Raw genomic sequence first — 70,660 nt, 5'->3', positions numbered from 1 at the left:
ACAGGCAACAATGGCTGCTGTATGGATTCCACCTGCTGCCGCAGCCAGACTTGCCCCCACCTCCTAAAAGGAATTGTGTTCTACAGGTCTCTCCCACCTGGGGACAATAACTGCTGTCCAGAAGATGGATTTTCACCTGCTGCCTCAGCCAAACTTGCCCCCACCTCCTCCCTGCTACTAAGGCCAGTGAAGAAGAGCATGCGCAGAGGCTTGACGAAGGTCTTGAGGTCACCCAATGGACCAGTAAAAGACCCCTGAACCGAGGCGATGCAGGCACAGACGGGTTCTGGCAAGCGAAGCGGGGACTCTTCAGGCCTGCGCAGTTCAGCCTGGATTGCGAAACAAAGGCAGAGATTGGCCTCAATCCATGGGAGCAAAGCGGGGTGAAGAAGCATGAAAGACGATTCCCGACGGGACATCACTGAGCTCTCCCCACCAAAGGATCACGGATCACAATGGAGAACCGGCAGGACTCTTCTCACGACACCCGAGACCATAGGGACGCCTTTGGATCTCGTAGTGGTAGCCAACCCTTTTTTTTCCCCCTTTCTTTTCTTTCCTTTTTCTCCACTCTCTCTATCACGTGCCGCTTTACGGGCAAAATAAATAAAGAAATATTGATGATTGAATTACAACCTCTTGGCTTTTTGATTGCCTTAATTTTGCACTTCAAGATCAAGGTAAATGAAGCATCACAAGTCCATCACCGAATGGACAGTGACAGGCCTGGAGCACAAGTCTTATGAGGAGCAGCTGGGGGACATGAGGCTGTTTAGCCTGGAAAAAAAGAGACTGAGGGGAGACCTTATCGGTCTCTACAACTACCTGACAGGAGGTTGTAGCGTGGTGGGTGTTGGTCTCTTCTCCCAAGTAGCAAGTGATAGAACGAGAGGAAATGGTCTCAAGTTGTGCCAGGGAAGGTTCAGGTTGGATATTAGGAGACATTTCTTCATGGAAAAAGTTGTGAAGCAGTGGAACAGGCTGCCCAGGGAAGTGGTGGAGTCACCATTCCTGGAGGTGTTTAGAAGACATTTAATTGGGTTTCTTAGGGACATGGTTTAGTGCTAGAGTTGGGTTATGATTAGACTCGATGATCCTGAGGGTCTCTTCCAGCTGAAATTTTTCTATAATTCTATTGACAAATCAAATTCAGGGCAGTTATTCCCTTTAATGCCAGTTACAGGTCTGCAGTGTTACGTGAGGTGCCAAGGCTCTCGCACACCCCTACATGCACTGGGCAGGGACAGCGATGGTCCTGTCCAGGGCAGCCATCCCCATCCACAGCGAGTGTGGGACAGACACCCCAGACAGCACTGCAGACAGATTCGGTGCCTTTGTGCAAGAAACTCATTCCCACCTCTGAAGCATCGCAAGATCTGTCCCTTCTCTATCCAGTAGATGTAGGGAAGCCCATGAATAGGAAGCGCTTCACACCGTGGTATCCATGCGTATAGCAACACTTCCAAATCTCCTTTTTTTCTTTTCACCAAACCTGTTCTCAACGCCTTGATAACATAACCAAGGAACAGACAAACCATTGTCACATTGGGCCTGTCAGCAGCACCTTGTCATTCCTAGAGATCAGTGACACGTCTGCCCAAGTACCTCAGGGGCAGCAGAGACGCCACTGACAAAACACACGTTTCCTTCCAGGTCTGTCATTCCCAGCCCTGTTTCTCTCTGGCCTTGGGGACAGCAGGGCTTGCTCACTCTCCTGTTCCCCAGTTTCAGCCCTAACTTTCCATCTGCCAAGCACTGTGACATTGCTCTGCTCTGAAGTCAAACCTTTGCACACATGGGGACCTGGATTCTTGAGATCCACCAGATTTCCCTAAGCCTCTCAGAGCTTGGCCGGGTGCTACAGCTGAGGTGCCACAGCCCAACTGTGCACTGATGCCCTGAGCCAAGGGCACAGCCAGGACAAGCTGCAGCCTGTGCTGTTTGACACCCATGGAGTCACCGCCAGGCGTGGTGGGACAAGTCACACAGCTTGGGGTGCTGCAATGGCTGGGTACAGGCTTTTCAGGAGAGACGGGCTGGAAGGGTCAGCAGTGGGATTCCCTCAGAGTGAAGAAGTTGCTTGGATGTATGGAGCTCCTTTATGTGGGGAGTGACCAGATGGGTTTTCCCTTGTGAGTGAGGGCACCAGTGACAAAGCCTGTGGGGGCACATGGCCATGACCCCCAACAATCTGGTGCCACCGAAAGTGGGGCACAGCAGTCAGGGAGAGGCACCAGGATAAGGAGGAGAAAGCAGCACTGAAAGACTGTGCTAGGGAAATTGGAAGTTATTTCCTTTTTCTTGAATAACCTCTGGATGGAACCCTGCTACTGCTGCCATTTTAGTGGCCTCTTCCTGGGCTCAGGAGAGTCCTGGAGGCTGAGGCCCCTTTTCTTTAGGGGGCACCGGGGGCTCCCCAGGCGAGCGGTCCCTGCCCTGGCTGGAATTGGAGGGACTGTGGCTGCAGCAGTCCAGGGAGAGTCCAGACCTTGAGAAACTTTGAGGTTCCACCATCAGGAATCTCTGAAATTTTAAAAGGAGAAGCGGCCAGTCCTGTATCGGGGCAGGAGAATAACCCCATCCATCAGGACAGAGCAGGACCTGACACGCTGAGCAGGGACCCTGAGGAGAAGGGCCTGGGCACTACAAGGGCCGCCACACAAGCCCGTGCTGCACGCTCACCATGAACAAGGCAGCTGCACACGGGGCTGCATGAGGAGGAGCGTGGGGACCCAGACACCTGGAGTTCTCATCCCATTCGGTTCAGCACTGGTGTGACCCCACACACACGGGTGTGTGCCAGTGTGCGGCTCCCAGTTTGGAGAAGCAGGGAGCAACTGGAGAGTGCAGGGCTCTGCCAAGGCAGGGGTCAGGACCTTGTGCACATGGTGTGGGATGCTGAGGGACCTGGGCTGCTCTGGCCCAGAAGCGCTGGGGAGGCTGCAGCAGTGTAGGAGTAGCCTGAGAGTGCTGGAAGGGTGGTTTCAGAGATGGTGGAGGTTTTCTTCATAGTGGGAAAGCGCATGAGAAAGAAATAATGGCACACAGTGCAGCTGGGGAGGTCCAGGCTGGACATGAGCAGCAAGGAATGTGAGTGGAAGGGCAGTGCTGTGGTGGAGCAGGTCACCCAGAGGGAGTCTGCATCAGCCCAAGGCTTTGTGCTTCAAGGAACAGCTGGGGAGGATGGAGAGAGATCAGCAAAGGAAGGAAGATGCTCAGACAAGAGCAAGGTGGGCAGCAGGGGGGATGTCTCCAGCCTGCAGGGAAAGAGGTGCAGGGGATGCCACAGCATAGGACAGGCTGTCGTGGAGAGGATCAAGGGATGTAAAGAGGTTTAAAGCCCCCAACAGACATGAGCCCCTTCTCCCCTTGGCTATGGCTGTTGTCTCCACCTCTGATGCCTGTGAGGAGACACCTTGTCCTTACAGCACAGGGGCCTCATGGCCTCCTTGTCCCCAGCCAGGAACCTGGGAGGTGTGGGACCATAGTCCTGCCCTTGGCCTTGCACAGCCCCACATCACACTGTCCCAGGAAGGGCCCTGGGCAACGTGGGAGGGACAGGATCTGCCTTCCCAGGGCTGGGGGTCAGGGCTTGGCCCTTTGGTTAATGAAACACATCCAGGTTTTCGGATCATCAGAGAGACCTTCACCTTGCTTGTCCTGACCTGTCATCTCTGCCTCCAGTTTTCTTCTCTAACCAGATCCTGGGGTCACTTCCTCAGTAATGTTCCTCAGTGGGACTCATTAACATTACAAGAAACTTTGGAGTTTGAATCTGACTTTTGACTTCTTAAGAGGTTTGTTCAACTGCGTCTCAGAGACTGAGGTTCATGGACTCAGCAGCAAACCCACCAGAGGGGTCATTAAAGCGCCTTGGGCTGCTCCTGTGCTGCTGAGCTGGGCTGGGCTCCTGGGACACAGGGAGCTCATGGCAAGCGGCAGCGCTGCAGAGAGACAGCTCTGCCCAGGAGCAGCTCCTCTGCAAAGCGCAGCAGGGCTGAGGGCTCTGCCTGGGGATCTCAGGGAGACGAGCAAGGCAGAGAGAGATGAAAGGTGGTCAGGATGGGGAGGATGACTGAGAGCTCACTGGAGGAGAAATCTTTGCAGCCCTTGCCATGGTAAGTCTCTGGGTGCAGGGCAATGCAGCTGTAGCTCCTGGAGGCATCTCCTCAAGTTAGCACAGGCACAGCTTGAGGGATCTGTAAGGAGGGGGCTCTTGTCAGGCAATTTCGAACAGCTGTGAATATTGCTGACCACCCAGGGGTGCCCAGGGCTGTCCTGCAGAGCAGGGTCCCTGCACCCCAGGGCTGTGCCGGGGCAGGGACTCTGCCGCCTGCCAGGGTCAGCGCTCAGCCTGCCCGGGGAGATCCCCATAGTACTGTGGGGAGAACCTGTGGGGGGAAGGAGTGACCCCTATGAGGGCAGGAAGGGAGCTTGTGCTCTGGAGTGGGAGCTGTGTGGGTCAGGGCTACTCACAGCTCCAGATCACCCCCAGGATTTTTCCAAGTGGATGCCTCAAGCAGAAGGTCAATGCAAGGATTACCAGACAGATAAGGAGCTTTCCTGAGCCTTTCTTTTCAGTTTCCTATCCCAAAGGTTGGAGGTGCAGGAAAGGTTAAAATGAAAATGAGCTCTCATACTTAATGAGCTTAATGAGCTCTCATGCTTAACATGCTTAAGGATAGTGTGGGAGTGGAACGAGAACAGCTCTGGAAGGCCTAGCGCTGCTGCTCCCTGGCAGTGCTGCCAGGCTGGACTCTTTTCCCCTCCTCCCATGTACACAGGAACTGTCCCTGCAGCTCCAAACAGGCCTTGCAGGAAGGATATAGTGAAAAAGAAGTCACTACAGGACCCTTTATTTTGTTTACACACACACAGATCATGGCTCCTCATTTACACAGCCAGGGGTTATAAAAGAAAACCAGACAGTGAATTAGAAAGGGGATGACAACGTTATCGCAATAAAAAACAACTTCAATAACAACAGAAAATACAGATGAGAGGCTAGACCTGTAACTAGTTACATTAAAAGTGCTATGTAGAAGCAGATGGGCAGTTTCTTGCTTCAGAAACCACTAAGACATGAGTTTCCGCAGGGCATCCTTGAGCTCCTGATTCCTCATGCTGTAGATGAGGGGGTTCACGGCTGGAGGCACCACTGAGTACAGAACAGACACCACCAGCTCCAGGGATGGGGAGGAGATGGAGGGGGGCTTCAGGTGGGCAAACATGATGGTGCTGACAAACAGGGAGACCACGGCCAGGTGAGGGAGGCACGTGGCAAAGGCTTTGTGCCGTCCCTGCTCAGAGGGGATCCTCAGCACAGCCCTGAAGATCTGCACATAGGAGAAAAGAATGAAAATAAAACACCCAAATATTACTAAGAGAGTAACCACAAGAAGACCAAGTTCCCTGAGGTACGAGTTTGAGCAGGAGAGCTTGAGGATCTGGGGGATTTCACAGAAGAACTGGTCCAGGGCATTGTCCTTGCACAGTGGCAGTGAAAATGTATTGGCTGTATGCAGCAGAGCACTGAGAAACCCACTGGCTCAGGCAGCTGCTGCCATGTGGACACAAGCTCTGCTGCCCAGGAGGGTCCCGTAGTGCAGGGGTTTGCAGATGGCAGCGTAGCGGTCGTACGACATGACGGTGAGAAGAGAATACTCTGCACCAAATAAGAAACCTACAAAGAAGACCTGGGCAGCACAACCTGCAAAGGAAATGACCCTGGTATCCCAGAGAGAGCTGGCCATGGATTTGGGGACAGTGGTAGAGATGGAGCCCAGGTCGAGGAGGGAGAGGTTGAGGAGGAAGAAGTACATGGGGGTGTGGAGGTGCTGGTCACAGGCTATGGTGGTGATGATGAGGCCGTTGCCCAGGAGGGCAGCCAGGTAGATGCCCAGGAAGAGCCAGAAGTGCAAGAGCTGCAGCTCCCGTGTGTCTGTGAACGCCAGGAGGAGGAACTGGGTGATGGAGCTGCTGTTGGACATTTGCTGCCTCTGGGCATGAGGACCTGTGCAAGGAGGAAAAAACAGTGACGGTTTAGGTGACACTTCTCTGGGAAAAACCAAAGCCATTTCCCACAGACCCTCCCACAAAGAGACCCTTTTCTTTTTCCAGGAGAACGTCCTGGCTGGAGCCCTCGTCGGTGCTTGATGAGTGTGCAATGAAGAGCAGGGTCTCTGCCCAGGGGCTCTTGAGGAGTCAGCCTGAGCCTGTGTGATGGGTGGGGCAGGGGCCAGTCCTGGGGTTCAGCTTTGTCAGATGGAACCACTCCTGCTGCAGAAGGGACTGTCAGCATCTGTACCCGCAGGGCTGAGAAACTGAGTTTGAGAGGTTTGGCGTTTCTACAGCTCCTTCTGCCCTCCCAACCTGAAGAGTGTTGTGGGTGTCAGAAACCCTCAGCATTTCTGCTGCACTCAGGGAGAACAGAGCGAGTCCTGCGAGACCAGAGGATGCCTGTGGGTCAGTGCAGAGTGAGGGCAGCTGCTCTGTCCCTCTGTCTTGCTGCAGCTGCCCTGGGCTGGCACCTTTCTGAGATGGTGATCACACTGGCATGTTACCCTGAAAAGCCAACAGGCACTGCTGAGAGCAGAGGTTTGCAGGCTGCAAAAAAGGACAGGTCCATCTAAGGCAGATGTGTCCAGCCAAGGTGATGCTGCTGCTGTCCATAGGCAGAGGGGTGGTGAAGGGATGTTATAAGGCTTCTGGCAGATGTACTGATGACTCTGAGTTGCAGTTCAGGAGTATCAGTGACTGCTTACAACTTGAGAGCTCCTTTTGCATTTATCGCTTCCTCCATCCCCCCACCCCCCAAGTCTTGGAATAGGAGACTGAAAGGACAGACTCGGGAAAGCGCCTGATCTTTGTAGTAATACCTGTATAGATCTTCTCCTTGAAACCTCCTATTGGAAGAGCAGCCCTGACCCATGGAGAAGCCAGCAGCAGAAGGACGCTGCCCTGCTGGGGGTCGCTCCTTCCCCCCACAGCTTCTCCCCTCAGTGTTGTTGGGATCTCCACGGGCAGGCTGAGCGCTGACCCTGGCAGGCGGCAGAGTCCCTGCCCCGGCACAGCCTCTGCAGGACAGCTCTGGGCACCCTGCAGCTGGGAGATGGCAGCTGTCGTGCCCTGTCCATGCTAAGGAACAGATCCTTCTCCTCCACTCCAGCCATGGGATCTGCCAGCTCTGGGAGATAATTGCAGGATCCTCATCTGCACCACCCTGCACCCAGAGACTTACTGTGTTAAGGACTGTGAAGATTTCTCCCCCAGTGATCTCTCAGCCATCTCACCACCCCAGATTGCATTTCCATCTCTCTGCCTGGCTCCTCTCCCCTCGGTGCTGCAGGCAGAGCCCTCAGCCCTGCTGCGCTTTGCAGAGGAGCTGCTCCTGGGCAGAGCTGTCTCTCTGCAGCGCTGCCGCTTGCCATGAGCTCCGTCTGTCCCAGGAGCCCAGCCCAGCTCAGCAGCACAGGAGCAGCCCATGATGTCCCTTTCTCTGTCCCCTCTGGGCTCCCTCCAGGTGTCCCTGGGGCTTCAGGGGCACATCCATTCAAACAACTTGAAGTAATCAGTGATGTTGATTCTCTCTCCTCTGCACAGACACTTCTTGCCAGCATTGTGTTCTTTGTGTTAAAAAATAAACCGGTGTGACAATCATCTTTTCGTGTCCCATCATTAGACAGGACACCAGGAAGGTTACAGCAAAGGATCTAATTTCTCCAAGCTGGAAGGGGGAAATCTTCATTTGAAGGAATTTAGGCATTTTATTCTGGTTTTATACTCCTAGGTCTAGAGAGAAATTCAGCAATCTTTGACCATCTCATGTCTGTGCTCTAAAGCAAAGCATTTGCACGCATGGGATCTTGGACACTTGGTACCAGGTTTCCATGGGGCAGGTCAGAGGTTTCCTGGTGCCACAGCTGGGGTGGTTCAGCCCAGATGTGAGGCAATGTCCTCAGCCAGGGACCTGACTGGCTGAGCTGGAGCTGTCAGTGTTGCAGACAGAGCTGTGACACGGATGGAATAAACTGCCAAGGCAGGGTGGCAGAAGTTAGTTCATCTGGTCTGCAAGCACAGCAGCCTCCAAGCACAGCAACAGGCCAGAGCAAAACTCAGTCTAGACCTGTAAGGCAATTCAAGGGCCCCATAATGAGCTGTTACTACTGCAGGAACAGTTAAAGGAGAAACAAAGACACCGTGTGGGTACTGATGAATTTAATAAGGGAAAGAAGTGATATTCTCTGTGTCTCTGGTCCTCCATCTTCACCAGCAAGCTCTCCCAGGCCTCTGTCACTGGAGGCAGAACAACCAGCAGTGGATGGGGATCAAGTCAGGGGTCACTGGAACTAACACAATCCTTTCCAGTCTATGGGACAGGAGGGGCAGCATCCCAGGAGCTGAGACAGCAGGACCATGTCACAGTGAGGCCACTCTCCACCTTCTTGGAAAGCTCATGGGGACTGGGGGGACTCCCTGACCACTGGCAGCTCTCACACATTGTGTGCACTTTTCAAAAATGGCCAATGGGTGAGCAGGGGAACTAAGGGCTGTGCCCCAGAACATGTCCACTGGGACCCCAATTCTGGGTGTCTGTAGGTGACAGGGTTTACCCAGGGCAGGTTGTGCCTGTCCATCCTCTTTGCTTTCTGTGAGGAAAGGACAGGGTTGCTGGACGTGGGGAGAGCAGTGGTGGTCTGTTACCTGGAAGTCAGCAAGGCATTCAGCATCATCCCCCACAATATTCTTGTGTCCAAGGTAGGATATTATGGTTTGTGTCAGTGTGTAAGTAGACGGGTAAAAAATAATCTGGATGGTCAGGCTTGGAAAGGTGCTATAGAAAGGGAGAAACTTTCCAATCCTGAGGACAGTCAAGTACTGGAAGCTGTTTCCCAGGGGTGCGCATCCACTCTGTCCCAGAAAGTGACCAAGATGTGTTTGGAGAAAGCCCTGAGTAATCTGGTCTGACCCTGCTTTGAGCAGGAGGTTGGTCAAGACACGTCTCGAGGTCCCATCCAGCCTGAATGATGCTGTCCTTTCATTCCCTTCATGTTTTCAATTTAGGGACAGCTCTCAGGTTCTCTCTGACCATAGGAATAACTCACATGAGGTGCAGGGCTGCCTTACAAGTGCCCCCAAACAGCCCTGACCACATCTTGTGCATCCCTTTTCCTTGCCCCCACCCAAGTTCTTCTGTTCTGCTGTCCTCATGCCCACCTTGTTCATCCTTTCAGAGCAGGTTGCCCAACAGGTGTCAGCATCCATGTACAGAGTCTGCACACCAGCCAGGCAGCAAAGCCATCGTTACAGAACTGGAGACGAGGCTCTTGACCAGCTCCTTGCACCCAGGAATCGGCACGACTTGTCTCCTGAGATTCCTGGGAACACCTGAACTTTAAGTGCAGAGCATGTGAGTCCTCGTTGGGTATCCTGGCTCGTCTCCTGACCCATGTGGTGCTTCAGGCTGTGAAGAGAATCAAAACCAACTCTTTGGCTGGGGTAGTTTCATTTTACATGTGTCACACAGGGCAGATGAAGGGAGCTCAGAACTCCAGTCTCTGCTGCACCATTGGAACTTCAGAGACTGGAAATGCAGCTGTCGGTGTGTGTCAGTGCACACCACATAAACATTCTGGATTGCCTTCTGCCTTTGCACTGACCTGAGATTTGTTCCTTGGCCTTCTTTGCCTAAAAAAGAAGTAATCTGCCCTGTGTCAGCTCCACTCACACCAGAAAAAAAGGGGGAAAAGTGTGAAAGGGGTCATTTCAGGGCAATTCTGTTCTAAGAAATACTTTCTAAATGATAAAAATGGTAGAAGTGAGAGGAAAAGCTCTTAAAAAGAACTCCATGCAAGACGTTAGCTACTGAGACATAGCAGCTCTTTTGAGAAGCAAGAATGACTGTTGGGAATGAAGTTAAAAAACTTTAGTTCATCGTCATCATCATCATCATCAGGAATAAGGAACTCCCTGTTATTCTTATTAGTGATTGTACCACTTTTCAAAAACATCCTTGAGATTGTCTCTATTTTTCGCTGGCTCCAAAACTGAGCCTGCTCAGATTTTGAAACGACTGCTTGAAATCTCTGCAACTCAGATCTCTACAACTGTCTCTCATCGAAGATCTTTTACCCCAGAAAGGGGAAAACTCCCAACACAGGCACCAAACCAGTGCCCAACCTGCCTGGAGAGCCACGCCAGTTGTGCCACACAACAGCCGACCTAGGGGGGAAGCTGGGGGTGATGGGAATTGAAATGGTTTTGACTCAAATCATAATTTAGGTTGGAAAAGACCCTTAAAGTCATAAAGTCCAATCGTAAATACGACACTGCCAAGTCCACCCATTACACCATATCCCTAAGCGCCATGTCTACACATCTTTTCAATACCTTCAGGGATGGAAGCTCCAATCCTGAGCTGGCAGGACAACACTGTCTGCAGTTACACATAAGATACCTGTTGTGACTCTGATTTCAGAGCTCATTGGCAGAGTTTCTCACACCCTTCACTGGGCAGGGCGGGTGTTGGGAGATGGGCGCACACTTCAGCTTCCAGATGCCAGGACAGAGCCCAAGCCATCCTGCCCTTGTGCTCTGGCATCCCATTTCTCGAGATGCAAAGCTGCTGGGCCTTCTGTGGATAATCATGTTAAGAGGCATCAATAATCATTCAAGTCTTTGTGTAATTTCTCTAAGAGTGTCAGTATTAAAAATAGTAAATATCTGTAACACAGCAGTCTGCATCTGTGGCAGCCCCACTGGCAGGGCCAATCCAATAGGTATTTGCAGTATAAGGCATGACACCCCATCCATAAGTACATATCTAAGTGGTTCAGATGAAGGGTGGTCTGGCAAAAATCACCCTGTTCCTCCCCAGGTGCACCGACACTGCTCATGTGCCTCTCCAGGGAGTGGCAGAAGCTGGATGCCCTTCTCGGGACAGACTCCTTCCAGGAGAGACATCAATGCAGGTAACTCATCAGGTTTTTATGGCACTGCACTCACTATCAGTTTTGACATATTCGGTGTTTTCCTGTGACTACTCTTTCTGCACAAATGATCATAAAAAGACAACCATTTAGTAAGCCATGGTCATAAAGGGGCTGTTATGGACAAGAAAGCTCACCATGAACTCTGGGGTGAGCGAGGAAGTTTATAATATGCACCAGGAAGAACCAAAGAGCTCAAGGCCTCTTCTGAAGAGCGGGAGGCCCTGAGCAGCAGAGATTGGCCATGTGTAGGTGTGGGAGAGGGACAGGGCATGTCAGGGAGAAGCAATGAGATGGCTGATGGTTTAGTGAACCCTTACAGCCATGTCTGAGCCCAGAAATGGAAAGCAGTTGTTGTCTGCAGGTGGAGGAGGAATAGGAGGAAGATTTTCCTGGGAATATGGAAGGAAGAAAGGCCTCTCTTGGGCTAATCATATATGGCAGTGACATTTGCCTGCTGTGGGCATGGCTGTGCCTGGGAGATGGGGAATGGCTGCTGCTGGGGGGGCTGTGCTCAGGCATGGCCCATGAGCTGACCTTGCTTTGCTCCTCTCTTGCACTGCCCATGCTTGCATGGTCCTCAGGAATCATCCATGAACATGGTGGATGCATGGAGCTTCTGGAGTGATGTGGTACAGATACCAATAGAGGATTCAAGCAAGTTTGGGACTGGGACATTGAGGTGATTGGTGACCATTGCCAGGTGCATGAAAGAAGCTGGAGGAGTTGTGAGGAACTCACAGGCATTTCCAGCTCCACAGAAAACCAGAGCCTTGCAGTTAAAGCAACAGCACTTCACATGAAACCCACCCCCAAAACACAAAACACTCACACTGACCACAGGCAAAGCCTTGAAAAACATTTGAGAAAAATCTACCAGGTCCCAGGGATCAAGTCTCAGCCATTCTGGTGATAAACAAGCACCAAGGGCTGACAGGGCACCAGAGCCACCTCCACATTGCCCTCACCACCTGTAACCAGTGTCTCCAAGTCTTTCCTTCACCAGCCTCCAGGGACAGGGACCTCGACTGGTTGTTTCCTTCACAGCTTTGTCGGTGATGGCCATTCATGGGGTCCGAAGCACGCTCAGAACCTTGAGTTTTGCTTCGGCCTTTCACTTCATTAGAGGTTTGTTCTTTCAGTAGCTGCAGTTCAGGATCACGGCAGCAGAGGGCTCATTAACACTAAAATGCCCTTACATGGCAAGGCTTTGTGCATCATTTTCCTAAATGCTCCAAGCCTGGTGTGGATGATTAGAGAGATTTCAGGAATAGCCAAGCAGAGAGCATTTCCATAATAAATAGCAATAAACCAGTATTTCTTCTATTTCCTTTCCTCCTCACCCTTCCCTGCCTTTCCACAATAGGTGGTATCAGCAGTCTCCTGTTCATATTGATGTGGAGCATCTCCTGATAAAGACTGAATATGACAGAAATGTGGGTGCCTAAATCACCAGAGCACCTCCAGAGGAATCACCCTCCTCTGGACCCAGAGGTGGGTGTTCCTGGGAATCTCAGGTGCCACAGCACAGCGATACTTGTGTTTAGGGAGATGGTCAAATGACTCATCTCCTTTTCTGTAATGGTGTCTGAGTTTGCTCAGGTAACTCCTGACTTGAGCCCCATCCACTCCTGGCTGTTCTCCAGACTCCTGCCTTCAGGAACAAAGTCCCAGGAGACCTTGCTGGTGAAGATGGAGGCAAAGAAGCCGTGAAGCACCTCAGTCCTGTCTTACGAAGTTCAGCCCTCTCTTACGAAGTTCAGCAGCAGGCCTGCATTCACCCTGTCTATTCTTTTACTGCAAATGAAGCAGTGTCAGCTTATCTTGCTGCCCTCAGCATCTGCTGCAGGAGTCAAGTCCAGGGGAGCTTTGGCATCATCCCCACATCCATGGACAAGGTTTCTAAATTCTTCCTTTGCAGCTTCCCCTGCTTCCACCTCCTGTGTGCTGCCTTTTTGCCCTGGAGCTTCACCAGCTCAGAGGAGCAGCTTCATGAGATAAATGCTTCTTTTCATGGGTACTTGGAGAGATCATTCTTGTGCTTGGAGCAGGCTGTCCTGTAAGGCTTCTCGGATTTCCTGAGCTCCTTCACCCTTCAGACCTACTTCCATGTCACGATGTCACCATCTCGCCCGCCATCCTCCAGTATGTCCGTGTCTTCTCCTCTGGAGCCCACCAGCCTGTGCTCTGCTGCTGGCCTTCCACCCTCCCCTCTGTAAAGCAGTTGGCCCAAGATCCTCTGGACTGTTGGCAGCTGCTGCTTTGCCTGGCCAGAGAATGTCAGGGCAATTACAGTTCCCCATAGGAACCTGCTCATTTACTGGTGACTTCCTCAGGTTGCTGACAGAAGATCTTTTCCACTTCTCCATGATCAAGTAGTTTGTAACACCCAACACATTGTCACCATCTACCGGGTTTACATGGCAAAGTCTTGGAACTGGGGTGAGTGTGGGTGTGCTACAGTTGTCACCTCTCTGAGAAGACAACAGGAGTTTGATGTCAGACAGAGCCGATATGAGCTGGCTCCAAGATGGACCCACTCCTTGCCAAATCTGAGCCACTCAGGCATGTTGGCAGAACCTCTGTGATATTGTATTTGAGAAAGGGTAAAAAACACTGCACAACAGCAGGTGGGAGAGAGGAGGGAGGAAATGTGAGAGAAAAAACACTGCAGACACCAAGGTCATATCCCATGGGACCCAAGCAGGTCCCTCAGCAGGCCATAGCCTGCTCTCCTGAAATCCTGCTCTTTGCCTTGTTATCATCTCCCAGGAGCCTCAACTCCACTTTCCCATCCCTGACTGTTCCACCCCTGACCAACCCTTTCTGGTTTGTAAGTGTGAAGTCCCACAGGGCACCTCACCTCACTGACTCCTCAGTCACCCGTGTCAGGAAGATGTTGTCAATGAGCTGCTAAACCCTCCTGCATGGCTGGTACCTTGCGGCTATTGGGATATCTTATGTCTGCCATGAGGACACGGCCCTGGAAACACGAGGCTTCTTTCATTTGTCTTAAGGAGGCCTCATCTAATTCCTCTTCCTCATCAGTGAGTCAGTAGCTGATGTCCACCCACCACAACATTCCCCATGTTGTTCTGCCCTCTCATGCTGACTCCTCAGCCTTCAGCTGACATTGTCTGTCCCCAGGCAGAGCTCCACACCTTCCTGATGTTCTCCCACATGAAGGGAAACTTCCTGTCTAAGTCCAGAGCTCTGGCATTATGAGTACCAGACACCCAAGATGCCACAGTTTCCTCAGGAGGGGCTATTTGTAGTGTCCTGTAACTCCTCCTGCTGTTAACTTGGGAGAGACACCTTTATCAGGTTAAACCATCTGCATGCAAAGATTAACAGCTGAGCTAATTGTGCTTGAGAAACTTTGGAATTCACCCATCAAAGAGCTCTGAAGTTGTACAAGGAAAAATGGCTAATTCTGTATCGGGGCAGGAGAATAACCCCATCCATCAGGACAGAGCAGGACCTGACACGCTGAGCAGGGACCCTGAGGAGAAGGGCCTGGGCACTACAAGGGCCGCCACACAAGCCCGTGCTGCACGCTCACCATGACCAAGGCAGCTGCACACGGGGCTGCATGAGGAGGAGCGTGGGGACCCAGACACCTGGAGTTCTCATCCCATTCGGTTCAGCACTGGTGTGACCCCACACACACGGGTGTGTGCCAGTGTGCGGCTCCCAGTTTGGAGAAGCAGGGAGGAACTGGAGAGTGCAGGGCTGTGCCAAGGCAGGGGTCAGGACCTTGTGCACATGGTGTGGGATGCTGAGGGACCTGGGCTGCTCTGGCCCAGCAGCGCTGGGGAGGCTGCAGCAGTGTAGGAGTAGCCTGAGAGTGCTGGAAGGGTGGTTTCAGAGAGGGTGGAGGTTTTCTTCATAGTGGGAAAGCGCATGAGAAAGAAATAATGGCACAAAGTGCAGCTGGGGAGGTCCAGGCTGGACATGAGCAGCAAGGAATGTGAGTGGAAGGGCAGTGCTGTGGTTGAGCAGGTCACCCAGAGGGAGTCTGCATCAGCCCAAGGCTTTGTGCTTCAAGGAACAGCTGGGGAGGATGGAGAGAGATCAGCAAAGGAAGGAAGATGCTCAGACAAGAGCAAGGTGGGGCAGCAGGGGGATGTCTCCAGCCTGCAGGGAAAGAGGTGCAGGGGATGCCACAGCATAGGACAGGCTGTCGTGGAGAGGATCAAGGGATGTAAAGAGGCTGAAAGCCCCAACAGACATGAGCTCCTTCTCCCCTTGGCTGTGGCTGTTGTCTCCACCTCTGATGCCTGTGAGGAGACACCTTGTCCTTACAGCACAGGGGCCTCATGGCCTCCTTGTCCCCAGCCAGGAACCTGGGAGGTGTGGGACCATAGTCCTGCCCTTGGCCTTGCACAGCCCCACATCACACTGTCCCAGGAAGGGCCCTGGGCAACGTGGGAGGGACAGGATCTGCCTTCCCAGGGCTGGGGGTCAGGGCTTGGCCCTTTGATTAATGAAACACATCCAGGTTTACTGATCATCAGAGAGAAATTCACCTTGCTTGTCCTGACCTGTCATCTCTGCCTCCAGTTTTCTTCTCTAACCAGACCCTGGGGTCAGTTCCTCAGTAGTGTTCCTCAGGGGGACCCAGTAACATTACAAGAAACTTTGGAGTTTGAATCTGACTTGGACTTCTTGAGAGGTTTCTTCAGCTTCCTCCAGGGTCTGAAGTTCATGGCCTCAGCAGCAAACCCACCAGAGGGGTCATTAAAGTGCCTTGGGCTGCTCCTGTGCTGCTGAGCTGGGCTGGGCTCCTGGGACAGAGGGAGCTCATGGCAAGCGGCAGCGCTGCAGAGAGACAGCTCTGCCCAGGAGCAGCTCCTCTGCAAAGCGCAGCAGGGCTGAGGGCTCTGCCTGGGGATCTCAGGGAGACGAGCAAGGCAGAGAGAGATGAAAGGTGGTCAGGATGGGGAGGATGACTGAGAGCTCACTGGAGGAGAAATCTTTGCAGCCCTTGCCATGGTAAGTCTCTGGGTGCAGGGCAATGCAGCTGCAGCTCCTGGAGGCATCTCCTCAAGTTAGCACAGGCACAGCTTGAGGGATCTGAAAGGAGGGGGCTCTTGTCAGGCAATTTTGAATAGCTGTGAAGCTGGGTGAGCAGCCAGGGGTGCCCAGGGCTGTCCTGCAGAGCAGGGTCCCTGCACCCCAGGGCTGTGCCGGGGCAGGGACTCTGCCGCCTGCCAGGGTCAGCGCTCAGCCTGCCTGGGGAGATCCCCACGGTGCTGTGGGGAGAAGCTGTGGGGGGAAGGAGCCACCCCTATCATCGCAGGAAAGGTGCTTGTGCTGTGGAGAGGGTGCTGTGTGGATCAGAGCTGCTCACAGCTCCAGATCCCCCCCAGGATTTTTCCAAGTGGATGCCTCAAGCAGAAGATCAATGCAAGGATTACCAGACAGATAGGGAGCTTTCCTGAGCCTGTCTTTTCAGTTTCCTATCCCAAGGGTTGGGGGATGCAGGAAAGGATAAAATGAAGATGAGCTCTCATGCTTAAACAAGTCACTGTGACTCCTGAACTGCAACTCCGATTAATCATTACATCTGCCAGAAGCCTCATAACATCCCTTCAGCTGCTGCTCTGCCTGTGCACAGCACCTGCATCACATTGGCTATACTCGTCAGTCTTACTCTGACCTGTCCTTTTCCCCAGTCTGCAAACAGGAAGATGCCCCCAGGCAGTGCCCTGTGAACAGGCAGGATCTGTAGGGCCAGGGTGAGGGCACAGAGGGTGGGATGGTCTGTGAGCACTGACAGGGAAAAGACATGGACAGGGAAACACCTCCCAGGAGGAGAATCTCCAGGAAGCAGGGAAATGATCAGAAATGAGAGGTAACTAAACCTGGAATTGTTATGGGAGGGAGAAATCATACAGAGGGAGGGAGATCATACAGAGAAAACTCCGTATGACCCCTGCAGTGCAGATCCCTCCTGTGAGCAGCCCCCTCGCCTCCTCTCCCACCCAGCAAAGCCTCTGCCCTCAGGGCCGGGGGCTCCAAGGCATGAAGCAGCTCCTGTGCAGCCAGAGCTCCAGTTCCCTCTGCAGAGCACAGGGGCTGAGAGCAGCTGCCCGGCAATGCTGGTGTGTGGGAGGTGGCTGCACAGCTGGGGAAGGGTGACGCTGTCTGAGTGCCCGGCTGCCTCTGCCCTGGCCTCTCTCACACCCACCCTCACCGCAGTTTCCTTCTTGCTCCACTGCTCTGGGTCACTGTTGGTGTGATCTGGTTCTTGCTGTCAGGCTCTCTGGGGATGGGAGTTTCAGCTGCAGAGTCACAGCCTGACCTTGTGGGTCCTTTCCTGCAGCTGTGTCCATGGGAACACGTGTCCCAGCTTTGCTCTGAGCTGTGGGGCTGTGGGCAATGCAGTCTGTGGGGCAGGGGAATGAGCATTATCTGAGTTCCCCACAGAGAAGTGCAGAGATGCTATGATGGAGGAAGTGCTGCTGGGTTTGTGAAATGAGCCGTGTGTGTCCTGGGACAGAAGTGGGATGCTGAGACCTTAGGAAAGGGTGAGACATGTCATGGTCTGAGGTGGGTCCCTCTGCTCTCAGCAGTGCCCGGTGGCTTTTCAGGGTAACATGGCAGTGTGATCAGCCTCCGTCTCAGAAAGGTGCCAGCCCAGGGCAGCTGGAGCAAGACAGAGGGATAGAGCAGCTGCCCTCACTCTGCACTGACCCACAGGCATCCTCTGGTCTCGCAGGACTCGCTCTGTTCTCCCTGAGTGCAGCAGAAATGCTGAGGGTTTCTGACACCCAAGAACACTCCCCAGAGTGGGAGGGGAGAAGGAGCTGTAGAAACGCCAAACCTCTCAAAGTCAGTTTCTCAGCCCTGCGGGTACAGATGCTGACAGTCCCTTCTGCAGCAGGAGCGGTTCCATCTGACAAAGCTGAACCCCAGGACTGGCCCCTGCACCACCCATCACACAGGGTCAGGCTGACTCCTCAAGAGCCCCTGGGCAGAGACCCTGCTCTTCATTGCACACTCATCAAGCACTGACGAGGGCTCCAGCCAAGACGTTCTCCTGGAAAAAGAAAAGGGTCTCTTTGTGGGAGGGTCTGTGGGAAATGGCTTTGGTTTTTCCCAGAGAAGTCTCATCTGAACCGTCACTGTCTTTTCCTCCTTGCACAGGTCCTCATGCCCAGAGGCAGCAAATGTCCAACAGCAGCTCCATCACCCAGTTCCTCCTCCTGGCGTTCACAGACACACGGGAGCTGCAGCTCTTGCACTTCTGGCTCTTCCTGGGCATCTACCTGGCTGCCCTCCTGGGCAACGGCCTCATCATCACCACCATAGCCTGTGACCAGCACCTCCACACCCCCATGTACTTCTTCCTGCTCAACCTCGCCCTCCTCGACCTGGGCTCCATCTCCATCACTGTCCCCAAATCCATGGCCAACTCTCTGTGGGATACCGGGGTCATTTCCTATGCAGGATGTGCTGCCCAAGTCTTCTTTGTATGTTTCTTGTTTGGTGCAGAGTATTCTCTTCTCACCATCATGTCCTACGACCGCTACGCTGCCATCTGCAAACCCCTGCACTACGGGACCCTCCTGGGCAGCAGAGCTTGTGTCCACATGGCAGCAGCTGCCTGGGCCACTGGGTTTCTCAACGCTCTGCTGCACACGGCCAATACATTTTCACTGCCACTCTGCCATGGTAATACTGTGGACCAGTTCTTCTGTGAAATCTCCCAGATCCTCAAGCTCTCCTGCTCAAACTCCTACCTCAGGGAACTTGGGCTTCTTGCGGTTACTCTCTCAGTAATATTTGGGTGTTTTATTTTCATTCTTTTCTCCTATGTGCAGATCTTGAGGGCCGTGCTGAGGATCCCCTCTGAGCAGGGACGGCACAAAGCCTTTTCCACGTGCCTCCCTCACCTGGCCGTGGTCTCCCTCTATGTCACCACTGCCTTGTTTTCCTACCTGAAGCCCCCCTCCATCTCCTCTCCTTCCCTGGACCTGGTGGTGTCTGTTCTGTACTCAGTGGTGCCTCCAGCAGTGAACCCCCTCATCTACAGCATGAGGAACCAGGAGCTCAAGGATGCCCTGTGGAAACTCATATCTTAGTGTTTTCTGAAGCAATAAACTGCTTCTCTCCTTCTACATAGTAGTTTTCATGTAACTAGTTACAGGTCCAGCCTCTCACTTGTAATTTCTGTTTTTATTGAAGTTGGTTTTTATTGTGATAACATTGTCATTCCCTTTCTAAATCTCTATCTGCTTTTCTTTTTTAACCACTGGCTGTGTAAATGAGGAGCCGTGCTCTCCTTTTCTCTTAAACAAAATAAAGCACCCTGTAGTGACTTGTTTTTCAATATATATCCTTCCTGCAAGGCCTGTTTGGAGCTGCAGGGACAGTTCCTGTGTGCATGGGAGGAGGGGAAAAGAGTCCAGCCTGGCAGCCCTGCCAGGGAGCACCAGCGCTTGGCCTTCCAGAGCTGTTCTCGTTCCACTCCCACACTCTCCTTCTCATCCCTTGTGTTGGTGCAAGGCCTGAGTGCTCTGGCAGCCTGGTCACTGTCCTGCTGTGTGTCAGTCCTGTGAGCGCAGGCAGGGACAGGCCATGGGCACTGCTGTGACAGAGCTGGCCTCTGTAACAGTACTTCTATAAAGAAGAGTGCTCTCCTCAGGGCAGTGCCGGAAGGCTTAGGTCTTCTTCAAGTTTCTGTCAAGAACATGCACAACAAGGTGGCCACAGATGCAAACACCAGGGTACAGCTGCACAGTGTGTGTGTGCAGGGCTGGGCACACAGCAGTGTCCTCTCACAGCCAGGCCTCCTGCCAGAGACCTGCAGGACCAGCAGAGCAGGGGCTGGGCTGTGCCATGTGCACTGGACACCCCGTGGAAGCTGCCCCAGGGCATCGTCATGGACTGGCCCCTCACAACCAACATTTCCAGCCCTGGCCTCTCTCCCCAGCTCACAGAGGTTGTTCTTCCCTCCATGGAGGGACACTGAATGAGTAGCTCAGCAGTCCAAGTTTGCATTGTACAGATGAGATGTGAGCATGCACATAATGTACACGAGTTGACATGAACCCAAGTGAGCACAAACGCCATCAGTTATTCCAGGGGGTTCCATGAAGGCCCATGGGACAGACAGTGTCTCGAGGTCACTTCATGTTGAGAATAACATCCCATGGGAAACCACCAGAATGCAGCACTGGGATGTGCTTCCTTGAACTGAGATCCCTCCCTGTGTCCATTCCACGTGACATGGGACATCTCAGACGAATACAGAGCAGGGGGACACACCTTAGGGCTGAGGTACCTCCCATCCCTTCGGAGTGGCAACAGGAGGTTTTCATCGAACAGATGAGCTGTGAGCATGCACGTCATGTATGTGAGGTGAGAGGAACCTCAGGTGAGATGAGCCCAGGTGAAAACAAACAGCCATTCCTTGAGATTCCATGAAGGCCTGTGGGGCAGACAGTGTCTAGAGCTCACCTCATGTTGGATGTTACATACCAGAGAAATCAGCCTAGATGCAGCACTGGGATATTTCCCCACTTAAATCGTTAGTAGGAAATGTATTTGATAACTTTGATAAAAGAAACATACAATCATCTGGTCAGGTCCTGGGCCATAGGGGTTTTATGGATGGGTATGGTGTGTTATGACATCAGTTGTGTCTCAGGCACTCATAATCCAGTAAGCAGTATGTGACTGTGAAGGGGACAGTGAGGTCAGTTCTGTCTCTGGAGGTGACAGCCCAGCAGCAGGAACGTGGCTGGGAAAGAACCTCTGCATAAGTACCCACAGGCCCTACCCAGGAAGAGTCCTTGGAGACAGGTTGTCATGTCCATCCCACCTGAGTACATGATGGGACAGAAACAGGGACATGCTCATGTCTATCAGAGAAGGTGAAGGTCCAGCAGCAGTCATGGTGAGGTTACTTCTCTCCGGTCTAGTGGAAGACCACAAGAAGACTAACAGGTAGGGTTCCCTGCTTGATGGGCAGTTTCTGAGGTGGCTGAGCTTTCCCAAGTAGTAGGAACAACCAGGAGAGGAAAAAAAAGCTACCAAGTGCAGATTGGGAAGTGGAGACTGGATATCAGGAGGAAAAAATGTCACTGGAAGGGCAGTGCTGTGGTGCAAGAGGCCACCCAGAGGGAGCTGGATCAGCCCATGGTTTGTGTTCCAAAGAACAGCCAGTGAGGGTGCAGACACATCAGTGAAGGGACAGAAATGCTGGGGTGAGAGCAGGTGGGGAAGCAGATGGGTGTGTGCAGCCTGCAGGGAAAGAGGGGCCGGTGTAGGACTGTGCAGAACAGTCTGCAATGAAGATGACAAAGGCCACTGTTGAGGCTGGAAGGGACCAACAGGACCCAGGTCTCTGTCCCCTTGGCCATGGCAGTTGTCTCTGCCACTGAGGTCCAGGAGAAGACATGTTGTCCTCATGGCACTGGGGCCTCGTTGCCTCCTTGCAGCCCCATGGGGAAGCTGGAAGGTGCTGTACCAGCGTTGTCCTTCCCTCAGCCTTGCACACCCACATCCCACGGTCCCAGGAAGAGCCCTGAGCCGTGTGTGAGGGACAGGATCCCCCTTCCCATTGCCTGGAGGTCGTGGCTTCTCCTTTCTGCTTCAGAAAGCAAACCAAGGGGTTTCTCAGCATCAGAGCTGAAGAAAACACTAAAAGGAGACCTCATGGTGGCTACAGCTTCCTCACAAGGGGAGAAGGAAGAGTAGGTACTGATCTCTTCTCTCTGGTGACCAGTGACAGAACCCAAGGGAACAGCAGGAGGATGTGCCAGGGGAGGTTTAGGTTGGACATGAGGAAAAGGTTCTTCACCCAGAGGGCGCTGGACACTGGAACAGGCTGCCCAGGGAGGTGTCACGGCCCCAACCTGACAGTGTTCAGGAAGAGACTGGCCAACGTCCTCAGACACACGGTGTGACCTGTGGGGTGTCCTGTGCAGGGACAGCAGTTGGGCTCGATGATCCATGTTGGTCCCTTCCAGCTCAGGACATTCTATGATTCTATGAAATACTAGGTTAAAAATCCATGTTTTCATTGTGCAGATGAGTTGTAAACATACACATCATGTGCATGTCCACTGCGTGCATGTGGTGAGATGAACCCAAGGGAGCACAAATTCTATCAGCTATTCATTAGAGTGCCATAAATGACAGTTGGACAGAGGTGGTGTTCAGGGATCTCTTCTAACCTGTGTTATTGTAGGATTCCATGAATCTTTTCCTTGGAGAGCTCTTGCACATCAGAATAGACAGAGGAAGAGGAAGAATGGAAAAAAAGAGGCAGAAGCAGAGATATAAAATGCCCCAGTGTAAATACAGCAGCTCCTCTGAGGAACGTTTCTCTACTCAAACCCTTGATAGGAAATCTATTAGATAAATTTGATGAAACCAGCTTAGTTTTACCTGCTCACATGGGACATCTTCGCTCCAGGAAAGGGACATATTGGTCTCGGTGGCCCAAGGGGTCCAGTGATGCGATATCTTGGTCTTGGTGGACCAAGATGACTGGAGATGGTACATCCTCGTCTTGGTGGCCCAAAGTGTGCAGGGACGGGATTTCTTGTGTTCAGGAATGGGACATCTTGGCCTGGGTGGTCCAATGGGCCCAAGGGTTGGGACACTGTAGGACTTGGTGGCCCAAGATGCCTGGAGATGGGACATTTTGGGCCTTGGTGGCTTAAAAGTTCCGGAGATGGGACATCCTGCATCTTGATGGCCCAAAGTGTCCAGGGATAGGACATTTTGTGTCCAGAGATGGAACGTCTTGGATCTAGGGATGGGACATCTTGGTCTCAGTGGCCCAAAGTTTCCAGGGATGGGGCATTGGAGCTCTGAGATGGGTCATTTTGGTTCACAGTGGCCCAAGGAGTCCAAAGATGGGACATCTTGGTCTTGGTTGCCCAAGATGGCTGGACGTGGGACATCTTAGGACTTGGTGTCCCCAAAGGGTCTAGGGATGAGACATCCTGGGTCTTGGTGTCCTCACAGTGTCCAGGGATGGGACATCTAGGCCTGGGTGTCCCAAAGTGTCCAGGGATGGGACGTTTTAGGTCTTGGTGGCCAAATGTGTCCAGGGGTCTGGGATTGGACATTTTATATCTTGGTGGCCTAAGGGGTCCAGAAAAGGGACATCCTGGGTCTTGGTCGTTCAAAGTGTCCAGGGAATTGGCATCTTGGCCTGGGTGGTCCATGGATTGGGGCATTTAGGTATTGGTGGCTCAAGGGGGCTGGAGATGGGACATATTGTGTCCAGAGATGGGACATCCTTGGTCTTGTTGGCCCAAAGTGTCCAGGGTTGAGACATCTCGGTCTCTTTGGCCTAAGGGGTCCAGGGATGGGACATCTTGGCTCTGGTTGGCCCAAATGTCCAGGGATGGGACATCCGGGGTCTGGGATGAGACACCCTTGCTCTCTGTGGCCCAAGGGGTCCAGGGATAGGACATTTTTGGTCCTGGTGGTCTGAGGGGTCCAGAGATGGGACATTTTAGGTCTTGATCACCCAAAGTCTCCAGGGATGGTACATCCGGGTTCTGGGATAGGACATTTTATGTCTTTGTGGCCAAAGTTGTCCAGAGATGGGAAATCTTGGTCTGGGTGGTCCAAGGGGGCTGGACATGGGACATCTTAGGACTTAGTGTCCCCAAAGTTTCCAGGAATGGGTCATCCTGGGTCTCGGAGGCTTCATGGGGTCCAGAGATGGGATATCTGGGCCTGGGTGGCCTAAAGTGTCTAGGGATGGGACATCTTGGATCCAGGGATGGGACATTTTAGGTCTTGGTCCCAAAGTCTCTAGGGATGGGATATCCCGTGTCTGGCATGGGACATTCTGGCTCTCAGTGGCCCAAGGAGTCCAGGGACGCGACATTTTAAGTTTTGGGGCCCTAATGGGTCCAGGGACAGGAAATGTAACCCTGAGCGGCCCAAGGTGTCCAGGGATGGGAGATTTTGGCTCTTAGTGGCCTCACAGTTTGCAGGGATGGGACATAGCGGCAGCGAGAATTACTCCGGTAGCAGTGCCGGCCATGGCAGCGTGTCCGGCTGCCACCACGTCTGCTCTTTCACCAGGACTGGGCCATGGTGGAGTGGCCACCTCCCTGTCCTGCCAGAGGATGCAGCTCTGCACCCCCAGCCCCGCTTTTAAAGGGTGCCTGGGTGGGGCCCTTTGTGACATGACCAGTGACATCACAATGCCCCACTGTGGCAGTTGCACATCCCCCTGAGATCCAGAGCCTTCAATGGGGCAGTCGATGGCTCCTTCGCACCTTTTGTGCCCCACTGTGCCTGTCCCCAGGTACACACCAGGGTGGTACCAAGGTGCTGACAGTCACATCCTCCCCTGCCCCGGGCAGGGTGACTTCACCTGCACCAGCTGGGGGGCAGGAGGGGTGGGACCCTCAGTCAGTTGACAGGGTCCTCAGCAAAGGAGGTGCCCAGAGAGACCGAGAAGCTTCTGGACTATGTTGTAATGCCCACAGCCTGTCACGTCCTGCCCTCAGGTATGAGTGCGGAATGGAGGGAATGGAGGTTCTAGTTTTCCTGTTTCTGGGAGAGTTTCATCCTTGGTGGAGAAGGGAGCTGAAGGTGTACCAGGTAGGACTTCTTTCATGCTCTGTGAATGTTCTTTTGGATTATGCCACCTTGACACCTGTTTACTCAGTTTATCAAGGGGTAAGTACGCCCTCCATTATATCTCCGGGAACTCCCTTTTTAATTCCCAAAACCCACCATTGTTGTCGCATCTCAGGTTATTCCCCCTTTCCTCTTCTAATATGCGGATGCTTCTTTCTTGGAGCACTGGTAGCAGCAGCAGTACTGGTAGAAAGGGGCAGATTCTTGACTTCAACATGACAGATTCCTCTCGACCTTTCTTCTAGGATTTTTACAGGGCCACATTTCCTATTATAACGTATCAATTCTTGTGCTGCTTCCCCCCACATCCACACCTTTTTAGTATTTGGTTGGCTGGGGGAAGTCGGGGCAGGGGTGAACAGTGAATCAACGGCAGTGTCAGGTCCATCCCTCTGGCACCCACTTCTGGTACCCTGGCTTCTGATCAAACCTTCCAATCTTTCTACTGGGCTCATCAATGCAATTGTCCTTTGAAGGTTAATCCCAGTAGGTTTAAGTGACTCTGGGAGTCCCCTTATCAAAGGAGTGATCATGTCAGGATTCACTGGCATCATCATTGGGGATTCACATTCGGGAATCAATTTTCTTTCATGCATCATTTGCAAGCAGGCTGCTTTGTGTACACTTTCTAGCAATTGATCAGGTGTGCCAGTGATTGCCAGGGGCTCTCCCCTATCGAAAGGGTTTAGCCCTCCAGTCCAATAAGCAGCTCGCTGGGTTAGGGACCACGGGGCACGTCTGTCACCAGTTGTTAAGAAAACTTCATGCCCCCAGTAACCATGAGCTTCCTGTTCACTCAACTGAATTTGGTCTCTCCCAGTTAGGGATATGTGCCACACGTGCTCCGTTTCAGGTTCTTTAGGGAGGCGCCCATACTCTTTCTTTAGTTTGCCAGCTCGTGGCAGTGTAAGGTGTTTGCTTAGTTGTAATGTGAGGGTCAGTATCCTCCTCATTTGCATAAAAATATTCTGTTTTCACTAAGGGTCTCACGTGTGGGTATTCCTCATCACGTTTTCTCACCTCCTCCAATTCTTTCTGAGGGTAAATTTGATTTATTTGTTGAATACTTTTCTCCTCTAGCTCCCGCTCCCTCAGCACTCCCGTGTTTCTTAAACATTCTTCCTTTAGAGTAGCTTTTAATGAGCGGTTTTCTTCCCTCTCTTTTTCTAATTGTTGTGAACAATTTTCTAATTGTTCTAAATTGGATATTGTTTTTTGCAAAATCTGCACCAGATTTTCAAGGGATTCTATACTTTTGCTTTCATTACTACACTGCCTGAGGCGATCTTCAATCACTGCGACTAGGCTGGCTCCTCGGACAGCACAGGCTGTAGCTTTGCTGTTATCTGATCTAAACTTAGACTTAGCCTGTAGAGAAATCACTCGGTCCACTACACTCTGTAAACCAGCCCAATTATCACGAGCCCAGTCTTCTGATACGGAGGGTCGAGCCCCATACTTTGCTAAAAGTGTGTAGAACGAGTCTCTATCTTTCCCTAATCAAAAATCTTGATTATCAGCCTTTTCAGTCATTCTTATTATGAAGGGACCAAACCCACTTCAGGAAGGGACAACTTAGTTATACAAAAGCACAGCAACTGCTGTGTCACCCTTCTCTTTCCCGAGTGGTTGGAGGGGACAAAAATCTGCTACGGGAAGGCTCAACTTAGTTACGCAAACACACAGGATTGCCCCTTCACTCTCCCTGGCAGGCAATTCTCATCAACATGAGAACAACACCTATATTTGCACTTTGAGATCCGAGAGACAGAGCCCTCAACTCAAGTTTGGAGCACTCAACACCAAGGTGTGCGTGGTGTGTGGGAAATCTGAATCGCCCCCCTTACTTTCTGGACACCTCTCACCTTATCGGGTGTAGGGCCAGGTGTGGATGGAGTGAAACTTTCTTCCCCTGTTATAGACCACACAGTACTCCTGTCCATGACACAAATTTAATGTCACAGTCCATTCGTTGATGGACTCGTGATGGTTCATTTACTTTGATCTCCAAGCGACCAAAATGCCAAGGGGCCATAATCCAACCAAACAGTGTTAACTTTATTATTTTGTCTGTAAATCGGCACGCGATAGAGAAAGTGGAGAAAAGAGAAAGAGAAAAAAAAAGGGGGAAAGAGGATTAGCTACCACCACGAGTTCCAAAGGTGTCCCTATGGTCTCAGGTCCCGAAAGCAGCATCCTGCCGGTCCTCCATCATGATGCGTGATCCTTTGGTGGTGTGAGCTCCATGATGTCCAGTTGGGAATTGTCTTTTATGCTTCTTCGCCCCGCCTCGCTCCCATGGATTGAGGCCAATCGCCGCCTTTGTTTCGCAATCCAGGCTTAACTGCGCAGGTCTGAAGAGTCCCCGCTTCGCTTGCCAGAACCCGACTGCGTCGCCTCGGTTCAGGGGTCTCTTACTGGTCCGCTGGGTGACCTCAAGACCTTCGTCAAGCCTCTGCGCATGCTCTGCTTCGCTGGCCTTAGTAGCAGGGAGGAGGTGGGGGCAAGTTTGGCTGAGGCAGCAGGTGAAATCCATCTTCTGGACAGCAGCTATTGTCCCCAGGTCGGAGAGACCTGTACAACACAATTCCTTTTAGGAGGTGGGGGCAAGTCTGGCTGTGGCAGTAGGTGGAATCCATACAGCAGCCATTGTTACCTGTAGCCCTCGGGTCGGAGAGACCTGTGCAACACAGTTCTTTTCCTCAGGCCTCTCTCCAAGCCATTGTCCAATTCTTTCTGTCAGGGTATCTGTTCTCCAAGTCCCTGATGGTGATGTTGAGGGAAATACTGTTCTTTGGACCGACTCTTACAGGAGGCCATGGAGAACACGCAGCCAGGCTCTTCACCATGGTGCGTGGTAGAAGAACAGAAGAGAATGGGTGGAAGGTGAGAGAGGTTCAGCCAGGACATAAGGAAAAGCTTTTTCCCCAGGAGCTCAGCCAAGTGCTGTCTCAGGTCACCCAGAGAGGCTGCACAGGCTCTGTCTTTGCAAGTTTTCAATCTCTGATTGAATCAAGGCTTGAACACCTTGGTGTGACCCAGTTTCTGACAGGTTGGACTGCAGACTCCTGAGGTCCCTTCAACCTCAGTTCTCCTAACGATCCCATTTTGATGCTGGGCTCTTTTCTAACAGAAGCAGAGCAGACGATTATGGGCCATGAATCCAGCTGTGCTGGAGGTGACCATCTAAACCAACATCTCAACCAGTGAACCAGCCAACACCTCAGTGTGACACTCTGGGCAAAGTGTGAGGAGTCCTGGGCAGGGAAGGTTTAGAGGGCATGGGGCGCTATGCAAGACACAAAATGATCTTGGCTTAATGCCTGTGGGCCCATCGGATGTCAGTTAATGTCAATGAAAATTAAAATAAGAAGAACTGAAGACAAAGATCCAAAGCAAAGGAAGGTGTCAACATACTTGTCTTTATTTTTCTTTCTTTTCCTTTTGTTTTTTTAAGTCTTTGTAGGGGGGTTTCTTTTTCTTGAAAAGGAAAGTGTTTTTCAGAACTACAAATGGATTTAGGACACAAATGTCTCCAGCTCCAGGGACACAGACACCTGGTGCCAGTGTAGATGCCCCAGGAACCCCTGCCCAGGCTCCACCTGCATTGCAAGGTGCTCTGGTCTCCCCCAGGTCCTCTGTGATAGATGCCAATCCCAGGCCAGCACCTCAGGTGCACTGGGGCCCCTCAAATGGCCCTGGCGGTTTATGGTGAGACAACTGATGACTGATGTCTGCCTGGAAAGGTGCACTTCGTTGTTGTTGTTGTTGGTTTGGTTTGGTTTGGTTTTTTTGGGATTTTCTGGGTTTTGCTTGTTTGTTTTGTTTGTTTGTTTGTTTCTGGGGGTTTTTGTTTGTTTGTTTTTTAACATATTAAAACAAAAATTCCAAAACAAACAAAAAAAACCCCACCAGAAACACAAAAAATGCTAAAAAGTGAATTACCAGGAAGTGTACTAAGAGTACGAAAAGAAATATTGGTCTTCCCCTGTACTTCTATTACCAACACTCTATTATTTCATTTCCCTCATCATTCAGGAGTTTCTGCCTCTCCTGATTAAATGTCCATGTCAAAGGACAACTTTCCAGCAGACTGTCTGGACGTTTGCCCTTCCCAGTGCTCTCAGGTTTCCTCCTCCACTTGCTCTTTGGTCATTCACTTGCCTCTCAACTGTCTGGTTTCTGCTTCAGAGCTTCAGGGAGTTACAAACTTGCCCCATTCTTCAGAAGTCTAATTAACATGGTAGTTAACGTGTTAATTGTGTTTATATATATCCTTTCCTATCTCTCTGTCTAAAACAGTTCTTGTGTGGATGTCCCGTGTGGATGGTGGACCTCATTAGATCCAGCTTACACACACAGTTGAGGAAAGTGGTTTAGTGTTTATGAAATTGTGTAGTGTTTACACAGGAGAGCAGGTGGGAGCTGGTGTGCAGGAGCTGCAGCATCCACCTGCAGAGCTCAGTGCAGAAGTCTGATGTGAGGAAAAGTGATGCAAGTCCCAGGTGGCCAATGAGGGAACGGGCAGACTGGGGGTGGGGGGTGAGCAGCAAGGTTGTCCATACAGTGTCCAACCTCAAGAGACTGTTCTCCTGCCTGTCCAAATGTCTTCAGGAGACCCTCTGGATCAATGTCCATTGCAGAATGCTGCTGTCACTTCTTCTACACACTGAAAAATGACAGAAAATACCCTTGAAAGAAAAAACCCTCCTTTATGAAATCTTCTTTGAAGTCTTCATCAGTAAGTGTCCCGTTGAAACCTCTCCAGTTAGTTCTACAAGCCTTGAAGATTGGAAGAAAATTAGGAAAGAAACATGGCTCGTTATGGCTTTCTGTGTTTTAATGAGCCCCATGGCGTATTTGGTGCTGAGTCCATGAACCTCAGATACCAAGGACAGACTGAAGAATCTCCTCAAGAAGTCCAAGTCAGAAGCAAAGCCCAAAGTACCTTGAAGCATTAATGGGCCCCACTGAGGGCTGTTACTGACAAAGCCTCCCCAGGGACTCGTTAGAGCCGATAATTGGAGGCAGTGATTGCATCAGGCAAAGGCAAAGTGCAGCAGCTCTGATGCTGAGAAAACCCTTGATTTGTTTGATGAAGGACAATGGCCAAGCCTTGACCCCCTGCCCCTGGGAAGGGAGATCCTGTCCCTCACGTGTGTCTCAGGGCTCTTCCTGGGGATGTGGGGATGATGCCCAGTGCAGGACAATGGTGTGACACTCCCTGGGGGGGTGCAAGGAGGGAACGGGGTGCCATGGCCATGACAACCATGTGTCTCCTCTTAGGCCTCGCTGTCAGGGACATCAGCCATAGCCAAGGGGACAAAGACCTTGGGTCTTTCAGGGACATGCAGCCTTGCCAGCGCCCTTGGCCATCTCCACCACAGTCCATCCTACACTGTCCCAGGCCTGTGGCTGTTTCCCCACAGGCTGCAGACACCCCATGCGCTTCCCCAGCTTGTTCTCACCCCAGTGTGTCACCACCTGTGCTGCTGTCTCTCCATCCTCACCCGCTGTTCCTTGAAACACAAAGCCATGGCTGATCCAGAGTCCTGAATGACCACAGCACTGTGCTCAGAATGACATTTCTTTGTCCTGAGGTCCACTCTGGACCTCCAGAGCTGCAGTTTCTGATGGTTTTCTTTTCTAATGGTGTTTCCCTTTACCAAAAAAAAAAAAAAAAAAAAGCCCTTACCTTGGAAAGTGATTTTCAAGATTTCTGAAGCTACTACTACTCTTTCTTGTCATGGTTTTACCACAGCCACCAACTAAGACCATGAGAGCTGCTTACATCCTGCTCCCGGTACCCAAGTGGGATAAGGGAGAGAACTGAAGGGAAAGGGAGAAACTTGTGGGTTTAGAAAAAAAAATAAGACAATAAAAAAATAATAATAATACACTACTACCAATAATGTCATTATTCTAAAGTATACATAAAGTAAAATATATGACACTCAGCGCAATCCCCCACGTAACTCCAGCTGTGCCAAACAGACAGCCCAAGAGAAGGGAGCGCCCTGGTCCTGAACAGCTGATCGCAGCAAGAGAAAGTAAAAGTGCAAAAGGCCCAAAGGCCAACTGCAAAATGGCAGAACGGCAAAAGGCCAGACTGACATCGAACACTCCAGTTGTGTGACTCCTCCCAGTGCAGCCCAATGTGCTCATGGGCATATTCCTGTTTAGTACCACTGACAACTGACTGAACAGCCAGGCTCAGAGGGTTGTGACCAGCGGCACAAAGCCCAGCAGGAGGTACCATGAGGAGCACTGAAGGACATCGAATCCCTATCCAGCATCTCCTCCCCACAGGTGTCTCTTGGGTCCCTGGAACCACCTCAGTGACAAGGGGGAGAGCACTGCCTGTATGGGGTGGAGGAGATGGGGTCTGGAATGAGGGTCCTGGGGCAGTTTCTCCTGGTTGTTCATGCAGCAACAAGCTGGGCTGGATATTTGGAGAGAGGAACTCTTCCTAAGGGCCTCCAATGGGCTTGGGGATGGTCTACAGTTTCCTGCATGCTGCCTTTTCTGATGGAGATCAGAGGCTGCCGGCCCTTTAGAGGACCCAGGACAGGCCTTGTCCTTCCTCTGGTCACAGCTGGACCCCAGTTCTCCAGCTCGGCCCCAGCTCAGGAGCCTTGTCTAGGGGTGACTTTTGGGGTAAGGTTGACAAGAGGGGTGCATAAGTTTGTCTTAAGGACATGTGATGAGCACCAGGACTGAAGTACCAGAGCAAAATGATGTGGCTTCTGGGCGAATACTTTCTTCGGTGCAAATCCTGAAACAGAGTCCCAGACTTGCTTTCCATGCCACCCTTCGCGAGCGATGATGCACTAAGAAATGGCAAGTGGGGGACACCAATCCTTATCCAGCTACTTCCCGGGCCTGGTGAAGCACCAGGACAGCAAGGACTTCTGGCCCTGCACCCTGAACTCTGGGTATAATCTTGGGGCAGCTGAACACCAGCATTTTTCTCTCCAAGGCAATTTCCAGCCCCGGTCAGCTCCTGTCTGATCTCCCCCCATCCCTCCTCTGATCTGGTCTGGTGCTCCTGGCCCCTTCCCTGTGCTCCCCACAGGGCCCCAACCTGGCACTGATGCTCCACAGAGCAGGTTGGCTGCAGGACCATGGGGTGACTCCACACTGGTTGTGCTGCTCCGTGAGGGACACAGATGCAACTGCATGGGCTGCACTGTCACTGAGCTCTTTCCCGGGGGTCTAAAGCTCTGGAATGAGTTAGAGCATTTCTTGGGACTCATTGGGGTTTCTGCTCATTTTGGTTCAGCAATCCCTTCCTTGTCCTTCAGGTGCCTGGAGATTGGTGCAGGAAGACGTGCCCTGTCCCCTTCCCAGGGACGGAGGTAGGCTGACCAGCCCGTAATTATTCAAATTCTCCTTCCTGCCCTTCTTGAAGATGGGTTTGACATCTTCCTTTCCCAAGGACCTCAGAACTCCACTGTTTCTGCTGTCACTTTTGAAAGCACAATCCAGAATCATGGGCAAGGGTGATGTAGCAGACAGGAGCACTTGCAATGAGCCTGTCCCAGCAGCTGAGATGAATCTCACTCAGCCACTGAGGTTTGTTCCTGGAATCACACACAGAAATGCCAGGGTTCCATCAGGCATCCGTGTCTGAGCTGGTCTCAGGACTGCTTATGCACCCAGGGATGTTCAGAGACAGAGTCTGTCCCTTTTACACACAGAGGCAGGAGTCACAGTGGGTCTCTGGCCTCCTGTTGCCACTCCAAAGGGACGGGACGCACCTCAGCCCTGTGGTGTGTCACCCTGCTCTGCACTCATCTGAGATGTCCCACGTCATGAGGAATGGACACGGGGACCTCAGTTCAAGGAAGAAGATCGCAGTGCTGCATTCAGGTGATTTCCCATGGGGTGTTCCTCCCAACATCAAGTGACCTCAAGACCTTGTCTGTGCCACAGACCTTAATGGAAAAACAAGGAATAATTGATGGTGTTTGTGATCACTCGCGTGCAGCTGTGATCACTGTGAACACTGTGCAGCTGTACCCTGGTGTTTGCATCTGTGGCCATTTTCTTGGGCATGTTTTTGAGAGAAGGTTTGGAAGAAGAGCTAAACCTTCAGGCCCTGCCCATAGGAGATCACCTTTCTTTCTGCAAAGGCTGTTGTGAGGCCAGCTCTGTCACAGCAGTGCCCATGGCCTGTCCCTGCCTGCGCTCACAGGACTCACACACAGCAGGACGGTGACCAGGCTGCCAGAGCACTCAGGCCTTGCACCAACACAAGGGATGAGAAGGAGAGTGTGGGAGTGGAACGAGAACAGCTCTGGAAGGCCAAGCGCTGGTGCTCCCTGGCAGTGCTGCCAGGCTGGACTCTTTTCCCCTCCTCCCATGCACACAGGAACTGTCCTTGCAGCTCCAAACAGGCCTTGCAGGAAGGATATATATTGAAAAACAAGTCACTGCAGGACCCTTTATTTTGTTTAAATACACACAGATCATGGCTCCTCATTTACACAGCCATTAGTTATAAAACAAAAGCAGAAAGTGATTTAGAAAGGGGATCACGTTATCACAATAAAGAAAATATCAATAACAACAGAAAATACAGATGAGAGGCTGGACCTGTAACTAGTTACATTAAAACTGCTATGTAGTAGCAGATGGGTAGTTTCCTGCTTCAGAAAACACTAAGGTATGAATTTCCACAGGGCATCCTTGAGCTCCTGGTTCCTCATGCTGTAGATGAGGGGGTTCACTGCTGGAGGCACCACCGAGTACAGAACAGACACCACCAGGTCCATGGATGGGGAGGAGATGGAGGGGGGCTTCAGGTGGGCAAACATGCCAGTGCTGACAAACAGGGAGACCACGGCCAGGTGAGGGAGGCATGTGGAAAAGGCTTTGTGCCGTCCCTGCTCAGAGGGGATCGTCAGCACGGCCCTGAAGATCTGCACATAGGACAGCACGATGAACACAAAACACCCAAATCCTAAACAGACACTAACCAAAATAAGCCCAGCTTCCCTAAAGTAGGACTGTGAGCAGGAGAGCTTGAGGATCTGGGGGATTTCACAGAAGAACTGGTCCAGGGCATTGCCCTTGCACAGTGGCAGTGAAAATGTATTGGCCGTGTGCATCAGAGCACTGAGAAACCCAGTGGCCCAGGCAGCTGCTGCCATGTGGACACAAGCTCTGCTGCCCAGGAGGGTCCCGTAGTGCAGGGGTTTGCAGATGGCAACGTAGCGGTCGTAGGACATGATGGTGAGAAGAGAATACTCTGCTACTATCAAGAAGGCAAACGAAAAGAGCTGTGCAGAACATCCCGAGTATGAGATGGCCCTGGTGTCCCAGAAGGAATTGGCCATGGATTTGGGTACAGTGGTGGAGATACAGCCCAGGTCGAGGAGGGCGAGGTTGAGGAGGAAGAAGTACATGGGGGTGTGCAGGTGCTGGTCACAGGCTATGGTGGTGATGATGAGGCTGTTGCCCAGGAGGGCAGCCAGGTACATGCCCAGGAAGAGCCAGAAGTGCAAGAGCTGCAGCTCCCGTGTGTCTGTGAATGCCAGGAGGAGGAACTGGGTGATGGAGCTGCTGTTGGACATTTGCTGCCTGTGGGCATGAGGACCTGTGCAAGGAGGAAAAGACAGTGACAGTTTAGATGAGACTTCTCTGAGCAAAACCAAAGCCGTTTCCCACAGACCCTCCCACAAAGAGACCCTTTTCTTTTTCCAGGAGAACGTCCTGGCTGGAGCCCTGGTCGGTGCTTGATGAGTGTGCAATGAAGAGCAGGGTCTCTGCCCAGGGGCTCTTGAGGAGTCAGCCTGAACCTGTGTGATGGGTGGGGCCAGGGCCAGTCCTGGGGTTCAGCTTTGTCAGATGGAACCGCTCCTGCTGCAGAAGGGACTGTCAGCATCTGTACCCGCAGGGCTGAGAAACTGACTTTGAGAGGTTTGGCGTTTCTACAGCTCTATGTCCCCTCCTACCCCAGGGAGTGTTCTTGGGTGTCAGAAACCCTCAGCATTTCTGCTGCACTCAGGGAGAACAGATCAAGTTCTGCGAGACCAGAGGATGCCTGTGGGTCAGTGCAGAGTGAGGGCAGCTGCTCTGTCCCTCTGCTTGCTCCAGCTGCCCTGGACTGACACCTTTCTGAGATGGAGGCTGATCACACTGCCATGTTATCCTGAAAAGCCACCAGGCACTGCTGAGAGCAGAGGGACCCACCTCAGACCACAACATGTCTCACCCTCTCCTAAGGTTTCAGTATCCCACGTTTATCCTGGAAACCACTGATTTCACAAACCCAACAGCATTTTCTCTGTCACAGCATCTCTGTGCTCCTCCATGGGGCTTTCACATAACAAACAGATGCTGTAGGACAGGTTTGCATCCTGGAGGGTAGTTCAGAGCCTCTAAGGAAACCCCCAGGAGATATCCAAGTGTCCTAATTATGGCATCTGATTAAAGAAGACTCAGCTCATTCCCCAGCCCCACACACTGCATTGCCCACAGCCCCACAGCTCAGAGCAAAGCTGGGACACGTGTTCCCATGGACACAGCTGCAGGAAAGGACCCACAAGATCAGGCTGTGACTCTGCAGCTGAAACTCCCATTCCCAGAGAGCCTGACAGCAAGAACCAGATCACACCAGCAGTGACCCAGAGCAGTGGAGCAAGAAGGAAACTGCGGTGAGGGTGGGTGTGAGAGAGGCCAGGGCAGAGGCAGCCGGGCACTCAGACAGCGTCACCCTTCCCCAGCTGTGCAGCCACCTCCCACACACCAGCATTGCCGGGCAGCTGCTCTCAGCCCCTGTGCTCTGCAGAGGGAACTGGAGCTCTGGCTGCACAGGAGCTGCTTCATGCCTTGGAGCCCCCGGCCCGGAGGGCAGAGGCTTTGCTGGGTGGGAGAGGAGGCGAGGGGGCTGCTCACAGGAGGGATCTGCACTGCAGAGGATCATACGGAGTTTTCTGTGTTCTCCCTCCATAACAATTCCAGGTTTAGTTTCCTCTCATTTCTGATAATTTCCCTGCTGCCTGGACATTCTCCTCCTGAGAAGTGTTCTCCTGTCCACGTCTCTTCCCTGTCAGCACTCAGACCCGATCCCACCCTCTGTGCCCTCACCCTGGCCCTACAGATCCTGCCTGTTCACAGGGCACTGCCTGGGGGCATCTTCCTGTTTGCAGACTGGGGAAAAGGACAGGTCAGACTAAGGCTGACAGGTATAGCCAATGTGATGCAGGTGCTGTGCACAGGCAGAGCAGCAGCTGAAGGGATGTTATGAGGCTTCTGGCAGATGTACTGATGACTCTGAGTTGCAGTTCAGGAGTCTCAGTGACTTGTTTAAGCATGAGAGCTCATCTTCATTTTATCCTTTCCTGCACCTCACAACCCTTGGGATAGGAAACTGAAAAGACAGGCTCAGGAAAGCTCCCTATCTGTCTGGTAATCCTTGCATTGATCTTCTGCTTGAGGCATCCACTTGGAAAAATCCTGGGGGTGATCTGGAGCTGTGAAAGAGCCCTGACCCACACAGCACCCCCTTAACAGCAGAAGCACCTTTCCTGCCTTGACACAGGTCCCTCCTTCCCTCCACAGCTTCTCCCCACAGCACCGTGGCGATCTCCCCGGGCAGGCTGAGCGCTGACCCTGGCAGGCGGCAGAGTCCCTGCCCCAGCACAGCCCTGGGGTGCAGGGACGCTGCTCTGCAGGACAGCCCTGGGCACCCTTGGCTGCAAAACCATCTGCTTTCATTTTCAAAATAGCTGAAAAAGAGTCCCCTCCATAGCGATCCGACAAGCTGTGGCTATTCCAGCTTTAGGAGATGCCTCCAGGAGCTACAGCTGCATTGCCCTGCACCCAGAGACTTACCGTGTCAAGGGCTGCAAAGATTTCTCCTCCAGTGAGCTCTCAGTCATCCTCCCCATCCTGACCACCTTTCATCTCTCTCTGCCTTGCTCGTCTCCCTGAGATCCCCAGGCAGAGCCCTCAGCCCTGCTGCGCTTTGCAGAGGAGCTGCTCCTGGGCAGAGCTGTCTCTCTGCAGCGCTGCCGCTTGCCATGAGCTCCCTGTGTCCCAGGAGCCCAGCCCAGCTCAGCAGCACAGGAGCAGCCCATGATGTCCCTTCCTCTGTCCCCTCTGGGCTCCCTCCAGCTGTCCCTGGGGCTCCAGGGGCACATCCTTTGAGACAACCTCAAGTAATCAGTGATGTTGATTCTCTCTCTTCAGCAGTGACACTTCTTGCCAGCATTCTGTTCTTTGTATTAAAAAGTAAATTGGTATGAGAATCATCTTTTCTTCTCTCATCATTAGGCAGGACAAAAAGAACGTTACAGGAAAGGATCTAATTTCTAAAAACTGGAGGAGGAATATGTTCACCTGAATGAATTTAGTCATTATATTTTGGTTTTATACTCATAGGTCTAGAGAGAAATTCAGCAATCTTTTGGCCACGTCACGTCTGTGCTCTGAAGCAAAGCCTTTGCACACATGGGATCTTGGACACTTGGTACCAGGTTTCCACGGGGCAACTCAGAGGTTTCCTGGTGCCACAGCTGGGGTGGTTCAGCCCAGATGTGAGGCAATGTCCTCAGCCAGGGACCTGACTGGCTGAGCTGGAGCTGTCAGTGTTGCAGACAGAGCTGTGACACGGATGGAATAAACTGCCAAGGCAGGGTGGCAGAAGTTAGTTCATCTGGTCTGCAAGCACAGAAGCCTCCAAGCACAGCAACAGGCCAGATCAAAACTCAGTCTAGATCTGTAAGGCAATTCAAGAGCCCTGTAATGAGTTGTTACTACTGCAGGAACAGTTAAAGGAGAAACAAGGACACCGTGTGGGTACTGATTAATTTAGTAAGGGAGAGAAGTGATATTCTCTGTGTCTCTTGTCCTCCATCTTCACCAGCAAGCTCTCCCAGGCCTCTGTCACTGGAGGCAGAACAACCAGCAGTGGATGGGGATCAAGTCAGGGGTCCCTGGAACTAACACAATCCTTTCCAGTCTATGGGACAGGAGGGGCAGCATCCCAGGAGCTGAGACAGCAGGACCATGTCACAGTGAGGCCACTCTCCACCTTCTTGGAAAGCTCATGGAGACTGGGGGGACTCCCTGACCACTGGCGGCTCTCACACATTGTGTGCACTTTTCAAAAATGGCCAATGGGTGAGCGGGGGAACTAAGGGCTGTGCCCCAGAACATGTTCACTGGGACCCCAATTCTGGGTGTCTGAAGGTGACAGGGTTTACCCAGGGCAGGTTGTGCCTGTCCATCCTCTTTGCTTTCTGTGAGGAAAGGACAGGGTTGCTGGATGTGGGGAGAGCAGTGGTGGTCTGTTACCTGGAAGTCAGCAAGGCATTCAGCATCATCCCTCACAATATTCTTGTGTCCAAGGTAGGCTATTATGATCTGTGTCAGTGCGTAAGTAGATGGGTAAAAACCATTCTGGATGGTTGGGCTTGGAAAGCTGCTATAGAAAGGGAGAAACTTTCCAATCCTGAGGACAGTCAAGCCCTGGAAGCTGTTTCCCAGGGGTGCGCATCCACTCTGTCCCAGAAAGTGGCCAAGATGTGTTTGGATAAAGCCCTGAGTAATCTGGTCCGACCCTGCTTTGAGCAGGAGGTTGGTCAAGACACCTCCCAAGGTCCCATCCAGCCTGAATAATGCTGTCCATTCATCCCCTTCATGTTTTCAATTTAGGGACAGCTCTCAGGTTCTCTCTGACCACAGGAATAATTCACATGAGGTGCAGGGCTGCCTTACAAGTGCCCCCAAACAGCCCTGACCACATCTTGTGCATCCCTTTTCATTTGCCCCCACCCAGGTTGTTCTGTTTTGCTGTCCTCATGCCCATCTTGTTCATCCTTACAGAGCAGGTTGCTCAACAGGTGTCAGCATCCGTGTACAAGTCTGCACACCAGCCAGGCAGCAAAGCCATCGTTACAGAAATGGAGACGAGGCTCTTGACCAGCTCCTTGCACCCAGGAATCGGCACAACTTGTCTGCTGAGATTCTCGGGAACACCTGAACTTTAAGTGCAGAGCATGCGAGTCCTCGTTGGGTATCCTGGCTTGTCTCCTGACCCATGTGGTGCTTCAGGCTGTGAAGAGAATCAAAACCAACTTTTGGCTGGGGTAGTTTCTTTTTACATGTGTCACGAAGGGCAGATGAAGTGAGCTCAGAACTCCAGTCTCTGCTGCACCATTGGAACTTCAGAGACTGGAAATGCAGGTGACGGTGTGTGTCAGTGCACACCACATAAACATTCTGGCTTCCTTTCTGCCTTTGCACTGACCTGGGATCTGTTCCTTGGTTTTCTTTGTCTAAAAAAGAAATAAAACTGCCCTATGTCACCTCCTCTCACACCAGAAAAAAAGGGGGAAAAATTATGAAAGAGGGGTGATTTAAGAGCAATTCTGTCCTAGGAAGTACTTTTTAAATTATAAATCTGGTAGAAGTGAGAGAAAAAGCTCTTAAAAAGAACTCCATGCAAGAGGTTAGCTACCGAGATGTAGCAGCTGTTTTGAGAAGCAAGAATGACTGATAGGAATGAAATTAAAAAACTTTAGTTCATCATCATCATCATCAGGAATAAGGAACTCCCTGTTATTCTTATTAGTGATTGTACCACTTTTCAAAAACATCCTTGAGATTGTCTCTATTTTTTGCTGGCTCCAAAACTGAGCCTGCTCAGATTTTGAAAGGACTGCTTGAAATCTCTGCAACCCAAATCTCTACAACTGTCTCTCATTGAAGATCTTTTACCCCAGAAAGGGGAAAACTCCCAATGCGGGCACCAAACCAGTGTCCAACCTGCCTGGAGAGCCAGGTGAGTGGTGCCACACAACAGCCGACCTCGGGGGCAGCTGGAGGTGATAGGAATTGAAATGGTTTTGACTCAAATCATGATTTAGGTTGGAAAAGACCCTTAAGGTCATAAAGTCCAATCGTAAATACGACACTGCCAAGCCCACCCATTACACCATATCCCTAAGCATCATGTCTACACATCTTTTCAATACCTTCAGGGATGGAAGCTCCAATCCTGAGCTGGCAGGACAACACTGTCTGCAGTTACACATAGGATACCTGTCATGGCTGTGACTTCAGAGTTTCTCACAGCCTTCACTGAGCAGGGCAGGTGTTGGGAGATGGGCGCACACTTCAGTTTCCAGATGCCAGGACAGAGCCCAAGCCATGCTTCCCTTCTGCTCTGGCATCCCATTTCTTGAAATACAAAGCTGGTGGGCCTTCTGTGGATAATCGTGGTAAAAGGCATCAATAATCATTCAAGTGTTTGTGTAATTTCTCTAAGAGTGTCAATATTAAAAATAATAATTAAAAAAAATAGAAAAGGGTTCATTTGCCTACATATAAATATCTGTAACACAGCAGTCTGCATCTGTGGTAGCCCCACTGGCAGGGCCAATCCAATAGGTATTTGCAGTATAAGGTACGACACCCCATCCATAAGTACATATCTAAGTGGTTCAGTTGAAGGGTGGTCTGGCAAAAATCACCCTGTTCCTCCCCAGGTGCACGGACAGTGCTCATGTGCCTCTCCAGAGTGGCAGAAGCTGGATGCCCTTCTCAGGACAGACTCCTTCCAGGAGAGACACAGCAATAGGAGTAACTCATCAGTTTTTATGTATTTGGTGCTTTCCTCTGACTACTCTTTCTGCACAAATGCTCACAAAAAGACACCCAAACATGGTCATAAAGGTGCTGTTATGGACAAGAAATCTCACCATGAGCTCTGGAGGGAGGGAGGAAGATGATAATAAGCACCAGGAAGAAGCAAGAACCTCAAGGCCTCTTCTGAAGGGTGAGAGGCCCTGAGCAGCAGTGAGCGGCCATGTGTGGTGTGGGAGGGTCAGGGGATGTGAGGTAGAGAAGGGTGGTGGTTGATGAATTCAGCAAATCCTTACAGCCATGTCTGAGCCTGCAAGTGGGATGTGGCTGATGTCAGCGGGTGGAGGAGGAATAGGAGAAAGACTTTGGGGGATCCTGGAAAGAAGGCAGCCTTCTCTTGGACTAGTCATATATGGCAGTGACATTTGCATGCTGAGGGCATGGCTGTGCCTGGGAGATGGGAACGGCTGCTGCTGGGGGTGGCTGTGCTCAGGCATGGCCCATGAGCTGACCTTGCTCTGCTCCTCTCTTACACTCCCCATGCTTGGATGGTCCTCAGGAATCATCCATGAGCCTGGAGGAAGCACCAGCCTCCTGGAGTGTTGGCCCATTACTGGAGGACAAGAGCGAAAGGTCTGAGAGACACATGGGAGTGCAGGAAGACACGGGTCTATGCGTAGTAGTAAACGTGTTAAAGAAGAAGACCTAAAGACCATTGGCTGATCGTGCTAATGTGGAATAGATTGATTTTTCTTTTTTATTTTCGGGCAGCAGAAGAAGGAACGTGTGCTTTCAGTGCTGGGGCATGGATCCAAAGAGCAGATTCAAGCAAGTCTGGGACTGGGAAAGCTCAGGTGATTGGTGACCATTGCAGGTCTATGAAAGAAGCTGCATGGGTTTGGGAGACCTCATAGGCATTGCGAAACCCTCAGAAAACCAGAGCCTTGTAGTAAAAGCAACAGCACTTGGCACCAAACCCACACCCAAAACACAAATACCCTCCCAGTGACCACAGGCAGAGCCTTGAGAAACATTTGACTGAAAGGGTCTCCTTTGCCAGGCCCTGGGGGTCAGGGCTTGGCCATTCTGATGCTAAACAACCATGAAGGGCTGACAGGGCACCAGAGCCACCTCCACATCGCCTTTACCACCTCTGACCATCGTCTCCAGGCTTTTCCTTCAGCAGCCTCCAGGGACAGGGACTGCTTGTGTCAGCGATGGCCCCTCATGGGGTCCCAAACAGCCTCAGAAACTTGGGGTTTGTTTCTGCCTTTCACTTCATTAGGGGTTTGTTCATTCTTTCAGTAGCTGCAGTTCAGGATCATGGCAGCAGAGGGCTCATTAACAGCCAAAATGAGCTTATAAGCCAAGGCTCTCTGCAGCACTTGCCTAAAGGCTTCTGGTCTGGTGTGGATGATTAGAGAGATTTCAGAACTGTAGCCAAACAGTGAACATCTCCATAATAAATAGTAATAAAGACAAATTTCTTATATTTACGTCCTCCTCCCAATGCCCTCATTTCCAGAACAGCTGGTATCAACAATCTCCAATATGGATCTAGTGAATTTCCTGATAAAGACTGAATGTGTCAGAAAAGTGGGTGCCTGACGCACCACTTGAGCGAGGAGACAGGACAGGACACCTCAAGAGGAGTCACACAACTCTGCACCAAGAGGTGGGAGTTCCTGGGAATCTCAGGTGCCACAGCACAGCGATACTTGTGTTCAGGGAGCCGGTCAAGTGACCCATCTCCTTTTCTGTAATGGTGTCTGAGTTTGCTCAGGTAACTCCTGACTTGAGCCCCATCCACTCCTGGCTGTTCTCCAGACTCCTGCCTTCAGGAACAAAGTCCCAGGAGACCTTGCTGGTGAAGATGGAGGCAAAGAAGCCATGAAGTACCTCAGTCCTCTCTGATAATACTCTTACGAAGTTCAGCAGCAGGTCCACGTTCACCCTGTCTATTCTTTTACTGTAAGGAAGCAATGTCAGCTCATCTTGCTGCCCTCAGCCTCCCCTGCAGGTATCAAGTCCAGGGCAGCTTTGGCATCATCCCCACATCCATGGACAAGGATTCTAAATTCCTCCTTTACAGCTTGACCTGCTTCCACCTCCCATATGCTGCCTTTTTGCCCTGGAGCTCTGTCAGTTCAGACAAGCAGCCTCATGACATAAAGTCTTCTTTTCATGGGTACTTGGAGAGATCATTCTTGTGCTTGGAGCAGGCTGTCCTGTTAGGCTTCTCGGATTTCCTGAGCTCCTTCAGCCTTCAGACCTACTTCCATGTCACCACCTTTATTGGCCACCATCCCCCAGTATGTCCGTGTCTTCTCCCCTGGAGCCCACCAGCCTGTGCTCTGCTGCTGGCCTTCCTCCCTCCCCTCTGGTGCCTGGAATCCCACTGTTGCCTGGTCATGACAGCCAAGGTGGACACTGATGTTCACATCCCTCACCAGCTCTTCTTTGTCTCCCAGTTCCAGATCCATGTGCGCATCACCCTTGTTGTCCCACCAGGCAGCCACGTTAAGAAGTTGTCCCAAGATCCTATGGACCGTTGGCACCTGCCGCTTTGCTGGCCAGTGAATGTCAGGGCAAATACAGTTCCCAATAGGAACCTACTCATTGACTGGAGACTTCCTCAGGTTACTAACAGAAGATCTTTTCCATTTCTTCTCCATGATCAAGAAGTTTGTAACATCCAACACTTTATCACCCTGTATTGGGTTTACATGGCAAAGTCTTGGAACTGGGGGTGAGTGTGGGTGTGCTACAGTTGTCACCTCTCTGAGAAGACAACAGGAGTTTGATGTCAGACAGAGCCGATATGAGCTGGCTCCAAGATGGACCCACTCCTTGCCAAATCTGAGCCACTCCGGGATGCTGGCAGCACCTCTGTGATATTGTATTTGAGAAGGGGTAAAAAACGCTGCACAACAGCAGGTGGGAGAGAGCCGGGAGGAAATGTGAGAGGAAAAATGTAGAGAACGAAAGGTAAAGTGCACGGTGAGTCTCTTTGAGTCCGGCGACGAATCGAGGCGGACAAAGACACAGGCTCAATATGAGTATAATGTCGAAGTTGTTTACTGTTAGTTTAAGCAATCTATTTATACCCTTTTAGACAATGCTTATGCAAAAGGTTACATGTTAACTGGTTACTTTACAATAGTTATGCATCCCACCCCCGCTGTGCTGATAATGCTCTTCTTCTGCTGATAACACCGTTCTTGCCAGTTCTTGTTTACTTCTAGTAAGCTCTTTACTGTCCTGTGATAACTCAGGACCTTTGTACAGCCTAAGGCTTGTATTCCTACCCCCTAGTCAAGTTCCAGCTTGTCCATAGCTTTGACAAACAAATCATGTCCTTTTTCTTTCAGAAAATCCTCCACAGAAAAATGCTGCAGACACCAAGGTCATATCCCATAGGACCCAAGCAGGTCCCTCAGCAGGACAAAGCCTGCTCTCCTGAAATCCTGCTCTTTGCCTTGTTATCATCTTCCAGGAGCCTCAACTCCACTTTCCCACCCCTGACTGTTCCATCCCTGACCAACCCTTTCTGGTTTGTAAGTGTGAAGTCCCACAGGGCACCTCACCTCACTGACTCCTCAGCCACCCGTGTCAGGAAGATGTTGTCCATGAGCTCCAAAACCCTCCTGCATGGCTGGTACCTTGCAGCTATTTGGATATCTTAGGTTTGCCATGAGGACACTGCCTGAAAACATGAGGCTTCTTTCATTTGTCTGAAGGAGGCCTCATCTAATTCCTCTTCCTCATCAGTGAGTCAGTAGCTGATGTCCAGTCACCACAACATTGCCCATGTTGTTCTGCCCTCTCATGCTGACTCCTCAACTTTCAGCTGATATTCTCTGTCCCCAGGCAGAGCTCCACACCTTCCTGATGTTCTCCCACATGAAGGGAAACTTCCCCTCTAAGTCCAGAGCTCTGGCATTACGAGCACTAGCCCCCCAAGACCGCGAAGTTTCTCCTGCAGGTGATATTCGTAGTGTCCTGTAACTCCTCATGATGTTATCTTGGGATAGACGCTCTCATCAGGATAAACCGTCTGCATGTAAACACTAACAGCTGGAGCTTCTTCTCCCCTTGGCTGTGGCTGTTGTCTCCAGCTCTGATGCCTGTGAGGAGACACCTTGTCCTTACAGCACAGGGGGCTCATGGCCTCCTTGTCCCCAGCCAGGAACCTGGGAGGTGTGGGACCATAGTCCTGCCCTTGGCCTTGCACAGCCCCACATCACACTGTCCCAGGAAGGGCCCTGGGCAACGTGGGAGGGACAGGATCTGCCTTCCCAGGGCTGGGGGTCAGGGCTTGGCCCTTTGGTTAATGAAACACATCCAGGTTTACTGATCATCAGAGAGACCTTCACCTTGCTTGTCCTGACCTGCCATCTCTGCCTCCAGTTTTCTTCTCTAACCAGACCCTAGGGTCACTTCCTCAGTAGTGTTTCTCAGGGGAACCCAGGAACAGAACAAGAAACTTTGGAGTTTGAATCTGACTTGGACTTCTTGAGAGGTTTCTTCAGCTTCCTCCAGGGTCTGAGGTTCATGGACTCAGCAGCAAACCCACCAGAGGGGTCATTAAAGCGCCTTGGGCTGCTCCTGTGCTGCTGAGCTGGGCTGGGCTCCTGGGACAGAGGGAGCTCATGGCAAGCGGCAGCGCTGCAGAGAGACAGCTCTGCGCAGGAGCAGCTCCTCTGCAAAGCGCAGCAAGGCTGAGGGCTCTGCCTGCAGGACCGAGGGGAGAGGAGACAGGCACAGAGAGGGGAAACACAGTCTGGGGTAGTGAGACGGCTGAGAGAGCACTGGAGGAAAAATCTTTGCAGCCCTTGTCATGGTAAGTCTCTGGGTGCAGGGCAATGCAGCTGCAGCTCCTGGAGGCATCTCCTCAAGTTAGCACAGGCACAGCTTGAGGGATCAGTAAGGAGGGGGCTCTTGTCAGGCAATTTTGAACAGCTGTGTAGCTGGGTGAGCACCCAGGGGTGCCCAGGGCTGTCCTGCAGAGCAGGGTCCCTGCACCCCAGGGCTGTGCCAGGGCAGGGACTCTGCTGCCTGCCAGGGTCAGCGCTCAGCCTGCCCGGGGAGATCCCCACAGTGCTGTGTGGAGAAGCTGTGGGGGGAAGGAGTGACCCGTATCAAGGCAGGAAAGGTGCTTCTGCTGTGGAGTGGATGCTGTGTGGATCAGAGCTGCTCACAGCTCCAGATCACCCCCAGGATTTTTCCAAGTGGATGCTTCAAGCAGAAGATCAATGCAAGGATTACCAGACAGATAGGGAGCTTTCCTGAGCCTGTCTTTTCAGTTTCAAATCCCGAGGGTTGGGGGGTGCAGGAAAGGATAAAATGAAAATGAGTTCACATGCTTAAACAAGTCGATACTCCTGAACTGCAACTCCAGTTAATCATTACATCTTCCAGAATCCTCATTAAAATCCCTTCAGCTGCTGCTCTGCCTGTGCACAGCACCAGCATCATATTGGCTATACCCGTCAGCCTTACTCTGACCTGTCCTTTTCCCCAGTCTACAAACAGGAAGATGCCCCCAGGCAGTGCCCTGTGAACAGGCAGGATCTGTAGGGCCAGGGTGAGGGCACAGAGGGTGGGATGGTCTGTGAGCACTGACAGGGAAAAGACATGGACAGGGAAACTGTTCCCACGGGGAGAATGTCCAGGCAGCAGGGAAATGATCAGAAATGAGAGGAAACTAAACCCGCAATTGGTATGGGAGGGATAATAGAGAAAACTCCGTATGATCCCCGCAGTGCAGATCCCTCCTGTGAGCAGCCCCCTCGCCTCCTCTCCCACCCAGCAAAGCCTCTGCCCTCAGGGCCGGGGGCTCCAAGGCATGAAGCAGCTCCTGTGCAGCCAGAGCTCCAGTTCCCTCTGCAGAGCACAGGGGCTGAGAGCAGCTGCCCGGCAATGCTGGTGTGTGAGAGGTGGCTGCACAGCTGGGGAAGGGTGACGCTGTCTGAGTGCCCGGCTGCCTCTGCCCTGGCCTCTCTCACACCCACCCTCACCGCAGTTTCCTTCTTGCTCCACTGCTCTGGGTCACTGCTGGTGTGATCTAGTTCTTGCTGTCAGGCTCTCTGGGGATGGGAGTTTCAGCTGCAGAGTCACAGCCTGATCTTGTGGGTCCTTTCCTGCAGGTGTGTCCATGGGAACACGTGTCCCAGCTTTGCTCTGCCCTGTGGGGCTCTGGGCAATGCAGTGTGTGGGGCTGGGGAATGAGCTGAGTCTCCCTGAATCAAATGGCATCATTAGGACCCTTGGCTGTCTCCTTGAGTTTTTCTTCCAAGCTGTGGGCTTCCCTCCAGGATGCAAACCTGTCCTATAGCACGTTAGCATTATCTGAATTCCCCATGCAGAAGTGCAGAGATGCTATGATGGAAGAAATGCTGTCTGGTTTGTGAAATGAGCCGTGTGTGTCCTGGGATAGAAGTGAGGTGCTGAGACCTGACGAAAGCGTGAGACATGTCATGGTCTGAGGTGGATCCCTCTGCTCTCAGCAGTACCTGGTGGCTTTTCAGAGTAACATGGGAGTGTGATTCAGCCTCCGTCTCAGAAAGGTGCCAGCCCAGGGCAGCTGGAGCAAGACAGAGGGACAGAGCAGCTGCCCTCACTCTGCACTGACCCACAGGCATCCTCTGGTCTCGCAGGACTCGCTCTGTTCTCCCTGAGTGCAGCAGAAATGCTGAGGATTTCTGATGTCCAAGAACACTGTCCATGGGAGATGGTGGTGAAGCTGTAAGAAAACCTGTGACTTTTAAAATGCCTTTACAATTCCTTTTCTTTATCACATAGAGTGCAGACAGGACAGACTGTATCAGCAGTGATTTCATCTGAGAAATTTGAACCTCAGGACTGACCCCTGCCCAAGCCAAAATCTGCAGAGTTGGGCTGACTTATTAAGAGTCCATGGGTAGAGACCCTGTTGTCTTGGTTGCACACTCGGCCAGCACCAAGCAGGGCTGCAGCCACAGTGCTGAAGGAAGGTCTTGTAGAAAAAGAAAAGTGTGTCTGTGTGTCACAGGGGAGGGTGTGTGGGACATGGCTTTGGTTTATGTCAGAGAAGTCTCCACTAAATTGTTACTGACTTTTTCTCCTATGAGAGCGCCCTGTGCCAGAGACAGCAGATGTCCAACAGCAGCTCCATCACCCAGTTCCTCCTCCTGGCGTTCACAGACACACGGGAGCTGCAGCTCTTGCACTTCTGGCTCTTCCTGGGCATCTACCTGGCTGCCCTCCTGGGCAACGGCCTCATCATCACCACCATAGCCTGTGACCAGCACCTCCACACCCCCATGTACTTCTTCCTGCTCAACCTCGCCCTCCTCGACCTGGGCTCCATCTCCATAACTGTCCCCAAATCCATGGCAAATTCCCTCTGGGACACCAGGGCTATCTCATATATAGGATGTGCTGCACAGATGCTTTTGTTTCTCTTTTTCATTTCAGCAGAATATTTTCTTCTCACTGTCATGTCCTACGACCGCTACGTTGCCATCTGCAAACCCCTGCACTACGGGACCCTCCTGGGCAGCAGAGCTTGTGTCCACATGGCAGCAGCTGCCTGGGCCACTGGGTTTCTCAGTGCTCTGATGCACACGGCCAATACATTTTCACTGCCACTGTGCAAGGGCAATGCCCTGGACCAGTTCTTCTGTGAAATCCCCCAGATCCTCAAGCTCTCCTGCTCAGACAGCTCCCTCAGGGAACTTGGGCTTCTTGTGGTTAGTGTCTGTTTAGGATTTGGGTGTTTTGTGTTCATTGTGCTGTCCTATGTGCAGATCTTGAGGGTCGTGCTGGGGATCCCCTCTGAGCAGGGACGGCACAAAGCTTTTGCCACGTGCCTCCCTCACCTGACCGTGGTCTCCCTCTATGTCAGCACTGCCATATTTTCCTACCTGAAGCCCCCCTCCATCTCCTCCCCATCCCTGGACCTGGTGGTGTCTGTTCTATACGCATTGGTGCCTCCAGCAGTGAACCCCCTCATCTACAGCATGAGGAACCAGGAGCTCAAGGATGCCCTGTGGAAACTCATATATTAGTGTTTTCTGAAGCAATAAACTGCCCATCTGCTTCTACATAGCCGTTTTAATGTAACTAGTTGCAGGTCCAGTCTCTCATCTGTACTTTCTGTGGTTGCTGGCTTTTTTTTAATTGTGATAATGTTTTAATTCCCTTTCTAAATCACTGTCTGCTTTTCTTTTATAACCAGTGTCTGTGTAAATGAGGAGCCATGATCTGTGTGCTCTGGCAGCTTGGTCACTGTCCTGCTGTGTGTCAGTCCTGTGAGCGCAGGCAGGGACAGGCAATGGGCACTGCTGTGACAGAGCTGGCCGCAGAACGGCCTTTCCAGAAAGAAAGGTCATCTCCTATGGCCAGGGCCTGAAGGTTAAGGTCTTTTTACAAACCTTCTCTCAAAAACATGCCCAAGAAAATGGCCACAGATGCAAGTACCACTCTACAGCTGCACAGTGTGTGTATGCAGGGCTGGGCACACAGCAGTGTCCTCTCACAGCCAGGCCTCCTGCCAGAGACCTGCAGGACCAGCAGAGCAGGGGCTGGGCTGTGTCGCTGTGCACTGGACACCCCATGGAAGCTGCCCCAGGGCATCGTCATGGACTGGCCCCTTAAAAGCACCATTTCCAGCCCAGGCCTCCCTCCCCACCTCACAGAGGTTGTCCTTCCCTCCATGGATGGACACTGAACGAGTAGGTCAGCAGTCCGAGTTTGTATTGTACAGATGAGATGTGAGCACACATATCAGGTCTGTGAGGTGACATGAACGCGAGTGAGCAAAAACACCATCAACTATTCCTTGGGGTTCCATGAAGGCCTGTGGCACAGACAAGGTCTTGAGGTCACTTCATGTTGGGAGGAACATCCCGTGGGAAACCACCTGAATGCAGCACTGGGATGTGCTTCCTTGAACTGAGGTCCCCGTGTCCATTCCTCATGACGTGGGACATCTCAGATGAGTGCAGAGCAGGGTGACACACCACAGGGCTGAGGTGCCTCCTGTCCTTTGCGAGTGGCAACAGGAGGCCAGAGAGACACTGTGACTCCTGCCTCTGTGAGTAAAAGGGACAGGCTCTGTCTCTGAGCATCCCTGGGTGCATGAGGAGTCCATGAAGCCAGCTCAGATGTGGATGTTTGATGGAACCCTGACATTTCTGTGTGTGACTCCAGGAACAAACCCCACTGGATCAGTGAGATTGATCTCAGCTACCTTGGACAGGCTCACTGCAAGTGCTCCAGTCTGCTATGTCACCCTTACCCGTGATTCCAGATTGTGCTCTCAAAAGTGCCATAGAAACCAGAATGGTTCTGGGGTCCTTAGAAAATGCAGACCTCAAACCCATTTTCAAGAAGAGCACGAACAGGAACTGGGAGAATTACAAGCCAGCCACCCTATCTCCCTTCCTGGGAAGGGGATGGGACACGTCCTCCTTCAGCCATTTCCAGGAATGTGATGGACAAGGAAAAGATTGCTGAACCCAAATGGACAGGGGAAAGAAAGGCATGTTGTGTACAGGGCATTTGCAAGGCCTCAGACATGGTGTCCTTCTGGGCAGAGTGGTGCTGATGGGGCTCAAGAAGTGGATGCTGGGTGGGAAGTTGGCTGAACCATCAAGCCCAAATATCATCAGTGGTACAAAGTCCTCCGTGCAGCCAGTTACCAGTGTCATCTCTCAGTGACCAGCACTTGGGCCAACGCTGTTGAACATCTTTATTCTCCCCTTCCATGATGTAACAGAGTGCACTTTCAGTGCCTTTGTGGATGATGTAAACTTGGGTGGGTGCCTTGAGCAGCCTCCCTGGGTTCACCCTGCCATGAGCAGGAGAGTGAGACAAATGACTGAGACAAGGGCTCTCTTCAAACCTGAGTTATTCTGTGATTTGAAATAATAGTTGCTTTGGAGAGGTTTCTGGAGAGAGAACAGGTAGAGGAATCGTAAAAAAAAAAAAAGGCAGAAGAGGAGATATAGAAGGTGTTAACATAAATACAGCAGTTCCAGTGAGGAGTGCTTTTCACTTCACATTGTTACTAAAAAAGATATTTGACAAATTTGAACAAGGAGAGGAAGCAGATGGGTGTGTGCAGCCTGCAGGGAAAGAGGGGCAGGTGTAGGACCGTGTAGAACAGCCTGTGATGGAGATGGCAAAGGGCGCTGGTGAGGCTGGAAGGCACCAAGAGAACCCAGGTCTCTGTCCCCTTGGCCATGGCAGTTGTCTCTACCACTGAGGCCCAGGAGAAGACATGTCGTCCTCATGGCACTGGGGCCTCGTTCCCTCCTTGCAGCCCCATGGGGAAGCTGGAAGTTGCTCTACCAGTGTTGTCCTTCCCTCGGCCTTGCACACCCACATCCCACGGTCCCAGGAAGAGCCCTGAGCCGTGTGTGAGGGGCAGGATCCCCCTTCCCATTGCCTGGAGGTCATGGCTTCTCCTTTCTGCTTCAGAAAGCAAACCAAGGGGTTTCTGAGCATCAGAGCTGAAGAGAACACTAAAAGGAGACCTCATGGTGGCTACAGCTTCCTCACAAGGGGAGAAGGAAGGGTAGGTACTGATCTCTTCTCTCTGGTGACCAGTGACAGAACGCAAGGGAATGGCAGGAAGATGTGCCAGGGGAGGGTGAATTGGACATGAGGAAAAGGTTCTTCACCCAGAGGTGCTGGACACTGAACAGGCTCCCCAGGGAGGTGTCACAGCCCCAACCTGACAGTGTTCAAGAAGAGACTGGACAATGTCCTCACACACGGTGTGGACTGTGTGGTTGTCCTGTGCAGGGACAGGAATTGGACTCCATGATTCTGGTGGGTCCCTTCCAACTCAGGACATTCTATGATTCCATGTTTTCATTGTACAGATGAGTTGTAAGCATACACATCATGTGCCTGTCCACTGTGTGCATGTGGTAAGATGAACCCAAGGGAGCACAAATGCTATCAGCTCTTCCTTGGAGTGCCATATAGGTCAGTGGGACAGAGATGGTGTTCAGGGGTCTCTTCCAACCCACGTTATTGTAGGATTCCATGAATCTTTTCCTTGGAGAGCTCTTTCATGTCAAATAGACAGAGGAAGAAGAAAGAAAAAGAGGCAGAAGCAGAGACATAAAATGCCCCAGTGTAAATACAGCAGCTCCTCTGAGGAACGTTTCTCCACTCAAACCCTTGATAGGAAATCTATTAGATACATTTGATGAAACCAGCTTAGTTTTACCTGCTCACACACTGGAGCACAAGGAGGGCGATGGCTGGGTCCGATGCCATGTGCTCAGCTGTGTCTCAGGAACTCATAGTCCAGTAGGAAGCCAATGGCTGTGGAGGGGACTGTGAGTCACTTGTGCCTCTGCAGGGGACAGGCCGACAGCAGGAACAGGGCTGGGAAAGGGACTGGGAGGTCACAATAAAAGACGAGCAATCGGGCCCTATCAGCATGGCTTTATGAAAGGCAGGTCCTGCTTGACCAACCTGATCTCCTTCTGTGACAAGGTGACTGGCTTAGCAGATGAGAGAAAGTCTGTCGTGGGGGAGTGAATCCACCACAGAGACTGTGGATGTTGTGCACTTAGACGTCAGTAAAGCCTTTGACACCGTATCCCACAGCATCTCCTGGAGAAGCTGCAGCTCATGGCCTGGATGGTGTATCTGCGATGGATAAAGAATTGGCTGGAGGGCTGGGCCCAAAGAGTTGTGGTGAACGGAGCCAACCCCAGTTGGCAGTCGGTCACTAGTGGTGTTCCCAGGTCTCAGTATTGGGGCCAGTTCTGTTTAATCTCTTTGTCAATGATCTGGATGAGGGGATCGAGTGCACCCTTAGTAAGTTTGCAGATGACACGAAATTGGGTGGGAGTGTTGATCTGCTGGAGGACAGGAAGGCCATACAGAGGGATCTTGCCTGACTGAGGTCAATTGTATGAGGTTCAACAAGACCAAGTGCCGGGTCCTGCACTTGGGTCATAACAATCCCCTGCAACAATACAGGCTTGGGGAAGAGTGGCTGGAAAGCTGCCTGGCGGAAAAAGACCTGGAGGTGTTGATTGGCGGGTGCTGAACATGAGCCAGCGTGTGCCCAGGTGGCCAAAAGGCCAATGGCCTCCTGGTGTGCATCAAGAATAGTGTAGTGGGCGGAACCGGGGCAGCGATCATCCCCTTGTACTTGGTGCTGGTGAGGACACAACTCGAATCCTCAGTTTGGTTTTGGGTTCCTCACTGTAGGAAAGACCTTGAGGTGCTGGAGTGAGTGCAGAGGAGGGGACAAGGCTGTTGAGGGTCTGGAGCACAAGTCTTCTGAGCAGCAGCTGAGGGACCCGGGGGTGTTTAGCCTGGAGAAAAGGAGACTGAAGGGAGACCTTTTTGCTCTCTACAACTACCTGAAAGGAGGTTGCAGCATGGAGGGTGTTGGTCTTCTCCTGAGTAGCAAGTGATAGGATGAGAGGAAATGGCCTCAGCTTGTGCCAGAGAAGGTTCAGAATTGATATTGGGAAACATTTCTTCATGGAAAAGGTTGTGAAGCAGTGGAACAGGCTGTCCGGGGAAGTGGTTGAGTCACCATTGCTGGAGGTGTCTAAAAGATGTATAGATGCGGTTCTTAGGGTTTAGTGCAAGAGTTGGGTTATGGTTGGACTCGATGATCTCAATGGACTCTTCCACCGGAAATGATTCTATGATTCTATGATCCTTTCTGGAATATTAATAGCTGATAGTTCAGCTCATGACTTGTTTCTGGGATGTGTGCTTTTAAGCTCACAACTTCCAGTGTCTCTGATAGGGCAGCGGAAGGCACCTAACTGGAACCCTAACTGTGAGATTCCCTCTGCTGAAGGACCTTTTTGGGTTTTGATTTCGCCACCTGGAAGCCCCTGGGAGCCCTTGCGAGAGTGGCGGAGGTGGCGTGGGCGTTACCACAGTGATGGCGATCACACTCCCACCCCTCACCTTGAAAAAGCCTCAGGGACAGCAGTTCCTGTGTGAGGAAAGGCGGAGGGAGCTGGGGCTCTTGAGCTTGGAGAAGAGGAGACTGAGGGGTGACCTCATTCATGGGGATCAATATGTGAAGGGTGAGTGTCATGAAGATGGAGCCAGGCTCTTCTGGGTGACAACCAGTGATAGGACAAGGGGCAATGGGTGCAAACTGGAACACAGGAGGTTCCACTTAAATACGAGAAGAAACTTCTTCTCAGTGATGGTAACAGAGCCTGGACCAGGCGTCCCCCGGGAGGTTGTGGAGTCTCCTTCTCTGAAGACATTCCAACCCACCTGGACACTTTCCTGTGTAACCTCACCTGGGTGCTCCTGCTCTGGCGGGAGGATTGGACTGGATGAACTTTCAAGGTCCCATCTGTCACAGTCCATCCGGTGATACACTCGTGATGGTTCATTTACCCTGATCTCGAAGCGCAAAATTAAGGTAACCAAAATGCCAAGCGGTTATAATTCAATCAAACAGTGTTACTTTATTATTTTGATTGTAAAGCGGCACACGATAGAGAGAGTGGAGAAAAAGGAAAGGAAAGAAAGGGGGAAAAAAAAGGGTTGGCTACCACTACGAGATCCAAAGGCGTCCCTATGGTCTTGGGTGTCGTGAGAAGAGTCCTGCCGGTTCTCCGTTGTGATCCGTGATCCTTTGGTGGGGAGAGCTCAGCGATGTCCCGTCGGGAATCGTCTTTCATGCTTCTTCACCCCGCTTTGCTCCCATGGATTGAGGCCAATCTCTGCCTTTGTTTCGCAATCCAGGCTGAACTGCGCAGGCCTGAAGAGTCCCCGCTTCGCTTGCCAGAACCCGTCTGTGCCTGCATCGCCTCGGTTCAGGGGTCTTTTACTGGTCCATTGGGTGACCTCAAGACCTTCGTCAAGCCTCTGCGCATGCTCTTCTTCACTGGCCTTAGCAGCAGGGAGGAGGTGGGGGCAAGTTTGGCTGAGGCAGCAGGTGAAAATCCATCTTCTGGACAGCAGTTATTGTCCCCAGGTGGGAGAGACCTGTAGAACACAATTCCTTTTAGGAGGTGGGGGCAAGTCTAGCTGCGGCAGCAGGTGGAATCCGTACAGCAGCCATTGTTACCTGTAGCCCCCGGGTCAGAGAGACCGTTATAACAGAACCTTTTTCGTCAGGCCTCTCTCCAAGTCGTTGTCCAATTCTTTCTATCAGGACATCTGTTCTCCAAGTCCCTGATGGCGATGTTCAGGCAAGTACTGTTCTTCGGACCGACTCTTATACCTTCCAATCCCTGATTTCTGTGATTCTGTGAGATGGAGGGGCCGGGAGAGGGAAATGTGAGGAGATGGATGGATGAGGAGATAGAGACACCAAGAGAGGGAGGGTCGGGTGGGTGGTGGGTGAGGAGCTCGGGATGGACAGATGGACAGAGACATGAGGTGATGGAGACACCAGGAGATGGAGATGGAGGGACCAGGAGGTGGGTGAGAAGATGGGGATGGACAGATGGACAGATGAGGGTGGAGACACCAGGAGATGGAGAATGAGGGTCAGGTGGGTGGTGGGATGAGGAGACGGAGGGATGGCCATGTGGAGGTACGGATGGATGGACAGATGGATGATGGACAAGTAGACGCCGGCCAACTAGATGGCCCCTGCTGGGCCCTCCGCCCACTCACACATCTTGTTGGGTGACACCAACTTCCTGGTGGCCCCAAAATGGATCCAGATGAACTTCCCTGGGAGAGCAGCAGTGGCCACTGCCCTTGGCAGGACCCACCCACAGACCCCACCCACAGGCCCCACCCCCTCCACTCACCAATCAGGAGGAGTTCGCGGGAGATGTTAGGGTCTTGTGTTTTCCATCCTCCAGATGAGGTTGGATGAAGTTGGGAAGATGTTTGGGGGTCTCAGTTGGGGTTCAACATCCTCCAGGTGGGACAAAGTTGGGGAGATCTTGGAGTTCAACGTTGTCAGTGTGAGGTGGGACAACACTGGGGGAGATGGTTCAGGTCTTGGGTTCTCCATCCTCCCAGGGGAAGAGGGATGAAGTTGGGGAGATGTTTGCGGGTCTTGGTTGGGGTTCAACATCCTCTGGGTGGGACAACACTGAGGGAGATGTTGGGGGTCTTGGAGTTCTCCACCGGCTAGATGAGGAGAGATGAAGTTGGGGGAGATGGTTGGGTGTTGGGTACTCCATCCCTCAGGTGGGACAACACTGCGGGAGATGTTTTGGAGTCCTGGGTTCTCCACATCCTTCAGGTGGGACAAAATTGAGTGAGATGTTGGGGTTCAACATCCTCTGGATGACGTGGGACAACACTGCGGGAGATGTTTGGTGTCTTGGGGTTCTCCACCCTCTAGATGAGGTGGACAATGTTGGAGAGATGTTTGGGGTCTTGGTTGGGGTTCAACATCCTCCATATGAGGTGGGGTGAATTTGGGGAGATGGTTGGGGTCTTGGGATTCTCCACCGGCTAGATGAGGTAGGACAAAGTTGGAGAGGTGTTTGGGGTCTTGGGTTCACTATTCCCCAGATGGGACAACATTGGAGGAGATGTTTGGTCTCAGCTGGAGTTCAACCTCCTCCGGGTGAGGTGGGGTGAAGTTGGGGGAGATGTTTGGTCTTGGGTTCCAACATCCTCTAGATGAGGTGCGGTGAAGTTAGGGAGATGGTTGGGGTTGAACATCCCCAGGTGAAGAGGGGGTAAGTTTGGGGAGAAGTTTTGAGGTCTTGGAGTTCAATACTCTCCACATAAGGTGGGATGAAGTTAGGGGAGATGTTGAGGTTCTGGTTGGCCCAAGGGGTCCAGACATGGGACATCGGGGCCTGGGTGGCACAATGGAGCTGGAGATGGGACATCATAAGACTTGGTGTCCCCAAAGTGTCCACGAATAGGACATCCTGAGTCTTGATGGCTTCACAGGGTCCAGGGATGTGACATCTTGGCCTGGGTGGCCCAAAGTGTCCGGGGATGGGACATTCTAGGTCTTTTTGGCCTAAGGGGTCCAGGAATGGGACATCCTGCTCTGCATAGCCCAGAGGATACAAGGATGGGAAATTTTGGCGCTTGATGGCCCAAGGAGGCTAGAGATGGGACAATTTGAGTCCAGGGATGAGATATCCTGGGTCTGGGTGTCCCAGGTGGTCCAGGGTTGGGACATCTTGGTCTTGGTGTCCCAAGATGGTTGGACATGGGACATCCTGATCTCGGTAGCCGAAAGGGTCCAGAGACGGGATATCCTGGCTCTTGGTGTCCTCACAGTGTCCAGGGATGGGACATCTAGGCCTGGGTGTCCCAAAGTGTCCAGGGATGGGACAGTTTAGGTCTTGGTGGCCCAAAGTGTCCAGGGATGGGACATCCTGGCCTGGGTGGTCCATGGGTTGGGGCATTTAACATCTTGATGGCTCAAGGGAGCTGGAGATGAGACATCTTGAGTCCAGAGAAGGGACATCCTTGGTCTTGGTGTCCCCAAACTGTCCAGGGATGGGACATCTTCGGTCTTGGTGGTCTAAGGTGTCCCGGGATAGAACATTTTAGGTATTGGTGGCCCAAAGTGTCCAGAGATAGAACATTTTATGTCCTGGTGGCCTAAGGGTTTCAAGGATGGGACATCTTGCGCTGAGTGGCCCAAGATATCCAGGGATGAGAAATTTTGGCTCTTGATGGCCCAAGGGCACTGGAGATGCAACATTTTGGGTCCAGAGATGGCACAACCTTGGTCTTGGTGGACCAAGGGGGCTGGAGATTGGACATTCTGCATCTTGGTGGCCCAACATGTCCAGCGATGGGAGATCTTCGGTGCAAGGATAGGACATCTTGGCCTGGGAGCTCCAGGGGTCCAAGGGTTGGGACATCCTCGGTCTTGGTGGCCCAAAGAGTCCAGGGCTGGGACATTTTGGGTCCAGAGATGGGACATCTTCGCTCCAGGAATGGGACATCTTGGTCTCGGTGGCCCAAAGTGTCCAGGGATGGGACATTCTGGGTCTTAGTGGCCCAAGGGGTCCAGTGATGGGAGATCTTGGCCTGGGTGGTCCAATGGGCCCAAGGGATGGGACACTGTAGGTCTTGGTGGCCCAAGATGTCTGGAGATGGGACATTTTGGGTATTGGCTTAAAAGTTCCAGAGATGGGACATCCTGCATCTTGGTGGCCCAAAGTGTCCAGGGATGGGACATGTTGTGTCCAGAGATGGGACATCTTGGATCTAGGGATGGGACATTTTGGGCTCAGTGGCCCAGAGTTGCCAGTGATGGGGCATTGGAGGTCTGAGATGAGTCATTCTGGCTCACAGTGGCCCAAGGGATCCAAAGATGGGACATTATAGGTCTTGGTGGCCTATGGGGTCCAGGAATGGCACATCTTGGCCTGGGTGGTTCAATGGGTCCAAGGGTTGGGACATTTAATGTCTTGGTGGCCCAAGATGGCTGCAAATGGGACATCTTGGGTCTAGAGGAGGGACATTCTGGGTCTTGGTGTCCCCAGAGTGTCCAGGGATGGGACATTTTAGGTCTTGGTGGCCTAAGGGGTCCAGGGATGGGACACCTTGCTCTGAGTAGCCCAGGAAATACAGGGATGAGAAAGTCTGGCTCTTGATGGCCCAAGTGGGCAGTAGATGGGACATTTTGGGTCCAAGGATGAGATATCCTGGGTCTTGGTGGCCTCACGATGTCCAGAGATTAAACATCCTGGCTCTCAGTGGCCCAAGTGGTCCAGGAATAGGACATCTACGTTTTGGTGGCCCAAGGGGTCCAGAGATGGGACATCTTGGTCTTGGTGTCCCAAGATGGCTGGACATGGGACATCCTGGTCTTGGTAGGTGAAGGGGTCCAGAGATACAACATCCTGGGTCTTGGTGGCCTCACAGTGTCCAGGGACAGGACATCTTGTCCTGTGTGTCCCAAAGTGTCCAGGGATGGGACATTTTAGGTCTTGGTGGCCCAAAGTCTTCAGGGATGGGACGTCATGGCCTGGGTGTCCCAAAGTCTCCAGGGATGGGACATTTTAGGTCTTGGTGGCCCAAAGTGTCCAGGGATGGGACAGCTGGAGTCTGGGATGGGACATCCAGGGTTTTGGTGGCTCAACGGGTCCAGGAAAGGGACATTTTAGGACTTTTGGTGGCCTAAGGAGTCCAAAGATGGGACATCTTGGCCTGGCTGGCTCAAGGGGGCTGGAGATGGGACATCTTAGGACTTGGTGTCCCCAAAGGGTGCAGGGATGGGACATCCCAGGTCTTCGTGACCTCACAGTGTCCAGGGATGGGACATTTTGGCCTGGCTGGTCCAAGGGGTACAAGGGTTGGGACATTTTAGGTCTTGGTGCCCCAAGAAGGCTGCAAATGGGACATTTTTAGTCCAGGGAGGAGATATCCTGAGTCTTGGTGGCCAAAAGTGTCCAGGGATGAGACATTTTAGGTCTCGGTAGCCCAAGGGGCCCAAGGATAGGATATTTTAGGTCTTGGTCACCAAATGTGTCCAGGCATGGGACATCCTCTGTCTTGGTGACCTCATAGTTTCCAGGGATGAGACATCTTGGTCTTGGTCACCTAAAGGATCCAAGGATGGGGCGTTTTGGCACCTGATGGCCTCACAGAGTCCAGGCATGGGACATCTTGTTGGCCTAAGGGGTCCAGGGATGGGATATCAGGGGTCTGGTTGGCCCAAGAGGGCTGGAGACGGGACATCTTCGGTCCAGAGATGGGACACCTTGGTCTTCGTGTTCCAAAGTGTCCAGAGATAAGGCATCTTCATCTTGGTAGCCCAAAGTGTCCAGGGATGGGACATTCTAGTTCTTCGTGGCCTAAGGATCCAGAGATAAGACAGCCTGGCTCTTGGTGGCCCAGAGTTTCCAGGGACGGGACATCTTGGCCTGGGTAGCCCAAGGGGGCTGGAGATGGGACATCTTGGGTCCCAGGATGGGACATCCTGCGTCTTGGTGGCCCAAAGTCTCCAGGCATGAGACATCTTTGATCCAGGGATGGGACATTTTAGGTCTTGGTGGCCTAAAGTGTCCAGGGATGAGACATCTTGATCTTGGTGGCCCAAGGTGGCTGGAGATGGGACATCTTAGGACTTGGTGTCCCCAAAGTTTCCAAGGATGGTTCATCCTGGGTCTTGGTGGCTTCATGGGGTCCAGAGATGGGATATCTGGGCCTGGGTGGCCTAAAGTGTCTAGGGATGGGACATCTTGGATCCAGGGATGGGACATTTTAGGTCTTGGTCCAAAGTCTCTAGGCATGGGATATCCGGGGTCTGCATGGGACATTCTGGCTCTCGGTGGCCCAAGGGGTCCAGGGATGCGACGTTTTAAGTTTTTGGGCCCTAATGGGTCCAGGGACAGGAAATTTAACCCTGAGCAGCCCAAGGTGTGCAGGGATGGGAGATTTTGGCTCTTAGTGGCCTCACAGTTTCCAGGGATGGGACATAGCGGCAGCGAGAGCGACTCCAGTAGCAGTGCCGGCCATGGCAGCGTGTCTGGCTGCCACCACGTCTCCTCTTTCACCAAGACCGGGCCACAGTGGGGTGGCCACGTCCCTGTCCTGCCAGAGGATGCAGCTCTGCAACCCCTGCCCCGCTTTTAAAGGGGTGCCTGGGTGGAGCCCTTTGTGACATCACCAGTGACATCACAATGCCCCACTGTGGCAGTTGCACATCCCCCTGAGATCCAGAGCCTTCAATAGGGCAGCCGATGGCTCCTTCGCACCTTTTGTGCCCCGCTGTGCCTGTCCCCACGTACACACCAGGGTGGTACCAAGGTGCTGACAGTCACATCCTCCCCTGCCCCGGGCAGGGTGACTTCACCTCCACCAGCTGGGGGGCAGGAGGGGTGGGACCCTCAGTCAGTTGACAGGGTCCTCAGCAAAGGAGGTGCCCAGAGAAGCTGAGAAGCTCCTGGACTATGTTGTAATGCCCACAGCCTGTCACGTCCTGCCCTCAGGTATGAGTGCGGAATGGAGGGAATGGAGGTTCTAGTTTTCCTGTTTCTGGGAGAGACTTTCATGCTCAGTGGAGGAGGGAGCTGAAGGTATAATGGGTAGGACTTCTTTCATGCTCTGTGAATGTTCTTTTGGATTATGCCACCTTGATACCAGTTTACTCAGTTTATCAAGGGGTAAGTACGCCCTCCATTATATCTCCAGGAACTCCCTTTTAAATTCCCAAAACCCACCATTGTTGTCGGATCTTAGGTTGTTCCCCCTTTCCTCTTCTAATATGCGGATGCTTCTTTCTTGGAGCCCTGGTAGCAGCAGCAGTACTGGTAGAAAGGGGCAGATTCTTGACTTCAACATGACAGATTCCTCTCGACCTTGCTTCTAGGATTTTTACAGGGCCATATTTCCTATTATAATGTATCAATTCTTGTGCTGCTTCCCCCCACGTCCACACCTTTTTAGTATTTGGTTGGTTGGGGGAAGTCGGGGCAGGGGTGAACAGTGAATCAATGGCAGTGTCAGGTCCATCCCTCTGGCTCCCACTTCTGGTACCCTGGCTTCTAATCAAACCTTCCAACCTACTGGGCTCATCAATGCGATTGTCCTTTGAAGGTTTAAGTGATTCCTGAAGTCCCCTTATCAAGGGAGTCATCATGTCAGGACTCACTGCCAGCATCATTGAGGATTCGCATTCAGGAATCAATTTTCTTTCATGTACCATTTGCAAGCAGGCTGCTTTGTGTGCACTTTCTAGCAATTGATGAGGTGTGCCAGTGATTGCCGGGGCTCTCCTCTATCTAAAGGGTTCAGCCCTCCAGCCCAATAAGCAGCTCGCTGGGTTAGGGACCATGGGGCACGTCTGTCACCAGTTGTTAAGAAAACGCCATGCCCCGAGTAACCATTAGCTTCCTGTTCACTTCACTGAATTTGGTCTCCCCCAGTTAGGGATATGTGCCACACGTGCTCCGTTTCAGATTCTTTAGGGAGGCGCCCATACTCTCTCTTTAGTTTGCCAGCTCGGTGGCAGTGTCAGGTGTTTGCTTAGTTGTAATGTGAGGGTCAGTATCCTCTTCATTTGCATGAAAATATTCTGTTTTCACTAAGGGTCTCACGTGTGGGTATTCCTCATCACGTTTTCTCATCTCCTCCAATTCTTTCTGAGGGTAAATTTGATTTATTTCTTAGATACTTTTCTCCTCTAGCTGCCGCTCCCTCAGCACTCCTGTGCTTTTTAAACATTCCTCCTTTAGAGTAGCTTTTAATGAGCGGTTTTCTTCCCTCTCTTTTTCGAATCATTGTGAAGAATTTTCTAATTGTTCTAAATTGGAGATCGTTTTTTGCGAAATCTGCACCAGATTTTCAAGGGATTCTATAATTTTGCTTTCATTACTACGTTGCCTGAGGTGATCTTCAATCGCTGCTACTAGGCTGGCCTAGGACAGCACAGACCATAGCTTTGTTCTTATCTGATCTGAACTTAGACTTAGTCTGTAGAGAAATCACTCGGTCCACTACATGTCGGAGTGGATCCTTAGGATGAGCCTCGTTGGACGGAAAGAGTTGGCCAGAATAACGACAGCATCCCAATGTGGGTTAAATCGTTCACCTTTATTCAACATAACAACAAAGACTAGATAGAACTTTTTCCCTGAGCACGCGCTAAAGAAACGGTAATGATTGGCTACAATGCGCTGATCACGTGTCCCATCCCCATTTGCTATTGGTGATCAGCCACTGTCCACGCGCCGTGACGTTCCATGTCTCTGCTGGCAGAGGACGGCAAGCGTCAGCCTAAACCTAAACCGTGGCCATGTGGAGCCCTGGATTGCTTACCACACATACATGTTATGTCTCCTAAAAAGTTATCCACAACTACACTCTGTCAATTAGCCCAATTATCACAAGCCCAGTCCTCTCTGGGTATGGAGGGTCGAGCCCCGTACTTTGCTAAAAGTGTGTAGAATGAGTCTCGATCTTTCCCTAACCAAAAATCTTGATTATCAACCTTTTCAGTCATTCTTATTATGAAGGGACCAAACCCGCGTCGGGAAGGCACAAGTTAGTTACACAAACCCACAGCAACTGCTGTGTCACCCTTCTCTTTCCCGAGTGGTTGGAGGGGACAAAAATCTGCTACGGGAAGGCTCAACTTAGTTACGCAAACACACAGGATTGCCCCTTCACTCTCCCTAGCGGACAATTCTCATCAACATGAGAACAACACCCATTTTTGCACTTTGAGATCCCAGAGACAGAGCCCTCAACTCAAGTTTGGAGTGCTCAACACCAAGGCATGTGTGGTGTGCAAAAAGACTGAATCGCCCCCCTTTCTGGACACCTATCACCTTATTGGGTGTAGGGCCAGGTGTGGCTGGAGCGAAACTTTCTTCCCCTGTTACAGACCAAACAGTACCTGCACTCCTCTGTATTCTCAGAATCCTGTCCGTGACACCAATTTAATGTCACGGTCCGTTCAATGATGGACTCGTGATGGTTCGTTTACCTTGATCTTGAAGCGCAAAATTAAGGCGACCAAAATGCCAAGGGGTTACAATTCAGTCAAACAGTGTTAACTTTCATATTTTGCCCGTATAGCGGCATGCGATAGAGAAAGTGGAGAAAAGGGAAAGAGAAAAAAAAGGGGGAAAGAGGATTAGCTACCACCGCGACTCCACAGGCGTCCCTATGGTCTCAGGTCCCAAAAGCAGCATCCTGCCAGTCCTCCGTCATGATCCATGATCCTTTGGTGGGGACATCTCAATGATGTCCAGTTGGGAATCGTCTTTTACGCTTCTTCACCCCTCCTCTCTCCCATTGATTGAGGCCAATCACCGCCTTTGTTTCGCAATCCAGGCCTAACTGCGCAGGCCCGAAGAGTCCCCTCTTCACTTGCCAGAACCCGTCTGCGCCTGCGTCACCTCGGTTCAGGGGTCTCTTACTGGTCCGCTGGGTGACCTCTAGACCTTCGTCAAGCCTCTGCGCATGCTCTGCTTCGCTGGCCTTAGTAGCAGGGAGGAGGTGGGGGCAAGTTTGGCTGAGGCAGCAGGTGAAATCATCTTCTGGACAGCAGCTATTGTTACCTGTAGCCCCAGGTCAGAGAGACCTGTACAACACAGTTCTTTTCCTCAGGCCTCTCTCCAAGTCCTCGTACAGTTCTTTCTATCAGGGCATCTGTTCTCCAAGTCCCTGATGGCGATGTTCAGGCAAGTACTGTTCTTCGAACCAACTCTTATAGGAGGCCATGGAGAACACGCAGCCAGGCTCTTCACCATGGTGCGTGGTAGAAGAACAAAAGAGAATGGGTGGAAGGTGAGAGAGGTTCAGCCCGGACATAAGGAAAAGCTTTTTCCCCAGGAGCTCAGCCAAGTGCTGTCTCAGGTCACCCAGAGAGGCTGCACAGGCTCTGTCCTTGCAGGTTTTCAATCTCTGATTGCATCAAGGCTTGAACACCTTGGTCTGACCCAGTTTGTGACAGGTTGGACTGCAGACTCCTGAGGTCCCTTCAACCTCAGTTCTCTTACAATCCCATTGTGATGTTGGGCTCTGTTTCTAACTGGTCAGAGCAGACGATTATGGGCCATGAGTCCACCTGTGCTGGAGGTGACCATCTAAACCAACATCTCAACCAGTGAACCAGCCAACATCTCAGTGTGACTCGCTCTGGGCAAAGTGTGAGGAGTCCTGGGCAGGGAAGGTTTAGAGGGCATGGGGTGCTATGCAAGACACAAAATGATCTTGGCTTAATGCCTGCAGGCCCATCAGATGTCAGTTAATGTCAATGAAAATTAAAATAAGAAGAACTGAAGACAAAGATCCAAAGCAAAGGAAGGTGTCAACATACTTGTCTTTATTTTTCTTTTTTTCTTTGGGAGGGTTTCTTTTCTTTGAAAAGCAAAGAGTTTTCCAGACCTGGGAATGGATTTAGGACACAAATGTCTTCAGCTCCAGGGACACAAACACCTGGTGCCAGTGTAGATGCCCCGGGAACCCCTGCCCAGGCTCCCCCTGCATCGCAAGGTGCTCTGGTCTCCCCCAGGTCCTCTGTGATAGATGCCAATCCCAGGCCAGCACCTCAGGTGCACTGGGGCCCCTAAAATGGCACTGGCTGTTTATGGTGAGACAACTGATGACTGATGTCTGCCTGGAAAGGTGCACTTTGTTGTTGTTGTTGTTTTTGGGTTTGGTTTGGGTTTTTATTTCTGTTTTTTGTTTGTTTTGTTTGTTTGTTTCTGGGGGTTTTTGTTGGCTTATTTTTAACATATTAAAACAAAAATCCAAAACAAACAAAAAAACCCCCACCACAAACACAAAAAAATGCTAAAAAGTGAATTAGTGGGAAGTGTACTAAGGGTAGGAAAACAAATATTGGTCTTCCCCTGTACTTCCATTACCAACACTCTATTATTTCATCTCCCTTGTCATTCAGGAGTTTCCATCTCTCCTGATTAAATGTCCATGTCAAAGGACAACTTCCCAGCAGACTGTCTGGACGTTTGCCCTTCCCAGTGCTCTCAGGTTTCCTCCTCCACTTGCTCTTTGGTCATTCAGTTGCCTCTCAACTCTCTGCTTTCTGCTTCAGAGCTTCAGGGAGTTACAAACTTGCCCCATTCTTCAGAGGTTTAATTAACAGGGTAGTCAACAGGTTAATTGTGTTTATATATATCCCTTCCTATCTCTCTGTCTAAAACAGTTCTTGTGTGGATGTCCCTTGTGGATGGTGGACCTCATTAGATCCAGCTTACACACACAGTTGAGGAAAGTGGTTTAGTGTTTATGAAATTGTGTAGTGTTTACACAGGAGAGCAGGTGGGAGCTGGTGTGCAGGAGCTGCAGCATCCACCTGCAGAGCTCAGTGCAGAAGTCTGATGTGAGGAAAAGTGATGCAAGTCCCAGGTGGCCAATGAGGGAACGGGCAGACTGGGGGTGGGCGGTGAGGAGCAAGGGTGTCCATACAGTGTCCAGCCTCAAGGGACTGTTCTCCTGCCTGTCCAGATGGCTTCAGGAGACCCTCTGGATCAATGTCCATTGCAGAATGCTGCTGTCACTTCTACACACTGAAAAATGACAGAAAATACCCTTGAAAGAAAAAACCCTCCTTTATGAAATCTTCTTTGAAATCTTCATCAGTAAGTGTCCCATTGAAACCTCTCCAGTTAGTTCTACAAGTCTTGAAGATTGGAAGAAAATGAGGAAAGAAACATAGCTCGTTAGGGCTTTCTGTGTTTTAATGAGCCCCATGGCGTATTTGGTGCTGAGTCCATGAACCTCAGATACCAAGGACAGACTGAAGAATCTCCTCAAGAAGCCCAAGTCAGAAGCAAAGCCCAAAGTTCCTTGAAGCATTAATGGGCCCCACTGAGGGCTGTTACTGACAAAGCCTCCCCAGGGACTCGTTAGAGCAGATAATTGGAGGCAGTGATTGCATCAGGCAAAGGCAAAGTGCAGCAGCTCTGATGCTGAGAAAACCCTTGATTTGTTTGATGAAGGACAATGGCCAAGCCTTGACCCCCTGCCCCTGGGAAGGGAGATCCTGTCCCTCACGCGTGTCTCAGGGCTCTTCCTGGGGATGTGGGGATGATGCCCAGTGCAGGACAATGGTGTGACACTCCCTGGGGGGTGCAAGGAGGCAATGGGGCGCCATGGCCATGACAACCATGTGTCTCCTCTTCGGCCTCGCTGTCAGGGACATCAGCCATAGCCAAGGGGACAAAGACCTTGGGTCTTTCAGGGACATCCAGCCTTGCCAGCACCCTTGGCCATCTCCACCACGGTCCCTCCTACACTGTCCCAGGCCTGTGGCTGTTTCCCCACAGGCTGCAGACACCCCATGCGCTTCCCCAGCTTGTTCTCACCCCGGTGTGTCCCCACCTGTGCTGCTGAACAGCTAATCCCAGCAAGAGAGAGCAAAAGGGCAACAGGCAGAAAGACCCAAAGGCCAACTGCAAAATGGCAGAACGACAAAAGGCCGAACTAACATCGAGCTCCTGACAGAATGAAACTTCTGAATGGAACTAACCAAGCCAGCTGGAAAACCCAAAGTAACAGATGTAACAAGCCCTAAAAGCCAGCTCCGGCTTTAGACTGAGCATGACGCTAATCATAGGGAATATTTCATTGATCAGCCTGCATGTCAATCCAGGTGCTGTCCTGTCTGTGTCCCCTCCTGCCAATTTGCATCTGCAGCTGGATGGCCAAAGAAGTCCTTGGTTTCCCTGACAACAGCCAAGATATTAGTGAGTTCTGACATTCCTTTCTTACCAAATGGCAAACACTGTAAAGCTGCTAGAAGAAAAAATTAACTCTATCCCAGGGAAGAAACAGTGTTATTATTCGCATAGCCAATCTAAACAAAAGACTGTAGTAGCTATGAAGGAGAGAGATTCAAAATGCATGAAGAAAATTAACTCAATCTCAGTAAAAACAGCACGTTTCCTCAGCCTCCACTTCACCAGGCTAAAGAAGTTTGGGTCTCTCAACATCTCCACACATGACCCAGACTGTCTCTGGCCACACGACAGCTCCTCCCCGTTCCTCCAGCGTGGAGAACCTCCCACTGGGACACCCCGCTCCAGATGTGACCACACCAGTGCGGAGTCAAGATGGACAATAACTGCCCTTGGCTGGGTGGCCACGCTCCTCCCAGTGCAGCCCAACGTGCTCATGGGCATATTCCTGTTTAGCACCACTGAGAACTGACTGAACAGCCAGGCTCAGAGGGTGGTGACCAGCGGCACAAAGCCCAGCAGGAGGTACCATGAGGAGCACTGATGGACACTGTACTACCCAGCATCTCCTCCCCACAGGTGTCTCTTGGGTCCCTGGAACCACCTCAGTGACAAGGGGGAGAGCACTGCCTGTATGGGGTGGAGGAGATGGGGTCTGGAATGAGGGTCCTGCGGCAGTTTCTCCTGGTTGTTCATGCAGCAACAAGCTGGGCTGGATATTTGGAGAGAGGAACTCTTCCTAAGGGCCTCCAATGGGCATGGGGATGGCCTACAGTTTCCTGCATGCTGCCTTTTCTGGTGGAGATCAGAGGCTGCCGGCCCTTTAGAGGACCCAGGACAGGCCTTGTCCTTCCTCTGGTCACAGCTGGACCCCAGTTCTCCAGCTCAGCCCCAGCTCAGGAGCCTTGTCTAGGGGTGACTTTTGGGGTAAGGTTGACAAGAGGGGTGCATAAGTTTGTCTTAAGGACATGTGATGAGCACCAGGACTGAAGTACCAGAGCAAAATGATGTGGCTTCTGGGTGAATACTTTCTTCGGTGCAAGTCGTGACACAGGGTCCCAGACTTGCTTTCCATGCCACCCTTCACGAGGGATGATGCACTAAGAGATGGCAAGTGGGGGACACCAATCCTTCTCCAGCTACTTCCCGGGCCTGGTGAAGCACCAGGACAGCAAGGACTTCTGGCCCTGCACCCTGAACTCTGGGTATTATCTTGGGGCAGCTGAACACCAGCATTTTTCTCTCCAAGGCAATTTCCAGCCCCGGTCAGCTCCTGTCTGATCTCCTCCCATCCCTCCTCTGATCTGGTCTGGTGCTCCTGGCCCCTTCCCTGTGCTCCCCACAGGGCCCCAACCTGGCACTGATGCTCTACAGAGCAGGTTGGCTGCAGGACCATGGGGTGACTCCACACTGGTTGTGCTGCTCAGTGAGGGACACAGATGCAACTGCATGGGCTGCACGGTCACTGAGCTCTTTCCCGGGGGTCTAAAGCTCTGGAATGGGTTCAGAGCATTTCTTGGGACTCACTGGGTTTTCTGCTCATTTTGGTTCAGCAATCCCTTTCTTGTCCTTCAGGTGCCTGGAGATTGGTGCAGGAAGATGCGGCCTATTCCCTTCCCAGGGACGGAATAACAGCCTGTAATTCTTCAAATTCTCCTTCCTGCCCTTCTTGAAGATGGGTTTGACATCTTCCGTTCCCCAGGACCTCAGAACTCCCGTGTTTCTGCTGTCACTTTTGAAAGCACAATCCAGAATCATGGGCAAGGGTGACATAGCAGACAGGAGCACTTGCAATGAGCCTGTCCAAGGGAGCTGAGATGAATCTCCCTGGGCCAGTGGGGTTTGTTCCCGGAGTCACACACAGAAATGCCAGGGTTCCATCAGGCATCCGTGTCTGAGCTGGTCTCAGGACTGCTTATGCACCCAGAGATGTTCAGAGACAGAGTCTGTCCCTTTTACTCACAGAGGCAGGAGTCACAGTGTCTCTCTGACCTCCTGTTGCCACTCAAAGGGATGTGAGACACCTCAGCCCTGTGGTGTGTCACCCTGCTCTGCACTCATCTGAGATGTCCCACGTCATGAGGAATGGACACGGGGATCACAGTTCAAGGAAGAAGATCCCAGTGGGTAGTTTCCCATGAACTGTTACTCCCAGTGTGAAGTGATCTTGGGACACTGTCTGTCCCACAGGCGTTCATGGAACTCCCAGGAATAGCTGATGGTGTTTGTGCTCACTCGGTTTCATCTCACCTCATGTACATGATGTGCGTGCTCACATCTCATCTGTACAATGCAAACATGGACTTCTGACCTACCCATTCAGGAACAAATTCTCCAAGCTGGTGTGACAGAGCAGTGCTGGAAATGGTGGTTGTGAGGGGCCAGTCCATGACGATGCCCTGGGGCAGCTTCCGCGGGGTGTCCAGTGCACAGGGGCACAGCCCAGCCCCTGCTCTGCTGGTCCTGCAGGTCTCTGGCAGGAGGCCTGGCTGTGAGAGGACACTGCTGAGTGCCCAGCCCTGCACACACACACTGTGCAGCTGGACACTGGTGTTTGCATCTGTGGCCACTTTTTTGGGCATGTTCTTGAGAGAATCTTTGTAAGAAGAGCTAAACCTTCTGGCCCTGACCATAGGAGATCACCTTTCTTTCTGGAAAGGCTGTTCTGAGGCCAGCTCTGTCACAGCAGTGCCCATGGCCTGTCCCTGCCAGCGCTCACAGGACTGACACACAGCAGGACGGTGACCAGGCTGCCAGAGCACTCAGGCCTTGCACCAACACAAGGGATGAGAAGGAGAGTGTGGGAGTGGAACGAGAACAGCTCTGGAAGGCCAAGCGCTGGTGCTCCCTGGCAGGGCTGCCAGGCTGGACTCTTTTCCCCTCCTCCCATGCACACAGGAACTGTCCCTGCAGCTCCAAACAGGCCTTGCAGGAAGGATATAGTGAAAATGAAGTCACTACAGGATGCTTTATTTTGTTTAAATACACACAGATCATGGCTCCTCATTTACACAGCCAGGGGTTATAAAAGAAAAGCAGACAGTGAATTAGAAAGGGGATGAAAATGTTATCACAATTTAAAAAAAGGGTAATAACAACAGAAAATACAGATGAGAGACTAGACCTGTAACTAGTTACATTAAAACTGCTATGTAGAAGAAGATGGACAGTTTATTGCTTCAGAAAACACTAAGATATGAATTTCCACAGGGCATCCTTGAGCTCCTGGTTCCTCATGCTGTAGATGAGGGGGTTCACTGCTGGAGGCACCACTGAGTACAGAACAGACACCACGAGGTCCAGGGATGGAGAGGAGATGGAGGGCGGCTTCAGGTGGGCAAACATGCCAGTGCTGACAAACAGGGAGACCACGGCCAGGTGAGGGAGGCACGTGGCAAAGGCTTTGTGCCGTCCCTGCTCAGAGGGGATCCTCAGCACGGCCCTCAAGATCTGCACATAGGATACCACAATGAACACAAAACACCCAAATCCTAAACAGACACTAACCACAAGGAGCCCAGCTTCCCTGGAGTAGGACTGTGAGCAGGAGAGCTTGAGGATCTGGGGGATTTCACAGAAGAACTGGTCCAGGGCATTGCCCTTGCACAGCGGCAGTGAAAATGTATTGGCCGTGTGCAGCAGAGCATAGAGAAACCCAGTGGCCCAGGCAGCTGCTGCCATGTGGACACAAGCTTTGCTGCCCAGGAGGGTCCCGTAGTGCAGGGGTTTGCAGATGGCAACGTAGCGGTCATAGGACATGATGGTGAGAAGTGAATATTCTGCTGTAGCACAGAAAAAGAAAAAAAAGAGTTGGGCAGCACATCCCGAGTATGAGATGGCCCTGGTGTCCCAGAGGGAATTGGCCATGGATTTGGGGACAGTTGTGGAGATGGAGCCGAGGTCGAGGAGGGCGAGGTTGAGCAGGAAGAAGTACATGGGGGTGTGGAGGTGCTGGTCACAGGCTATGGTGGTGATGATGAGGCCGTTGACCAGGAGGGCAGCCAGGTAGATGCCCAGGAAGAGCCAGAAGTGCAAGAGCTGCAGCTCCCGTGTGTCTGTGAACACCAGGAGGAGGAACTGGGTGATGGAGCTGCTGTTGCACATTTGCTGATGAGCATGGGGCACTGTCACAGGAGCAAAAGATAGTGATAAGTTAGGGGAGACTTCTCTGAGCAAAATCAAAGCCATTTCTCACACACCCTCCCCTGCTCCACACCTCTTGTCCTTTTCCAGACCTCCCTTCGGGTCCATGGCTGAGCCCTGGGTGCTGCTGGCTGGAGGTGCCGTGAGGAGCAGGGCCTGTGCCCGCTGGCTGCCCAGGAGTCAGCCCTGCTCTGCAGCAGGGGT

At 51.9% G+C, this 70,660-nt stretch overlaps 2 protein-coding genes and 1 pseudogene across 2 annotated transcripts; 1 reads left to right on the top strand and 2 right to left on the bottom strand.

The window, feature by feature from the left end:
* Positions 1–5,075: 5,075 nt before the first annotated feature.
* LOC136001071 (olfactory receptor 14J1-like) lies at positions 5,076–5,822 on the bottom strand (annotated as a pseudogene).
* Positions 5,823–18,196: 12,374 nt separating this feature from the next.
* Positions 18,197–19,078, top strand: LOC136001076 (olfactory receptor 14J1-like; the record flags this gene model as incomplete). The annotated part of the gene is made up of 1 exon (XM_065655123.1): positions 18,197–19,078. A coding segment is annotated over one exon (882 nt), but the record flags the coding sequence as incomplete, so codon positions are not given.
* Positions 19,079–20,901: 1,823 nt separating this feature from the next.
* LOC136001070 (olfactory receptor 14A16-like) lies at positions 20,902–70,249 on the bottom strand. Its single transcript, XM_065655118.1, has 2 exons — positions 69,575–70,249; positions 20,902–20,916 (listed from the first exon to the last, which is right to left on the bottom strand). Exons 1-2 carry the CDS (start codon positions 70,247–70,249, stop codon positions 20,902–20,904), a joined length of 690 nt encoding a protein of 229 aa, XP_065511190.1.
* Positions 70,250–70,660: the final 411 nt, after the last annotated feature.

This window comes from Caloenas nicobarica, chromosome 37 (genome assembly GCF_036013445.1).
Source record: "Caloenas nicobarica isolate bCalNic1 chromosome 37, bCalNic1.hap1, whole genome shotgun sequence".
In the NCBI taxonomy this organism is placed as follows: domain Eukaryota; kingdom Metazoa; phylum Chordata; class Aves; order Columbiformes; family Columbidae; genus Caloenas; species Caloenas nicobarica.
Note: the sequence above shows the minus strand (reverse complement) of the source record. Positions and strands in the feature narration are given on the sequence as shown.

What these genes read in the sequence shown, in the direction of transcription:
- LOC136001070 (XM_065655118.1), bottom strand. Translation starts at nt 70,249, where the DNA reads ATGTACTTCTTCCTGCTCAACCTCGCCCTCCTCGACCTCGGCTCCATC.